Raw genomic sequence first — 72,089 nt, 5'->3', positions numbered from 1 at the left:
TTTGTGGCGCAGTCCTGCTTCCGCTACGTAGTGATGCCCTAAGTGTTTATGGGAAAAACCTGAGGTAGCTACACAAATGACCTGTCACTGAACTCAGAATTTTATTAACTTTTTCAGAAATGTATAGCTTTCTGGCATCACCCATGGGTTTCACATCACAAACTGGTAGTAAGTTGAAAGCACACAAATTTAGAAAAATGGGCAACCTCTTAGAAAAATTCCCGAACAGTGGTAAATAGTTGGCTTGTGATTCAGCTCCGCCTGTTCCTGAAACTTGGGAAAATTGTGATTTTAGGACAGCAAACCTTTGATTGCTGCCAATATTAGGAAAAACACCAGTCACTTTCATGCGCAGCACTTTTTTCCCATTGTTTTCCAAAACCCTCCAAACCTGAGCTATATTTTGGTTCATTTTGCGGTCAACTCCATGGGAATCCATAAACCCTCTGTACCTTTAGAATCCCAATGATGTTAGCATAAAAAGATGCTAATTTGGCATGGATACCTTATGTGGAAAATAACCTATGGTTGCCTAAGAGCCAAGTACCCCAAATAGACAAAAAAGGGCTCAGCACTGGGGTGGAAATGTCTCTGCAGTTAAGGGGCTGTATTTCCACTCTACGGGCCCAAACAGGAAACAAGAGAAATTACCCCAACATGCTGAGTAAAAACTCTCAGCATGTCAGGGCCATTGGGTCTGATTTTTCGTTTTTCAGAAATAAAGCACCATCTAAGGGTTTTGTTTCTGCCAAACAAACAAAACATAAAATTGTCTACAGTTCACCATGCATGTTGGCCTGCCTGTTATTAAGGCAAACGATGAAAGGCAATGATAAGTTTCAGCAGCAAGTTTTTTTTTTTTAGGTTTATTAAAAGATCCACAACCCGTCCTGCTCTGGGTCGGCACACACACAGAGCCGACCTCTCGATCAGCCCCCAACATGCGAACTAGAAGCAGTCGACAATTAAAAATACACAAAACAGGGCTTGCATGCTTCGTAGATCATGCGAGTAAAGCAAACTGCAATCTTGCAAGATTGCCTTACCAACACAAATAAACAAATACAAGGTGCACAAGTACGAACACTGCAAACATAACTGAACACCATCTTCTCCCTTAATAACAGAAAGAACAAAACAAAAATGAATGAATGACATTAATAAAACATTTCTAATATAAATAAAAATCCTTGTAATGAGAAGGCCCAGAAGCATTTTGAGTAGGCCTGCTAGAGGAAGAAATAGTATTAGTGTTATGAAACTGAGTTGATACATTTTCAGAAACCACAATATTGTGTTGTGGACTTTGGGAAAATGTAGGAGGCGTGATAAGTGGAGTTACCTGATGATCTTACCACCAAGAGCCATCAAGAGACGTTTGATGACTAACCTCATCACTATGATACCCCTTGATCGCCAAAATCTTACTCGCCTGATCAAGTACAATTTTGATCAAACTCCTCCTGCTCCACCACCCTGTACCCAATGCCAAAGCAGCTTCCTTTGAAAGTTTTGAAATTTGAGGACAGGATTCATGAACTGTGATTTACTTTTCCTAACTCTCTTGGGCTTCTTGATGAAAACCCAATCACCAATGTTAACGTCAACATCTTTGACGCAATCCTTCTTTTCAAACTGGACCTTGGTGTGATTTTGTTACTTCATAACTTTTGAGACCAACAATTCCTTAGTGAAATGAGAAGTTTCTCCTTTCATCTCCATAATCCAATCAGGACAGAAAATTGATTATGGTGGTCTTTTGCGAAGGAGTTTGAAAGGTGAACAGCCTTCAGTGCAATGTGGTGTAACATTTATTATATGACCATATATATATTTATAAGAAAACCTTCTACATCAACTCTGCTTGCAAGTACTGTTTGAATATCCTCTTTGATAAATGTATTCATGTGTTCCACTAAGCTGTTCGAGGTAGGGGAATATAACGCAATCTTAAGATGTTTAATGTGAAACTAATAAATACTTTTTTTTATTTGCGTCGAGATGAAATGAAGGCCGTCAACTGTGACCATTTCCCTTAGTTGCCCTTCAATCTGAAAAATACTGTTCAAAAACTTGATGGCAGAGTCAGTGTTCGGGATGGGTGTGAAATCCAATTAAACCCACCTGGAAAAACAGTCAACCAGTATGAATATATATTTCTTGTTGTTGGGAAGAAGTTCAAAAGGGCCAGCAAAATCAGGCACAACATTTTGCTATGCTTCCTCAGGTAACTGGACCATGTAAAGAGTTCTTTAATTTGTCTCCAAATGTACTTTTGAACCTTCCTGAGCAATTGGCATAAGGGTTGAGCAATAAAGCATAATCTTGCACAAAACGTGAGTAATACTCACTTAAACCTAAGAAAGAGCGAAGGGTGTATTTGTTTCTCGGAGGTTCAGCGTCTTGAATAGCCTCGACCAAATAACATTTCGGGGTAATGCCTCTTGCAGTGATGGCATACCCTAAATAATCTACTTCCTATGCTAATAAATTTACATTTATCCCTGCAAAAGGTAATGCCAAATTCTTTGAACAGAATAAGGACTTTTTCCAGAATTACATTGTGTTGTTGGATAGTGTAGGCGAATATCAAGACATCATCATGAAAAGCTTGAATGCCCTTGATGCCCGACATAATGGTATCCATCAATTTCTGAAATACGCTGGCCATAGAAGCCAAACCAAAGGGAAGTCTGCGGTACTTAAGCACTAAAAGGTGTTATGAAATTTGTCAAATCCTGGAAATCACTGTCCATAGGAGCCTGATGATAAGCTGATCTGAGGTCAATAATTGTGAAAAATATTGCTTCACCTATATTTGCTAGTAGATCGTGAGCCTTGGGTAGAAGGTGGCAGTCAATCAGGATGTTTTTATTGAGGGTGTGAAGATCTGCACAGAGGTGGATCTCTATATTTTTTTGCCAGGGAATAACAATTGGGCGGATGAACTCAGAAGTGTAAGTGGAGAAAATACTGTCATCATCAACCAAATTAGCCAACAGGAATGGCATTTTTTAAAGTTTTATTTTATCCGTAAATTTGCTGATGACCCCAATATTGTTTGTAAACACTTACGGAAATTGATCAATAATTTGAGTCACAGAAGTTGTATTGTTATTGTCAACCTATAAAACTGGAATGTCCGCAATTCTGGCAGGAGGATCAGCATCTGGAACCAACATGAGACATAATTTGGCAAGATCCTGCCATCCTACGATATTCATTCCCTTAACTGCTGCATTAAGCTTGGTGAAGGTATGCCTGCCAAGACATCTATTTGGTCAATAAAATAGTCAAGCGTATCAATGTCCTGCTCTCATGCTATGGGTTGAATGTCAGGAGATTGAAGCTTGACATATTTACCCCAATGTTCATGAAATAAGCTGTCTGTAATAATGGTAATTGGGGTACCAGAGTCAGCCATCATGGACAGAGTTAAAACAGAGCCTAGGGAAAACTCACTCAAAGGTTTTCTTGCTAATCCTGAGGTCACATCTACAATCAATACCATGTTTTACACATCAATATCACACTCATCCCGACCCAAATCAATGGAATTCACTTTAAGTGAAGGTTTGGCACTTTTGCAAACACTATGAAAGTGCACCACCTTCTTGCATTTACTGCAACGCTTACCCGGTGCAAGGCAATTGGAATCGTTTTTTTAATAAACATTTTTATTGGTTTTCACAAGATGTAAATATAGTGACATTGACCACTGGGGCAATATTACGTACTTAAACCGTAACCAGTATGTCCGATAGTAACCAAATCCCAACTCCCCCATCTCCCTATTCTGCTCTTGGCTGACAGCATTTGTAAACAAGCATTTGCAATGCAATAGGACTCGCATTTACACGAGTTTAAGCTATTGCCATTGTAAATGCCAATGCCTTTTATTTATGTTTTTAAAACCAAAACATTAATAAAAGGCATTGTCATTTACAATGGCAATAGCTCAAACTCGCGTAAATGCGAGACCTATTGCATTGCAAATGCTTGTTGTTGTCCAGTGTCTACCCAGCCCGTAGTTGCCGTGCAGTAGGAGTGATTTTGTACTTTCAGCAAGAAGAAATCTTGGTTTTGAACGATTGTTTGTGGATTTGTTTTGCTATTTTAAGAGAAAATATCAAGTCATAGAAAGCTTTCATCTCCAAATGCATTTGATGTGCTTGTCTGGCTTTTGCTCCCCTATTCCCTCCTCCTTTCCCTCCCACCTTCCCCACCGAGGGACCCCTAATCTAGCGCCTTGATTTCCAAGGAGGACAAACATTCTTAAAAATACACACCCGAAGCATATGCGACATATAGTCTGCGCATGCCTTTGTATTAATAATAATTCTGTTAAAGTTTGTGCCCATATGTGTAGCGCTCAGATTGCGAACTGGCCTAATCGAAACTAAACAAAAATCTTAAAAAAACACATAAAACCTTAATCGTAGCAGGCCTGCCTTTCATGACTTTGGTCCTATTGCCCATTAAATATATCGCCCTCTTCTTAGCTTTATTTGGATTAAATGCTTTGTATTTCAGTTTTTCAGTGCTGACTTTACATAGTTTATTTAAACAGTACAGATGCTGTGTTCTGAACCTCTCACTCCTTAAGAGAAGCCTGCGGTACCAATGTTAGACTCACCCTTACAGTAGCAGTGACGCCAGTAGGAGGCTGCTTTCATTCTGGCCCTGCAGCCGTCCTTTCTTTATTTTGTTTTTTTAGTCTGAACTTCAGCCCGTTGTCTTTTGGCAGATCCAGCAAACCTGACTCCTGTGTTTTGCTTCTGTGTTGGGGAGTGGAGGAGGAGGGACAGGAGCAACCAGCTGTTATTTTGTAGTTTGCAGGTGCGAGTGGATGTGTTGAGGGGGAGGGCAGCATAGGTAGGCGGCAGTATTTTGTATTTGCTGAGGAGGCCGTGTAGAGGCAGGGGAGGACAGCAGGACTCAAGTGGTATAACATGTTATGTAATTTTCTGACCCACACTTCTGTAGTTTAGTTGCCGTATGTGACGTCCAAATGCATCTAAGTTACGCATGCAAGGATGTGACCTGAGTGAGAATGTTACGTATAGTATGTGCACCGACCACTTTTGTTAGTGAATCCTAGCGAGACCTATTGCATTGCAAATGCTTGTTAACACATTCATCGAGCAACCGTGAGGCCCTGTCCCGTTGGCACCCCAGAAGCAGACTCTAGTTCCAGTTTGAACCCCAGCCTGAGGCACGGTCCCAGTCCAACTCCAGCCACAGGGCCACTTCCATTGGAAGCATTCTTTAATCGCTTTAAAAAATAAAGACACACTAAATAAAGAAAGCGGTGAAACCCTTTCCGTGAAGTCTGAAACGGTGGTGCGAGATCCTTCTGTGGCAGGGCAGAACATGTGCAGAGGCGGTAAATCGCCGTGACAGGCGCCTGTCACCCAAGGTCGCAGAGTTCTTTAAATACCCAGTATGGGGCAGCAACGCAGCCGTCTACACTGCAGGGGCATGTATGACACCCCAGGTTAGTGTGCTAAGGCCAGCATGGTTCAGAACAAGCCAATTTGAATCTCGTAATCACTGTCTGGAAGTCCTTGGGTTTAAAAAAAAAAAAATGTATTCAATCTTTAGAAGCGTGTAATGCAGCTGGCTGTATTTTACGTACATAATCCAAACGTATATGAATGTGCAAAGAAACCTACTGTAGCCTACACGCACTATTGTCTTATTCATGTGATATTGAACCACCAACATTTTTCAGCAGAGATCCGTGATTCAGCTGACGGTATAATTCATACTCTTGCGGCGGGTTCATCATCCTGCCAAGGTCGGTAACCCTTGGTGTGGATTCAGGTACTGGATCGCTGCTATGAAAAGGACTGGGGAATTGCGTAATCGGCTGCAGGAATACATCGCTTTGATTAAAAAAATAATAATAATTAAGCAGGACTGGCTGCTCCCCTTATGGCCTTTCCAAGAAACAACAAGGATCGGTGGTAGAGACAGCCCAGAGCTCGCAGTGCTGAGAGGTGGGGAGGGGGGAATGTACTGGCCCTATCAGAGAGCGGAAAATATGAATGGGACCGAAGGAAGAAAAGTCGAGTGTGGCCGCTGGGTGTGCCCTTGAGGTACAGGAAAAGCGCCGTCCTCATTACAGCACTTTGATGCTGCAGAAAGACTTGTTGCCATTGATAGACGATTTTTTTTTACCTATTCACAAAAATAAGTTTGACCGACGTCACTTTTCAAAGCTCGATGGGTTGCTGCATTTGCTTACCCGTGGCGCCGCAGAACGCTAGCGGTTGATGATAATGTCATCTACTGCACTCGAACATTAAAGTGAGCTTTAGTGCGCCACCAGCACAGACCCTGACAAAACTCCCTGGTTATAAGAAGTGGTGGAAGTACATAAAGGTACGTGTGCTCACGTGCACGCAGGCACACAGAGTGAATATTGAACACACATCTCCACATGTGGCACTGCTGCCTGCGCTGAAAGTTTTTTTTGTAAGCGAGGAAGCATGCCCTGATGGCGGGGATGATGCGTGTCTGAACTACAACACCCAGACTGCATTTTCAAACACAGAGGGAAGGAAGTTTTCACCTGATCCGGTATAAAAATTAGTTAGTGGCCCTTATCACAGAGCAATTTAGATAACACCAATGACACGGCGCGTATTGCCTTATGGTCTACGTTTTCTATGCTGGTGAGCGCCGTTAATCACGTCAGTGCCCCTCGGTGGTTGGAAAGTTGCATTCTTATTTATGTTGTGAAATGTTCCGGTTTTTGTTTTAAAAATGTGGTCACCCCATCTCTCTGTGCGATATTTGAGAGTGGGGGTGACAGGTCTCGCAAACTCGATATTCATTCTGTAGCAAAACAATGAACTGTCACTGCGTCACGCCATTCAATAAGCTAGGGTCTTACCGTCCTGAGAGCGGCTCTGTGTCGCTGCCGTGAGTGGCTTGCAGGGTTCCGCCTCCATCTCTGGTCAGCATGCGATGAAATACCACCAAAAAACAGAAAGTAGTTGGAAGAACTGTCGAGTCGCAAATGTTTATTCTGTTGTTGAAAAGCGAGATAAATACGTAACAAAAGGCTGAAATCCCAAGTTTACATAAAATATATGAGTAAAAAAACCAAGGAACTGCTGCAAACCAGGAATGGAAAATGAAACCAAGGCTGCCGGCAAAATGCACTGACAACGGACCTTATCTTTAGGCAGGGCCATCTGTTTCTAATTAGAAACAGATGGCCCTCCATAAAGATAAGAAAGTGCTTCACGACAGAAGGAAAACAGGAGAGCCAGTCCGGGTGAGCCAGACAAAAAATCGAAAAGGAGGCACCCCAGAAAGCTTATTTCCAATGGCAGCCCACCGTTTACCATAAACGGTGATGCAAGCCAATAGAAATAAGGGGTGGGGCTTCAAGCCCTTTTCTCAAACTCCTCATTTGTAATAAATCTCGCCGAGTGAGCTCCACATGTGCGCAGCAATGCTAGGCGAGACCTAAAAGGGTGTTAAACAGTCATCAGATACTGAAAGTAAACAATCTGGTCCCCAGATCCTTCCTCTGGATCTCTAATTGCCCCCTTCAACTTGCATTGCAGCATTGCTGTGGTCGTAGCCCGCACACCCCCATGTACCCGTACCTCACCATTCTCAAATCACTGCAGGGGCACTCAAATCATCCATCCATCTAATTTATCCCTCATAGTCCCCCCTGCATCAGCTAATCAGCCCAGCACTCCCGTCTAAGGCGTCTCTCATACTTGCTACCCTGGATTCTTGCAGGTCAGCTAGCATGGCTGCCCTGACTGCCACATAATCCTCTAGTTTTGAATCTCACCGCACATGCCTCATGTGCACTTCTTCAGCGACTGCCCACTCTGACATGTCCCTAAGCCAGTCTGCATATATTTGGGGGTTACCGCCCCAGCCACTTTATGGCAATGCAGCGCTTAGACAGTAGTAGGCCTAATAAAATGTATTTCCTACTGAGTTTCATCTTGGCAGGGGTGCAAATCAGGCCCAGCAAAACAGGGAAAATTATTGGCTGCAGGTTCCAGCAAGTCGCTCTATTAAGGTTCCCCACTACATCCTTCCAAAAAGACGCCAGGGGTGTGCAGTACCAGCCAACATGAAGGAAATCTGCTGCGGAGCCCCCACACCTATCACATTGGTCTGTCCGGGTATTGTAGATTGTATGCAGTGTTTTGGGTGAGAGATACGTCTGGTGCGTGTAATTGTATTGGATCAGATATAATTGTGCATTTCAGCTAACCATCAGGACACCGTTGTGCACTTTCTTCCATTCTCAGCCAGTCAAGTGTTCCTCCAAGGACTCTGCTCACTTTGCGTGTGCTCTTGGCGTTATTATTGGCAGGTTCTCCCTTAGTGCGCGGTGTATATGTGATATCAATACACGCCCTCTTGCCAACACAAGGAGCGACAGCAGTGTCTGTGAGGGGGGCAGGCTCCTCTGGGAAGCAGGGACATACCTCCTGTGCCGTTGCCGAGATCTTTGCACAGTGCATGTACTGCTGTGTGCCATGTGTAAAGGACTCACTGGCGTCCTCTCGCGTAATGCACTGTCCTCCTATATACAACTCTCCAAGTATTTCGCAACCTATCTTTCCACTTCTGAATCGACAGCGCGTCAGCTAACTGCGCAAACGGCTACAATGACCATATAGTCCAGAGCATACAAGACTCGTCTTTTCACTCTTTTGGCTGCTCTTTCCCACATTCAACACACCTGGTGAATAATAAAGGGCGTGTCTGCGGCACCCTCTGGGCAATTAGAGTAGTTGCTTAGATGAGACCTGAAACCATCCCTGAAACAAAAAAACATTGGTATTATGTAAGTTTGAGCTATAGTTCTTGTCTTTGAGTGAAACGGCATTAACACTATCAGAATCACTAATGACAATGAATGGTGGATGTGGCAACGGTGCAGGGAACTGCCTGTGATATAAGGTGAGAAGACACAATTGAGCGTTCAGTGCTCTTGTCAATGTCAATTACTTCTAGCAAAGAAGGATCTCTGCAACACACATGGCTCCTCTGCTAATTTTGTCCGAAGCCTGGCAACTGTGTCAGCATACGCATCTCAGTCACCAGCTTGATTGGGTGGAGCATGCATTTCAGGTAGGTTTTCACAATTCTGCTGTCCCTCTTGACCAAGATGACTAAAAGAAGTGCAGATTTGCGTTTGAGCTCCAATGCATCAGCATTAATGGCAACATTTAATGGGTGGTTTGCCTGGATTTTGTAAAAACTGATTGATTTGAATAAACTGAGAAGTTGCCATAGTAGAGTGGTCAAAAGTGATCATGCACCGTACCTCTGCAGTTTTTCCAAACTTTTTCCGGAGATATCCAGATTATGCTTAGATAATAAAATAACCCCAGAAAGTCAAGAAATTAATACATATCTGCCTTTAGATGTCACTGTTGACTGTGAAGAAATAAAACCTGTGGGAGTCGCAGTGAATGCTGCCCAAAGAACTATGGTTGATGAACAGAAAGCGTAAATATTTAGCCAGTGAAGAGGAACTAACTTCCAATGGGCTTCAACAAAGTTGAAGAAAGAGGAGGAGCCAGCTGCCAAGTCAGGCGTGCCCATAACAGCAACATATGCCAGTAGGGTGTCTCCCTCAAGTTCAGTAAATGGTTGTGCCAGCCGGATGAGGCAACCATGCGACGTGACCAAAAACAGCAGGTGCCGGTGCTGCGCCGAGGAGTAATGGATACGTCTGGCTGGTGCAATATGGTCTGCTGAGATACAGAAACTCTGAGGCATGTGACAAATGCAGCACTGCCATTGATGCGTAGAAGAGGATAAGGAAAAGTCCGGCACCAGGGAGGTACAATCCGCTAAGGCAAAGCAGGTCAGGGTCGGTGGGCAGCGGGCTACTCCTCACCAAATGTTAAGGGAAGTCAAAAGATGAAATGCAATGAGAAGTTTCAACAATGAGAATTTACTTTTTGTAGGTTTATTAAAAGACCCACAACCCGTCCTGCTCCGTGCCAGCGCTCACCCACAGCCCACCACTCGGTCAGACTCGGGACATAAACCAGAACCATTCACCTATCAAAAGTACACAAAACAGGGCTCGCACCCTCCGTAGAGCATGCAGCTAAAATAAATGTCAATCTTGCTTACATTGCCTTACTAACCCAAAAAAAGAAATACAAGGTGCACGAGTATGAACAGTCCAAACATAACTTGACACCAGTATTTCAGTTTTGCCAAAAGGGCTTCCACGGTACCAGCGGAAGCGCGTTGGACAAAACAATCCCGCCCTATTGATAGGTATTTGTAACTATGATGGGTGGTCTTCAAGCTGGGAAGGCTGTGGCAAATATCCCTTCCAACCTTATGGGTGGCCCGCCCTTTAGTGGGTTACGTTTTATTTTCATCCGGGATATCCATGATCCAGCATCAGAGCGGCACTGGACAAGAGTGTCAGTGCTGTCAATCTTGATGGTTTGATGGCTGTGTGTTATACACATTCTGGTGGAAGCCAAAGCACGGTGTGGAGCAGATCTCACCCAGCGAATCAACCTACAGATTACACAGAAAAGGAGAAGGATGGATTCCTGGGGGCTCCAAAAGGAGCAGCAATGGAGATAATAAGGGGTTTCATGATTAATATAATGGGTTCCATCAGCTACATATGTTTTAAACCAATGGTTCTTACTTAATCTTTTCACTTCTATGGATCGCCACTTAATCATTACATGAACCCAGTGACCCCTATTGAATCATTATTGGAATCCTGGACTCCCTCCTCCCCCCCACTGAGTCAACTGCTGGAAGTGTGGGAACCCGGCCAAAGCATTTTTGATTATTTGAACTGCAACTCAATACACAGAAAAATACAGAAACAAGCATTCATCAAACAGATACGCAAATGATCAAATATTTTATTTAATTCCCAAACAAATGTTTTAAAAAATCTAAATTTTGATGGGAAGGTTGAAGCTTTTCTAAATTCAACTCAACCACAAAATATTCTGTTTGATGCACTTGTACTGCTCACACAAATCAGTCTGATGAAACTAAATTAATATTTAGCCTCCAATTTCAAATCCCTTGACATTTACAGAATATTTAAACATGTTCAGTTTTACTTTTTGCCTCATTATTCATATACACTTTATTAATCTGGTAATACTATAAAAAAAACTTTAGGCAGTTGCGGACCCCCTGAATAGGTTTTGCGGAGCCCAGGGGTCCTCAGGCTAACCACTGTTTTAACTCATTTCAACACCATATCTTTGATGCCCATGTGTCACATAAAATATTTGGGAGTATAATTACAATAGTGTTGAAGGTGGCAGGTAAGTCACAGAGCATAAGCATGTAGTGTTTCTACTCAACAAATACTCCGGCAGTGTCATTTATAATCTTAGGCGTGGAAGTTTACACGCTACAACCTGCTCTTAACGTGGATTGATTCAGTCCCCCTTGGTGGTTCTCTGTGACCAATAGCGTGCCAACACATTTTTCCATAACTTTGGCCAAGACACATAGACCAGTAATAGGTTCTTCTGAGCAGTTCATTGAAAGTCTAAAGCCTATCTGTTACTGGCTGGATCCAGTAGAAACCAATTGTAGCTGGTCAACTGGAATATCTAAAATGAAACCTTTAACTTCAAATGCTTAGTTCTTTCCATTTGAGGGAAAAGATGTGAGACATATTCTTGAGGATTGCATCGCTGTCAGTCGGCCCTGCCATATGTAGCATCTTGCGTCAGTATTACCTTTTAAGCCAGTGGTGTTTTCCATTCTGGAACTTGTAATTTAGCATTTTACATGTAAGTATGGCCGACCTTCCAACACACGCAGTGCCATCATGAATCACATCATGACATGGTTTCCTTTCACAAGGGCACCCGGTGAGGAGCCGATATCACGTATTGCGCAGATAATTAATTGGAACCCCCTCGGAGGCTAATTGTTTGGGTGTCTGCTCAGCCGAAGTCCATTACGGGGTGAGAAACGTTCCCTGGACATAGGCGGCAGCCTCAGAAGCCTTCAAGTTTTTTTGTTGTGGGAGGTGGTGTGTTAAAGTGCCTGAGGCTGTGCTCAGTACAAAACCCCGCCCCTCCTCGTGCTTTAAAAACTTTGTAGACTGTCTTTGGCAAGTCTGGGTTGCGATCAAATATCCCACCATGCGGTTATACTAGGTAAAAAACACAGCAGTGGCTGAAAGTGTCACACGTGACATGAGGCCATGATCAGCTATTAATGCATAATTAATAACTTAGAATTGTAAGTAGGGGGATCAAATGTTCCAGATTTCAATTCAAACATTACAGAATGTAAACCTGACTAAAAAGTGAAGTGATATACCAAAGGGGTATAATGACTCAATAAGTGCAGTAGGTGCAGTGGCACAAGGCCCCAAGTGTATGAACAGCCCACTACACCCTAATAATAGCCATTTTTACAACCCAACTGGGAGGCTGAGCGCTCCATAATTCCTTCTTGAATTAAAGCCCATTGTCCACTAGCTGCATCCCGGCATTAATAATAACTTTAGGGAAAGGTAAATGGAAAGGTAAATGTGAACATCCTTTGTCATTCCTTACATACCTGTGTAACGTTTCCACTTGCATTTAAAGGCCAAACTGTATACACCTGTTTCGATTCAAAACACTGTGACCCACATTTGTGGGTTCGCAAGAGAGAGCAAGAAAGAATAAACGAGACGCCTTTCAATTTCTACAGCCTGGGTAAAGTAAATAAATCTCAAGTTATTTCGGTTCTAATGGAACATTTCTTCCCTGTTTGTGAGCAGGATGAGGGCCAGCGGGTACCAAGGCGCCCTCTCGGCCGTGTGTAGCGCGCGCGCCTCGCTCTTTTTATGAATGGGCGTATAGGCTATTCTTGGAGCGGCGCAGATGCCAGCTGTTATTGTTGTGCGCGAGCTAAAGACGTCATGGAAAGGCTGGATGGCTTCAGCGTGAACAGCGTGTACCTGCGTCCTACACGCTCACACGTTGTGCAGCTGGGGGAGGCCGGCGAAGGTCAGCCTGCTATTCTCTGCTCGCTTCAAGCTGAGTTTTAAAAGGGGATTCATTACAAATAGACTCTTGACCTGAAAGCTTTAAAGGCGCAGTGCACGCTCTCTGCATACCGCACTGCTTGTGGACACATAGGGGCAGATTTACAACCCCCTTGCGCCACTTTTGCGTCACTTTTCCTATGTTAAAAGTGACGCAAACTTGGCGCAAGGGGCTTGTAAATCTGCCCCATAGTATAGTGCATAACCTTACTGGTGAAGAAACCATTAGCTGACCTCAAATATGTTTATGTTTAGCAGGTCTATTATGAGTACATTTGAACGGATTACAATAGTTAACAAATTAGATTTTCAGTTGCAGCCAGGATACGCAATCAAAAGGTGGCCCGATGGCCCCTTAACTCCGGCCTTTGTTTTGGGCTCAGCTAGAAATTAAAATAACAAAGCCCCGTCACCTGCATGTTGCTGCTCGAAATGAAAGCAGACAACATGCAGGCACAGCCGAGTGTGACCCCAAGTCTGAAAATGACACTGGACAAGTTCAGCATATGTCTCTGTGGGGCCCCACTTCTTGGCAGGGGAGAGAGCGTCCATCCTGAGAAAAGGGTGGATAGATGTCACCTACCTGTGTATACCCTCAACTTGTGCCCTGATGTTATATATATATATAGGGCAACTGGAAATTGTGCGATAGAGGGGGTCAAATTAAGCAGCATTGTTAACTAGTGTATCCAAGAAGAAAAGGTCAATTATACGGCATATTGCAGCACATTCTGTGGCAGTATTTCCCTATTTTGTCATTTTAACATACATTAATTCTGTCTTGGTAAATAGTTTACACATTTAACACCCAAATACACCAATCATCACCTGAAGAGTGACTGTTAATTTTGCAAAAGGGTCTTCCACGGCCTGTCTCTAGGTATTGTGATTTTTTTCAGTAGCTTTTGATTGGTTTAAACTAGACACTCTTTTTTTTAATTGAAATCAAAAAAATTATAAAGCACATGATAGATTATTTGGCAATGTTGCTAAATCCATGATGATGCTAAAAAAGCTTCAGCCCCATGATTGTATAAATACAATGGTCCTGATTACATAATGTTATCAAAGGCTAGGGCAGTCAAAGAAACTTGTAATTGGCCAGCACCGACTGATGAACCCAAAGCAAGGGCCCACGCTGAGAGTTAAGAAACAAAGACAAGGTTCAAAATGGAGCTGAAAGCCATTTTCCTACAAATACATTTTGGCTAGTTGTCTCCTTACCCATACCCCCAAGATAATATCCCCTCCCCAGGACTAAGGGCCTGATTTAGATTAACCCCGGGTGGTGTACTCCACTCCGCCAGCAGAGTTTGTGGAGTTTTACCAACTCCGCGCTCCACTGGGAACGCGAAGTTGAGGTAAAACTCCGACTCCGCGGCGGAGCGGAGGACGCCACTCAGCCCCCTGCACCATGGCCCAAACAAGTTAAAAAACACCCTTACCGTGTCTTCTATGTCGTCTGCGGGCCGCATTCCTTCTCGCCGCTGTTTTTCCTGGAAATCCTGGCTCTTCTCCTTGCCATCCTCCTCCCCCCCCTATGTTTTTCGTCTTTCTTGAACTGTGCATGCCAGAAGAGAGGAGACACCGCGGCGAGGAGGAGGACGGCCCACAGATGACAAAGAAGACAAGGTAAGTGTGTTTTTTTCCCTTTGTTAAAAAATTGTTTGTGGGAGTGGGGCAGAGTGGAGGGGTGCGTAGTTCCACAGAGTTTTTTTTAAACTCTGTGGAACTACGCGGAGCACCACTCCGCATACTCCGCCCAGGCTTAATTTAGATCTTGGCGAATGGGTTACTCCATCACAACGGTAACGTATATACAGTCAGCCAAAATATAAATCCCATTATATCCTATGGGATTTATATTTCAAAATATATATCCCATTATAACCTATGGAATATTTCAGCAGGTGGGATATCCGTCACCCTGGTGAAGAAGTAACCCGTCCACCAAGATCTAGATCAGGCCCTAAGTTTAACTGCACTACTCCTGTCTCACCTTTCCTAACCTTGCTACTACTACCTACACCACCTACGTCCTCTTATAATCTGTCATGCATTGTACTGATCGAAACAAGCAAATATCCTTATGTTTCAACCCCCTACTTCGTGTCTTTTGTAATGATCGCAACTAGCAACTGTTTGTAACTTTGTATTTCTTGTAATGAAACCTGTTTTATTGCAGAGCACTCTAACACCTTTGGTTAATGCCCGCTTAATAAATAAAAATGACTAAAAATAAATAAATTGCCACTTGAAGGATTGATAACGTTATGAGCACTGTTAAGTGTAGGGGATTAGACTGTGCTAGGGCAGACAATGCACAGAACGTCTGATGTCTGGGGGAGAGAGGCTATTCGGGTGTTTTTGTGCAGAGCAGCAGTGCCAGGGTTTAGGGCTTGCTGGGTGTGTGAACTGTTCTGAGGATGTCACCAAAGGTATTTTCATCCACCTAATCGTACATATTTGTAAATTTGTGCATAATACTGCTATGTGCTTAATGAAGGAGTTTGCCGTTTTATAAGAAAAAGCACTGACTGGGCAATGATTTATCGAGTGTTGTAGCGTACCATGAACTGGGGGTACTACCACAGACCACCGACTGCACTACTCCGCGACCGTGAGAGAGCGAAGTGCTACAACAGAGTGCTTGGTTCCCAGTAAAAGGAAGGTTGCAGACTTATTACATGTAAAGGACTCACATTATTTTAAACTAATAACCCACTTTCTTACACCAACCATGAAGTTAGTTGGGAAATTGGTGGTATACTACAGCACCCTCAAAATACTAGGCTCCACCCCGAATGTTGGGCTTCTCCTTGGAGTCTCTGTCTATTCACACTGCTGCCAGCGCCACGTCTCCAACATGTTGTGACCCACTGGTGATACGCCTCCTTTTGAGGCTCTCTTATGGTGAACATACACTTTCCTCTACCACGACTTAAAGACGGCAGTTGTGAAAACTGGCCAGTATCTAGTGCCACTCTGGATGTACATACTGGTGACCCACCTTACACTCTCCAAATATTCAGACTATTGTAGGATGCACTTAACCCATAAGTACCAATCTCTTTATTAATAGCTAGTTACATGATATTGTCATTAGGATTGCAGAGAAATGTAGGTTAAAATTCCCAAAAATATTATCTTCACTGTTTATCACAGGCTTGCTATGAATAAATATATGAGACTCAAGATTGGTGCTTCCAAGATACATATAGCATGTCAATTTCATGAAGACATTAATCTTACCATCTTCCTATGGATACTGTGAACCCTTGCAACATAAGAATTAAATAGGTCCTGTGCAAATAATTTCACTTTCATAAAGTATAAAGTAAAGTATGTGATAAACTATCACATTGACTATTATAGTGACCACTCTACCCAGATCAGCCCATGTATTAATTAAATTTTGAATAAAAGGAATATAGGTCAGAGAGGAGTTTTTGGCATATCACTCTACCCAGATTTCACATCAGTATGTCAGTAATTCTTTTATTGTGTGGTTCACCATATTAGTCGGTGTCAGTATTATTGTGTTATTTTTTACAATTGACTAAGGATGCTGAATTTTGTCTGCATGATCCTCAATTTTGTTTGGAGTTTTAATCTTTTCAACTCTATCGTACACCACCATCCTCTATTTATTCAATGCTGACCATCTCATCGGGTGACACGGAAACCAGGAATTGCAGTCCTGAAACTTCTTTTTTTGCATCCTCATTGGAATGGTTTGTGGATTCATCTGGTTCCTCACCAGAGCCACTTTAGAAGAGCCTGGAGTTGCCCTTAACTCTCCTGGAAAATAACATGTAACTATTCCATATAAAGTCCTCCTGGTGTCCCCCATTCCTTCAATGACTGCTTTCTGCCCCTTGCAGAGTTTGGGAATAGTTATATCAGGGGGCCTCCAATGATAACTTGCATTTCATCATCTCAATTCCGTTGTTAGCCTGGTTCCTTTACCAACCAAAGATGGCCACCTCTTTGTGATTGCTCTACACTGCTTCTCTATTTCAGTGCTTGGAATTAGGCACTCATTTTTTATTCCTGCTGTCAACTTTCATGACTTATAGTTTCCTTATACCCGGTACACTGAGGCAGGAATCCTAATGAAATGGATGGTGGCAGGGACCTGTTGTCACCACCATCCAATGACATGCTTGTCATCGGCCCATCATTCCATCTAAACCCTCCGGAAAACACCTCACACACTTACAAATATTACTCAGCAGAGTGAACATCAGCTGAGATGATGGGTGTGACCTCCACATGGTTGCAGGTGCCATTTTGTCCTTCTCCTAGATCTGGCTGCGGGGTGGAACCACAATGATTGTCTTTCCCTCTTTGCACTCCTTCCAGGCACATACGTCTTGACCTCCATAGGATGCCCCATCATGGGCATCAAATGGCTCCACTGTTCGAGTACCTTTTGGTAAAGTTAGTACCATATCCCCTGAAAGGAACATGCACGTTCATGCCATGCCCAGCTGGCTCCAGCTTCTGAAAATATACTTTCAGCAAAAAACGATTGCTATTTTTAAGTGCCTTTTGTGGGGGAAATTCTGTTTTCTACAAATTTTAGCTTTTGCTGTACCATTCCTCATGCTAGAAATAACAGATGAGTATCTTATTACACGTGTAGCCTGGATTTGGGGTCTGACAGTAATGTAATTGGATTTTACTAGGTGTGCAGAAGCAAATTGTTCGAACTTATAACACCCCTAATAAGTACATTATCCTCCCCGGCATGTTTGTACACACAAAAATGCCCAAGTGGGGTGGTGGCAGCCCCAGCCAGGCTTAGATTAGTGCAGCAAAAAATATTGCATAGGACTTATGTAACGGGCCCCGGGTTGGTACGCATGGGACAGGCGGAGAGTGGAGAGTGTAGGAGGGGATGTGGGGACACTGTGACCTTCATGCACATACTGTGGAACTGTCAGCGGATAGAGGCGTATTGGAGGGATATACATTATACCATGCGTACAGTATTAGGGGTGGAGATGCAGCCAGAGGCGCGACGGTGCTTGCTGAATGTTTGGGAGCCGACTGACCTCAACGCATGCACTAAGCAGTGGGCTACACTGGCGTTCATGATTGCTAAGAGAAACATTGCGCAATTGTGGGGTGCAGTCCAGCCGCCCCTCCTGGAAAGATGGAAGGAGGATTTAGATTGGTGCATGTTTAGGGAAAAGTCTGTGTTTATTGCCAGGGGATGTCCCGGGAAGTGGAAAAGGGTGTGGGGAGCCTGGAACAAATACAGAGGGGATGTGTGTTCCCCACCCAGCCAGCAAGCGGAGGACGAGGCTTGTGTGACTCCCTAGCCGCAGAGAAATATTGCTTGTACGATATACTGTAATGAGAATTTATTGCCGGAAACCGTGAATGAAGTCGCCTGCTAAGATGTACTTGATGTATCTCAGTCGAATTGGTTTAATAAAAAGAATTTACAAAAAAAAATAAAAAATAAAAATGCCCAAATGTTTTGGGCCTGTCGCTGGAATCTCTTGTATTTCTGCCTAAAGGAAAACTTGCAAGGAAACTTGCCAGAATTTACGTGCGCTGCTATAGTCACAAATATAAAGAAAAACAACAGTGTTTTCTTGATAAATCCTGCCTTTCTGTTTGAAATGCATTTTACTGTGGAAAGTGCACTGTTCCTGCCTTTAGGAAGAGTACCTATGACTGTATTTCTCTGTCCACAGCACCTGGCAATTAGCTTGCGGAAATGACTATTTACAGATACTTTTTGGAAAACCTGACCTACCAACGTATTTCACTTGAAACTTTTATACAGGTTTTTTCCATCTTGTCTCACCATGAGTCTGGGCTACCTAACTACACTTGCACATGTCTGCAGAGTAACATATTGTACTCAAGCTTAGATTACCACCAATGCTTAATTTGTGAAATAATTAGTGCCAGGGCCCAAAGCCGGCGTTATTAGATTTTGGTGTTACCAAACACAGAGGCTGTGTAGTCTTGATTCCACCTCTTGCCTCTTTCATTCCCGTAAGGCATTTCATGCCCACCATAAGACACTCCCTTCCTCTTTATCTCATTCCCCAGGTTCTTTCATCCATTCTTTTCTTCTATGTTGCAGTTTTTCCGTCTTTTTCTTCTTCCTTCTTTCTCCCTTCTGTGTTTTTCTTTCTTTTACTTTTGGTCAAAGGCTGATGAGGAAAAATAATAGCTGGTCCTCAGAAATGAGTGAGGGCGAGACCCACCTGCAACCACCAGCTCAATTGATTACTGAGTACTGCAATTATGGAGGGTCTGTCTTTTCTATGGGCCAGGGGGTACAATGCGTTTTACCAGAATGGGACATTTGCGACCGGTAAATGCATTTTTCTATTTTCAAACCCTATTTTGCTAGTCAGTAACCTGTTAGCGACTTGCAAAATAGGGTTTGTGAGTCGCTATTAGAAGGGGTGTGCCAAGGTCGTCCCTTCCTATTAGCAAGTTGCAGGGGGATATACGATTGTTTTGCGACCGGAATGCGGTCGCAAAACAATCACAGTTTACCACCTACTTTGAGTTGAGTTCAGTTAGTTATTTATAAAGCGCGGGCTGTCACTCTGGAAGGAGCATCCAGGCACTGTGCGGACAGAAGTTGAGGTAGACACGAGGGAACCCTATATGAGAGAGAGGCAGAATTCATCTGAAGACACGAAGATCCAAGTCTTCAAGGCCTTCCTGAACTGTATTTCTGTTTCAATCAGTCTTAGGTGTGTTGGCATGAGATTCCAAGCTTTAGTTCCTAATGCCGCTACAGTTTTTCCTTCTTGGTTTTATACCTGAAGCAAGGGGGTTTGAGGAAGTTAGCCGATGACGATCTGAGAGTCCAGGCCATAGTGTAGTGGGTGAATCTGGCTAAGAGATTCGATACTGCTCTAAAGGTGATTAGGAGTATCTTGAAGAGAATTCTCTTGTGCAGAGGTAGTCAGTGGAGGGTTTTAAGAGCTGCTGAGGCAGAAGCCCTGCGTGGTAGTTTTGGAACTAGACGTGCCGCCGCATGTTATACCACTTGTAGTCTCTTCAGTATGTTTATTTGCTCCTGCTACAAGGCCATTGCAGTAATCTAGCCGTGATAGGATAAGTGCCATCGCAACTGTTTTCCTAGCAGAGATGGGAATGAGGTTGAAGAATTGTTTAAGTATCTTAATTATACTGAAACAGGTCCCTGCCACCTTCAGGGCGTGAGGTCAGAAAGAGAGTGAGGTGTCAAATTGCACTCCCAGGTTTTTTGCTACTTCGACCGTGTTTGGAGGTGCAGTTGGGCCTTCAGGCCACCACGAACTTTGCTGGAAAGGGTTGTCTTTTTCTATTGGGAGAATCTCAGTTTTATCTGTGTTGCACCTGAGACGGTTAAGCTTCATCCAATGGATGCCCTCTGTTAGGCATGCTTTAAAATGAAGTTCTGCCTGAGTTGAGTTCTTGTCTAATGATAGAATCAGTTGTGTGTCATCCGCGTATGACGTTACTTCAATATCAAAAGAGGATATCAAGGAGATGAGGGGAGCCATGCATATGTTGAATAGCAGGGGGCTAAGAGATGAGCCCTGAGGCACCCCTGGCGTAATGGGGCGTTCCGTGGTGAGGAACGTTCCGAGGGCCCCTGCTTGCCTACGATTGGTAAGGAAGTATCTAATCAAATCCAGGACAGTGTTTGAGATGCCACAAAACTTTAGCCATGCGAGGAGAATGCCATGTGATATGTTATCAAATGTGGCTGATAAGTCGAGCAATATCAAAACTGTCTTGCCTCCTTTGTCAGCCGTAGTTTTTAATGTGTCAGCTATTTCCAAGAGCGCTGATTCTGTTGAATGTTTGGGACGGAAGCCTGATTGCCGTGGGTGAAGGATCTTGGCAGTTTGAAGGAAGTTGGACAATTCTCTATTTACTAATCTCTCTGTGATTTTACTCAGTGTTGGTAGCAGTGATATCGGGTGAAGATTTGAGAGATTGGAGGAATCTATATTTTGTTTCTTTTCTAATGGTTTCACTATGGCCAGTTTCCATTCGTCTGGGACTATGCCTGTAGATAATGAGGAATTGACTATCTGGTTAATCACCGGATTAACAATGTTTACGATTTGGTGAAGGATCGTGGGTGGGCAAGTATCAAGAGGAGAGCCCAATTTACAAGCCACAATCGCTGCACGTGTCTGTTCAAGCGAGACTGTTTCAAAGACTTGGAGTGAAGGAGTGGTGCCAGTGGGGTCAGGCTCTAAGTCTTTTTGAATGTTGTGGATTTTTTCCTCGAAGAAGATCGATATCTGTTCACATTGGGTCTGTGATGGGGGAGTTTCTTTACTCAGTACTTTAGGATCGGTAAAATACTTTACGATTGAAAAAATGGTGTTCTGATCTTGCTGTGCCTCAAGTATCTTGTTTGAATAGTACTCTTTTTTTAGCTAATTTAATATGTGTATGGTATTGTCTTCTGCTTATTTTTTATGTAAATCATTTTTATTGATTTTCACAGCATCAATATCAGTGCACAGTTCTAACCATACAAGAACTAGTAACTGTAGGGTGTCCCCGGCCGTAAGTGTCCATATGATGCTTCATAGGTGGTACAGAGTCTTCTGCTTATTTTAAAGGTTTTTTGGTCTGCTGGGTCATAGGCTCTTCTCCACTTACGCTCCAATTGTTTACATAGAAGATGTGCTTGAGCTAAGGTGGACGTGTACCAGGGAGCTTGGTGTGATTTGTCTTTTACTTTCTTTTTAGGTGGTTCCAAAGGGGCTAACTCCTCGCTTATTGTAGTCATCCAGTTACGGAAGAGTTGTGAGTCTTCCAGAGTATTGCCAGTTAGGGCAGGAGCGCAGGTATGAGCGACAGTGGGTAGTTTAGGATTAGGAACTAATTGCGCCCACTTGCGCTTTGGGTGTGAGGAGAGTATTTGCTTGGTAGAGTGTTTCATACTTGGCAACTTGATGCTAAGAGGGATACATTTATGGTCTGACCATATTTTAGTGATAGGAGTGTGGACCTTTATTGAGGATGAGTTGGAGCAGACCCCATCCAATGTATGGCCCACCTGGTGCTTCGAGGTAACGACCAATTGGTGCATTCTGAGTGATTCTATTATCTCGAGGAAGTTGTCCACTCCCGGTTCATTTCTGCATTCTAGGTGGAGATTGAAATCTCCTAGGAGGGTAAAATTGGCACATCTGAGCAGGAAGTGGCTTAAAGTGTCTCCTAGTGAATCTAAGAAGACAGCATTAGGGCAGGGTGGGCGGTAAATTAGGGCTCCTGTAAAGGAGAAGGAAGCATTGATAGTGAAGCAGAAGCTGAGGCTTTCTGCGCCCTTCAGTGAGTCAAGATCAAAGTTTGTACATTGTAGTGAGTCACGATAAATGATGACCAGCCCCCCTCCTCTGCTTTCCTCTCTGTCCTTCCTGCAGATTGTGTAGTTGGGGGGGAGTGTTACCACAATGTCCGGCTTGCACCATTCCTTTAACCAGGTTTCAGTGACAAAGAGGAAGTCCAGTGTATTTTTACAGCACAATTTTCAAACAAGTTGGGTAAAAAGGTATAGATTTTACAGACAGTACTGAAGGGCCACTCAATATGCCAGTATGTCCATGGTGTTTCAGACAGGCCCCTCTTGTCCCCATGGAAGTTAGAGAAGGGAGTCACATTACAAAAAACTTGAAAAAATGTGTCAACAGTGTATCTTATAGCCCAAACTATATACCACCCATACATTTTATAGATAGTTAAAAAAATCTGGGTATGCATTTTGACATAGTCTTCTAAAACTTTGAAAGTTTTATACTTTAAATGGAATGTAAACACTATGGTGTCGATTACTGTGAGACCGGCCTCGCGGCGTTGCCCTCTCCATCATCCCGCCAACCTGCAACCACCCTCAAGACACGACATCTCCGACTCCGGCCGCCCCAGCCACCCCGATCCGCGGGCCGGCCAGAGGCCTGACAAGACTCAACACCTACCACGCATGTCCAACCGAGGGAGCGGGAACCCTCGAGCCAGAGGCGCCAGCCCAGTCACACCTCGGGACGCCTTCCCCGGGAGGACTCAATCGGCCACCAGGCCCCTGGGGAGCAGGCGCCTCCCCTGCCGAGCGTCTGGGGTCCCTCCCAGACCCACCTGAAAAGACCAAAGAAGTGAGCGGCAGGAAATCCCGCCGAACCCCCTCCGTCACCCCAGGCCCCTCTCTGCGAGCACTCCGGACTTCAAAGAGCCAGCGGAGTATAACAAGGGGTGCCGGAGAGATGAGGGCAGAGAAGACCTGGAACCATCCGAGCCTGCAGACGCTGTTGCGGCTCCGGAATGCTGAAGTCACCTGGGCCTGCTGAGTGACTCGCGGCCTCCTGCTATTGAACCATCTGAGCCCTGCGGACGAGGTCGCGGCTCCCGAACACTGAACCACCTAGGCCTGCTGAGTGACTCGCGGCCCCCAGCTATTGAACCAACTGAGCCCTGCTGACGGAATCGCGGCTCCCGAACTTCGACCACTCGTGCCTGCTGAGAGACTCGCGGCGCTCCCCTTGAGGACGACTCGGTAAGAGATCGCCCAGAGACACGACACCCTCCAGCTCGAGGATTGTGAGCTTTCCGCAGGGTATTTCGCAGAGACACTATCTTGAAAGACTGTCCCGCTACCCCCATTCCCCACGACCGATTTGTGGTACGTTGTGCCACTGCTGTACTGCTTGCATCTTGGATCATAAAGATCCCTTGAAATCATCGATAAAAGAACCTGTCGTCCTACAAAGAATACGTGTGGTGTCACTCTGTTCGTAGTGTATCTCAGGGTGTGCGCGCCTGGCTCGGCCTACTTGGGAGAGGTGAGTCGCAGGGGTGGGCAAGACGTGTATCGAACCCCCCTCCGGCGAACGCCTTTCCAACATTTGGTGGCAGACGACGGGATCCGAGCCGACACCGAAAGAGAGCGTGCAGTGAACGACTGACGCACTACCAAACAGAGATGGAAGGAGAAACCTCCCTGGGTGCCGCAGGTACCGAAATAAGCTCACCGTTCCGAGAGGATCAATTGGACTATTACACGCATAGAGAATTAAAACAGTTTTGCAAAGACCTTGGCATCGCTACCACCGGACTAAGCACAAAAGAAGACTTCCAGAAAGTACTGAAAACCTGGGTCGAGACGGGGGCGCCCCCTACCCAAACGGAAGGAAACTCTACCCATGAACCACCAAACATCCCGGCGAGAAACAACGGGCCAGAGGGGAACCTGTCCCCCGAGGAACTAGCGGACCGAGAGAGAACCCGCAACCACGAACTTGAACTGGCAAAACTAAAAATCGAGGGAGAAATAAAACTGGCAGAGAAGAAGTTGGCCGTCGAGCAGTTACGGCTACAAGGGGAACTCGAAGAGAAGAGACTTCAAAGGGAGCACGACGAAAAGAAACTCCAGCTAGAACATGAGCGCGGCCTGAAGGAGATTGAGTGGCGGGCTAGAAACGAAAAGTCACAGCCGCCCGGGAATCCACCGTCCGCTCCCACCGGGGAAACCAAAGTTCACATCCCCAAGGATGTGGTAAAAGAGTATTACAAGAACGACGATATCCAGCAGTGGTTTAAGGCCTACGAAGTCGCCATGACCTCTCACCGAGTCCCGCAGAAGGATTGGGGGGCTGGCCTATGGGGCCGGTTCTTAAGCGAAGGAAGAGACACTCAGCTAGATCTGCCCTCCGCGGTCATGAACTCCTACAGCCACATGAAGGAAGCCCTCGTGGGCCGGTACGGACTCACCCCCGAAATGTACCGACAACGATTCCGAGATTGCAAGAAAATACCGGGCACCACGTGGGTAGAATACGTGAACTTTTACAGCCAAGCCTTGGACGGGTGGATCAAGGGCAGCAAGGTCTCCACCTTCGAAGAACTGTTCGATCTGATTGCCTGGGAACATTTAGCGGCCAATTGCTTTATAGAACTGCGCCAGCATCTCCTGGACAGTAAACTCACCGACCCTCGGAAGCTGGCCGCTGAGGCTGATCGCTGGGTGAACACCCGGGCCACCCGGGGCCCCGTGGGGGACTACGGCCGCCACAATCAAGGCCCCCCCCGCCAGAGGGGCGGAGGGAACCACGGCCGACCAAGAGACTTCCCCGGGGGGTCCTTCACCAGCCCCCCCAGCAGCCCACCAGCGGCGGGTTCGGCACCGTCCCCAGCAAGCACCGGAGCCCCAGGACGACCAGGTCCTCGAGCTAGGATCACCTGCTTCCGCTGCCAACAGCCCGGGCACTACACCAATGACCCACAGTGTCCCCAGTATCAACGAACCACAACGACCAACCCCACGGCCCTGCAGATGGCCTCCGTGGCTCTGGGGGAAGAGATGGAAGACTCCGAGGAATGGGAACCGGCGGCCATGGCCCTGGTCTCCCTTGGTGATCGAGAAATGGTCCCCGGGACACCCTTGCCCGCCAACACAGAAAAATACCGACAGCAGGTGACCATCAACGGCCACCGAGTCGAGGGACTCCGCGACACCGGGGCGAGTGTCACCGCGGTCCACCGCAGCCTAATTTCAGAAGACCAAATCCTAACCGGGGCCTTCTGTCCGGTCGTATCCTCCGACAATTCTGAGAGCCTCTGCCAGATGGCGCTGGTGCCCTTCGAGTGGGGAGGGGTCTCCGGAGAACTGAAGGTAGCGGTCCGGACCTCGCAGCCCGTAGACTGCCTCCTGGGCAACGACCTGGAGAGTTCCCCGTGGGGGCAAGTAGAACGAAGAGCCCACCTAGAGATGATGGGCCTACCAGAATGGGTCTGTGCCACCACGCGCTCCATGACCGCACGATTGCCTCTCCCCAAGGGCGGTGAAGCCCTCTTACCGAACACTATCCCCGAGAGCCGAGACCCCCTACAAGAAGCGGACAACCCTCCTTCCGAGGGAGAAGGAGACACTAACCCAGGGGAAGGACCGGAACCTTCCGCCCCAGAGTCCCTGACGGAGCTCGAAGAAATGCCCGAGATGGCCCAGTGGCGCTGTGAAGGGGGGCCCTCCCGCGAAGAGTTCTGCCAGGAACAGGCCACCTGCCCCTCCCTCGAGGGACTTAGACAACAAGCCAAAGCCCAGGCCGCCGGTGACCGAACCGAAACCCATTGGATCTATTGGGACAATGGCCTCCTATACAGCGAGCAAAAGACCGCCGAGCTAGGCGCAGCACGGGTACTGGTAGTGCCCCTGCGGTTCCGGAGCCTCCTCCTGGGCCTGGCCCACGATGTACCCTTGGCAGGACACTTAGGCCAAGACAAAACATATCAGCGATTGGTTACCCACTTCTATTGGCCCAAGATGCGAGCGAATGTAGAAGTACACTGCAAATCCTGCCTCACGTGCCAGGGCAGTGGGAAGAGTGGCGGAAAACGCAAAGCTCCCTTACAACCGTTCCCCGTTGTGAGTACCCCGTTCGAGCGGGTCGGCATCGACATCGTGGGACCCCTGGAGCCGAAGACCGCCCAGGGCCACAGATTCATCCTTGTCCTGGTGGACCATGCCACCCGCTACCCCGAGGCCATCCCCCTCCGCACCGTGACGGCTCCCGTGGTGGGCCGGGCTCTCATGGGGATCTTCTCCCGTGTCGGATTTCCCCGCGAGGTTGTGAGTGATCGCGGCACTAACTTTATATCCCGCTACATGAAGTCCCTGTGGCAGCAGTGCGGAGTCACGTATAAGTTCACGACCCCCTACCACCCCCAGGGCAACGGCCTAGTGGAACGCTTCAACCGAACCCTGAAGGGAATGATCCTGGGCCTCGAAGAGCCCCTGCGCCGGAAATGGGACGTCCTCCTCCCTTGCCTCCTGTTCGCATACCGAGAAGTCCCCCAAAAGTCTCTGGGGTTCAGCCCCTTCGAACTGCTGTACGGACATCCCGTCCGAGGGCCCCTGAGCCTGGTCAAAGAGGGCTGGGAGACAAGCCCCCGGGGGACACCCCCTGATGTGTTCCGCTACATCCTGGCGCTCCGCAACCAGACGAGGAAGTTCAGAGAACTCGCAGAGTCTAACCTCGAGGCCAGCCAAGCAGAAATGAAGCGCTGGTATGACCAGAACGCAACCCTGGTCGAGTTCCAGCCGGGCCAGCAGGTTTGGGTCATTGCTCCGGTGAAACCCTGCGCCCTACAAGACAAATGGACTGGTCCCTTCAAGGTGGTCGAGCGGAAGAGCCAGGTCACGTATCTGGTCGACGTACAGTCCCCACGGAACCCCCTCCGGGTCCTCCACGTGAACCGTCTCAAGCCCCACTTTGTAAGGACGGAATTAAGTTTGCTACTGGCCACCGATGATGGGGCGGAAGAAGACACCGAACCCCTGCCCGACCTCCTGTGCGCTAAAGAACTGGATGGTTCCGTGGAAGGAGTGAAACTGTTGACCACCCTCACTCCCCAGCAGTCCGACGACTGCCGCTAGCTGCTCAGACAATTCGCAGACCTCTTCTCCCTCATTCCCAGGGTTACCGACTGGTGTGTCCACGACGTGGACACCGGCGACAGCCCGCCTGTGAGACACCGAGCCTACCGGGTGCCTGACCGGGTCCGCACCTGCATCAAGACCGAGGTACAGAAGATGCTCACCCTGGGAGTGATCGAACCCTCCGACAGCCCCTGGGCCAGCCCGGTGGTTCTGGTCCCGAAGGCGGCTTCCCCAGGGGTCGCCCCCGAACTAAGATTCTGTGTGGACTATCGGGGGCTCAATGCGGTCACCCGCGCAGACGCTCACCCTATTCCCCGAGCCGACGAGCTCATCGACCGCCTGGGGGCCGCCCGGTTCCTCAGCACTTTCGACCTGACCTGCGGATACTGGCAGATTGCTCTCACGGAGGGAGCGAAAGAGCGCTCTGCCTTCTCCACGCCAGATGGCCACTACCGCTTCAGGGTCATGCCGTTCGGGATGAAAAATGCCCCCGCCACGTTCCAGCGGTAAGGTCCTGACCGGACTCGAGGAGTTCAGCGCAGCGTACCTTGACGACATCGCCGTATTCAGCTCTCAATGGCACGAGCATCTCCAGCACCTCCGACAAGTACTAATGGCCCTGCGCCAAGCTGGCCTAACAGTGAAAGCCAGCAAATGCCAGCTCGGGCAAGGCTCCGTGGTCTACCTGGGCCATCAGGTGGGCAGCGGCCAGGTCGCCCCTCTCCAGCCGAAGATCGACGCCATCAAGTCCTGGGAGCCCCCCACCACGCAGACAGAGGTTCGGGCCTTCCTGGGCCTTACGGGGTACTACCGGAGGTTCATTAAAAATTATGGTAGTATCGCGGGGCCCCTCACAGAGTTGACCTCCAAAAAGCTCCCGAAGAAGGTGCAGTGGACCACCCCGTGCCAGCAGGCGTTCGACGCCTTGAAAACCGCCATGTGCACCGCCCCTGTACTCAAGGCCCCCGACTACCCCCAAGAGTTTGTGGTCCAGACCGACGCATCCGAACACGGCATCGGGGCCGTGCTCTCGCAGTTCGACGACAAGGGCATTGATCAGCCCATAGCCTTCATCAGCCGAAGGCTGCTGCCGCGAGAGCAGCGTTGGAGTACTATAGAACGAGAGACCTTTGCCGTAGTCTGGGCCCTCAAGAAACTACGGCCCTACTTGTTCGGGACCCATTTTCGGGTACAGACGGACCACCGGCCCTTGCGGTGGCTAATGCAGATGAGGGGGAGAACCCCAAGCTACTACGATGGTCCATCTCTCTCCAAGGGATGGATTTCACTGTCGAACATCGCCCCGGGACGGATCATGCCAACGCCGACGGCCTGTCCCGGTTCTTCCGCTTCGGCGAGGAGAACCCCCCAGTGGATGGGTAGTTCTCCACGCCTTTCAGATGGGGGGGACGCGTGTGAGACAGGCCTCGCGGCGTTGCCCTCTCCATCATCCCGCCAACCTGCAACCACCCTCAAGACACGACATCTCCGACTCCGGCCGCCCCAGCCACCCCGATCCGCGGGCCGGCCAGAGGCCTGACAAGACTCAACACCTACCACGCATGTCCAACCGAGGGAGCGGGAACCCTCGAGCCAGAGGCGCCAGCCCAGTCACACCTCGGGACGCCTTCCCCGGGAGGACTCAATCGGCCACCAGGCCCCTGGGGAGCAGGCGCCTCCCCTGCCGAGCGTCTGGGGTCCCTCCCAGACCCACCTGAAAAGACCAAAGAAGTGAGCGGCAGGAAATCCCGCCGAACCCCCTTCGTCACCCCAGGCCCCTCTCTGCGAGCACTCCGGACTTCAAAGAGCCAGCGGAGTATAACAAGGGGTGCCGGAGAGATGAGGGCAGAGAAGACCTGGAACCATCCGAGCCTGCAGACGCTGTCGCGGCTCCGGAATGCTGAAGTCACCTGGGCCTGCTGAGTGACTCGCGGCCTCTTGCTATTGAACCATCTGAGCCCTGCGGACGAGGTCGCGGCTCCCGAACACTGAACCACCTAGGCCTGCTGAGTGACTCGCGGCCCCCAGCTATTGAACCAACTGAGCCCTGCTGACGGAATCGCGGCTCCCGAACTTCGACCACTCGTGCCTGCTGAGAGACTCGCGGCGCTCCCCTTGAGGACGACTCGGTAAGAGATCGCCCAGAGACACGACACCCTCCAGCTCGAGGATTGTGAGCTTTCCGCAGGGTATTTCGCAGAGACACTATCTTGAAAGACTGTCCCGCTACCCCCATTCCCCACGACCGATTTGTGGTACGTTGTGCCACTGCTGTACTGCTTGCATCTTGGATCATAAAGATCCCTTGAAATCATCGATAAAAGAACCTGTCGTCCTACAAAGAATACGTGTGGTGTCACTCTGTTCGTAGTGTATCTCAGGGTGTGCGCGCCTGGCTCGGCCTACTTGGGAGAGGTGGGTCGCAGGGGTGGGCAAGACGTGTATCGAACCCCCCTCCGGCGAACGCCTTTCCAACAATTACGATGCTATTCATAAGGGCTCCGAATTGGATTCGGGTTTGCCCAATCAGATTCTGAAGCCCTGTTTCTGACCGATTCGGAAACTTTTCCCAACTACCTATTACGATGTTCGGACTTTCCAATTCGGTTCAGAATTTGAGCCGGACGGCATTTGGAAAGTCCGAGTCGTTTGAAGCCAAAACGTGTGTGTCTACGGGCCGTGTTTCAGAACGACTCAAAAGCTTTCCGACTTAGAGATTACAATGTCAGAGTCAGACAGCCCTTCTGAATCGGTTGACCCGACTCGGATCGGCTATCGAGATTTGTCTTTAGGGGCACGTAGCAGGCCCCCCTTCTCCCGAGGCCTTTCGAATGCGGCACATGGGGTTACCCAAGGGACCCCCCCTTTCCAACCATGTACAGTGTGGCAGGCACCATGAGGTGCCTGCCACAGGGTGCCTGATTTTCCCCAGCCACCCCTTCCTTCAATGGGAGCCTGCGGATTAATTCGCAACACAGGCTCCCATTGTATTCAGTGGCAGTCCGACCATATCGTATCCTGAAGCATCTAGATGCATCATAATCGGTCGGCCGGATGCCCCGGATCCGAGTCGTTCGGAAAGCATTCCGAGATCGATTCAGTCAGAATGCTTTCCGAACAACATCGTAATCGACCCCTATGTCTGTGAGATGGGACTTCCTCTTTATATGTAGGTTGAATTCGGTACTTCAAGAAACCATGAAGGTACCTGCACTAGATTACTACGTTTATGTAAATCAGCTATAATATAAATGTATGTAACTGATTGCTTCGAAGAGATAGCAGAAGTTGATATTTACACATTATTCGCACATACCTGAGTAATAACACATGCATACAGTGTGAGAAAGTGGCTCTGTATATACTGTTCCCAAATAGGTACAGTGTGTACAGAGTCCACAGTCCCCAGAGGTTTGGCAGAGGCTAAAGGTAGATATAACCTTACTCTCTAAAGTGGTAGCTTGGTCAAGCAGTAAGGCAGTATCAGAGGACAGTGTAAAGCATTTGTTGCTCACACTCAGTCAGCAAATGGTATCACACACTCAATAACTGAACTCTAGGCCAATGGTTTATATATAAAAAATATATGCTCGTTTTATTTTAGAACCAACAATAGGTATCAAAATATACTTTCTCAGAATGAGATGCTTTAGATAAATACTTTTGCAATATGCAATTGGCTTTTATAGAAAGTTACAGATTGTTGCAATAGGCAACACAAGTTCAAACACAATAATGCATTGAGTTCAATGGAAGTTTTAAGTTATTTGCAATAGATTACTTTTGTAATTCCAGGACTGGATCCTAGATTCAGTCCTGGGTCAGTTCTCAGAAACCAGTGATAAAAGTCGACTTAGTTGCTGTTATGATTTTTAGACAATATTTTGCTATTTTAAAAGTTGACACAGAAAATATTTCATTGAAAACAGTCAATGATTCCCTATGGAAGATAATTCAAGTTGCAGGTATAGTATGTTCTCGTTATAATCCAGTACTGGGTGCCTAGACTCAGTACTGGGACCTTTATCCAAAACAGGTAAGTCATTACTTTTTCACAATTTATACGATTTTTAAAGAATATTTAAAGTTTGCAAAAATCGACACTTAAAAGAAATTTCACAGAAAAACAGTCAATGATTTCTTATGGAAGAAAATTGGGTTACTGGTAAGTACGGTTGTGAATATTTTTCAGGGTCAGTGCTGGGCACCAAGATCCAGCACTGGGAGCTCACCTAATAGCAGGTGAGTAGTTTCGTTTTCGTTACTCGGCTGATTTTTGGTGAATATTTAAAGTTTTGAAAACTCCACAATTAGAAGAAATTTCAGAAGAAACCAGTCAATGTTACCCTATGGAGAAAATTGAGTTATCGGCTTTCAGGTAAGTACTCGACTGGCAAAGTTAAGGTTCTGGGCACAGACTCAGGGGTCTCCCAGGGTCAGATAGGTACATTTGTTACACCCTCAGCGGCACAGGGGCAGCCGGGTGCAGAGTGAGTTAGGCCCAATGTTATCCTATGGGAGGCAGGGGGGCCTTGGTTGGTGGCTGCTGACTAGCAGGCCACGCGGCTGTGGGAGCTGGGCTCCTGGTCACTTGGTCAGGGCAAATGGGGAAGTAGATAGGTGCAAAGGTTACACGGCTGGGTGCAGGGTGCTTTTGTGCCTTCGGGCGCTCAATTGGTTTCAATGGGAAAGCTCCGGTTTAGTAAAAGACTGCAAACTCGGGGACGAAGATTCTTCAGGTGCCCCCACCACTTTGAGAGGTAAGTTGGGTATTTGGAGGATAGGTAGGTACCCAGGAGTTGGGCACAGGGGGCCGCAGGGCGCCGGGGGCAGGGGTGCCTTTTGGTGTTGGGAAATCTTACCCCCTGTTGATCGCGGTTAGGGGGTACCTGGTTCTGAGGCTGCAGGCGTCGTCAGGAGCATCGAGGGAAGTCCTTGGGTGCCGGACTTGGGGTCACAGTCGCCGGGGGGTCGTCCTTGTGGTCTTTGTTCACTCCGGCACAGGCCAGGCTTGGCGGGTGCAGAGTGTGCAGGGTTCGTGGTTCCGGGCTGATGCCAGGGATTAGAAGCTGATTTTGAGTAAAGCCTCTACTCATGGGAGTCCCAGGCGCTTAGAGCCAAAAGGTAGCCAGGTCCTCCGGGGTTTTGTGAGGTTGCTGGCCACAAGAGATGCCGGGTTGTAGCAGGAGCAGGTTCGAGGGTCGACAGGCCGGTAGGGCTGGGGCCAAAGCAGTTGGTGTCTTCCTCTTCTTAGCAGCTGCAGGGCAGGTCTTCTTTCTTCTTGCTCTTCTTGGTATTTCGGAATCTTGAATCTGGGGTAGGAAGGTTCAGGGTGCCCCTAAATACTAGATTTAGGGACGTTACAGGTAGGTGAAGGGCAGGGACCAATGGGTCCCTGTCCTGGGGTGGATACACCCCCTATCCTGCCTCTCTCTTGTGGGACGGGGGCAGTAGCCTTGTCCTGATTGGGTAGGGCCTCCCATCTTCAAGATGATGAGTGCCCAGAGATGTGCTTCACCTCGCCTCCCCCACCTGAGGGGTGGGGTTGGCAGGCTGGCACATCCCCGGTCCTTATTTGGGGTTTCCGGCCAGGCTTCCTGCCAGAGTGGGGGCTGCCGGTGGCCTGGGGAAGCTCACAGAGGCGGCATGCCTTTGAAGCTTCCCCCTGCCCATCCTGGGGGAGGAGATCTAGCACCTCGCCCAGGATGTGCATTGTTGCAGGCCCAGGAGAGCCGGGGCTCTCCTACCCAGTGGTCCAGCAACATGTCTGCTGTGTGGCAGCCTAGGCAGCCTCCCAGACCAGATGTGGATTGTAGGTTAGGTTTCAGGGGGCATCTCTAAGATGCCCTCTGGGGTGCTTGGTACATTAAATCCCACACTGGCATCAGTGCGGGTTTAATGTGCTGAGAAGTTTGATACCAAACTTCTCAGTCTTCAGTGTTGCCATTATGGTGCTGTGGATTTCGTGTTTGACGAGCTCTCAGCACCATGTACTCTTAAATGGCAGCACTGCACTTACAGTGCCCAGGAATGAATCTGGGTACTTTAGGGGCACAGGGCTCATGCTCCTGTGCCCACACCACTGGCATAGGGCACCCAGCTAGAGGGGTGGCTGATGTATGCCAAGCCAGTGTAGGTGGTGGGCATGGCACACAGGGATGTGTGCCATGTCGACTCTCTGTTTTGTCTTGTACCCAGACACTCAGCCTGCAATGGCAGTGTGTGTGTATTAGAGTACAGGGCCTCTAAGGGTGGTACAACAAGTGCTGCAGCCTTTAGAGGCCTTCCCTGGTCACAAGGCCCTGGGTACCTAGGGTACTATTTACCAGGGGCTGACATGTGGCCAGGGTTTGCCAATTTGGGTTTTAGGGTTTTAGGGACGGAACATAGGCCCTGGGCACCTGATTGGCAGGAGTCCAGGGCACACTCAGTCAAAGTACATTTAGCAATTCAGCAAAAAGTGGGGGCATACCATGCAAGAAAGACGGCACTTTCTCACATACAGTGCTGCATTTCCATTAACTTTGGTGACTATGAACATATGGAGTTCACATCATCATTTCGATGTTTCACTCACAGTCTGTCTAACTCTCTTTTAGCATTCACTCAGTAGGTGTTCCACGAGAATCTGCATATTCACAGCATCTTCGTGTGCATTGATTGTGGGTCAAAATCCTCAATAAGGAGCTGCTAGCATGTGATATCTATGTGATCAAGGGGGAGTGTATTGGTTATGCTGCATATTAAAGTCAAGCACACAATAGCATACACTGATATGCTTTAACAAACAACAAGTACATGCTCCATCGAACATACATGAAAACAATCCACCAAGCGTGCAGTCAGTCAACCTATATGAGCTACAACCACACACCTGGTCCACCATACAAACATGCTCACACTCCACCACACATGCACCCATTCAACCTTGTGGGGAAATATGCACACACACACACATACTCTCTCTCTCCCTCCACAAACATACATGCCCATGCTCCACCAAATATACATGCAAGTGTTCCACCACACATTCACTAAGTCATCCTTGTGGCCAAACATACACCAACACACACCACCAAACAAACGTATTCACGTTGCATCACATAGATACTCATTAAACCTTGTGTTGAAACAAACAAGCACATGCTCACCAAACAACCATGCACAAGCTCGCCAACACAAAATCTCACTCAAATTTGTGGCCATACATATAGGCAAACACTCCATTAAACGTCACATCTAAGCTATACCATGCATGCACTTAGTCAGTAGCGGCTGGCAGGGAATGAGGGTGGAGTGGCGGAGGGACAAAATAAAAGATAAAAAAAATACTTACCTTTTCCACCGGCCCAGTCTCTTCTCTGCTTCTCAGCGAGTCCGGAACAAGGAAGCACCCACACTCCCCATAGCCAATAACAACGTTGCAATGCAGCGTTGTGATTGGCTCTCCAAAGCCAATCACAACGCTGCAATGCAGCATTGTGATTTGGTCTTAGGGATTCATGCACACTTGGAGTTGGAAAGTCACTCCTCCCCTGTGCCTCCTGCCCAGCCCTGCCCTAACCGAACCCCGAACCTACAAAAAATAAAATGATAATAACTATAATATTATCATGTTATTTTACCAGCTCAAGGAGCAGTGGGGCGACGCTCCTCCACCTTAGCGGAGGAGCCGCCCCTGCACTTAGTCAACATTCATGCAGATGCTCCATTAAACAAAAATGAACACACTACAACACACATCACTCTGTCAACAACAAACACACTCCATCTAATATACATGTGCAAGCTCCACAAAACATGCATCCAGTCAGCCTTGTGGCAAAACATAAATGCACATGCACAAGCTACAGCAATCATCATACAGCACATGCACCCCCAGTACAGAGATCTGGGCTAAAATCCATTGTATTTTTGCTCACCACGCCATTCCAGTTTGGACCCAGCCACACTTAGTCAATCAATATGGAGACTGAAGATCACAAGAACAGCTGTTCTGCAGTGTAAATGAGGGATTATTGAAAAGGCCAGTTCTAGACAAGTATTCAGGACCTTTTAAAGTGAAAATAAGGTGCTGGAATTACATGCAACAGCTGAGGCAGACATTTAGTAGTGGCCGGTGTTGATCAATATTACTGAAGCAGCATTTAGTAGTGGCTAATGCCTTTCAGTATCACTGTAACAGCATTTAGTAGTGGCTAATGCCTTTCAGTATCACTATCACAGCATTTAGTAGTGGCTACCGCCTTTCTATATTACTGTAACAGCATAACCCCATCCAGGCGGCGGATCTCCCCTCCCTGCTTTCCCCCCCTCTTACCCTCCTGCTATGCTCTGCTACCTCAAATCACCACTGACAACTTCTGTTGGGTGCCTGAAAAGGTCGCAGTTTATTCATATCACAACAAAACTTTATACAATCGTAACGCATTGTTCATGGTCATGTACATATTGCATGGTTATTCTTGCCCCAGTTCTATCAATCAACTGGGAGGGGAGGGAACCCTTTCTGCGTTTCCTGCTTCCGGGTTTAGGCTTCAGCTTGCTACCGATTGGGCGGGTCTCCGTTTGGACCTGTCCGGGCCGCAAGTGCCGTCCCGCTCGCCCTGTGACCTTACATGGGCCCTCCCTTCTCCCAGAGGCCCCTGCCGGCTGGCATCCCAAGGGCCTTTCTTGTGTATCTACTTTCACATCTTGTGACTGGGTCCTTTGTTTTTGTCTCCTTCTGAGCCCCTGCCGTGAGACATCCCAAGGGTCATGGGGAGAGTATTGTCTCTAATCCTTGTTGGCGGCGTGCCGCCCTTTTGGCTCCCTCAGTGCCCCTGCCGTGCGGCATCCCCAAGGCATTGCGAGAGCCTCTCATCTATCTTCTACTGGGTTCTCCCCTTTCTTTTGTTAATTTAGTCTGTCTAGCTCCCCCGCTACCCTCCACCTTGCAGCTGCGACGCCCGACTCTTAGGTGTGGGTGGGTGGGTTTCTTCTTTGTTCGCCCTTGGCCCGGGGGGGGGGTTTGTGAACACCTATCCTGGTGACCCCCCTTTTATTCCCCCCCCTGGCCCTCGAGCACGACCCCTGATTGGGGGGGGCTCGCTCACGCCTTCGGGGCCAATCCTGGCACCCGTCGGCCTAGCCCTTATTCAAATCCCTGAGGGGGTTGGCCGGGGGAGGGGCGCCGCCCCCGGACGGCGTTTTGCCCGGGCCCCTATCGGGTCCGGCTTTGCCTACCCGGCCCGGGTTCTAACCCCATCCAGGCGGCGGATCTCCCCTCCCTGCTTTCCCCCCCTCTTACCCTCCTGCTATGCTCTGCTACCTCAAATCACCACTGACAACTTCTGTTGGGTGCCTGAAAAGGTCGCAGTTTATTCATATCACAACAAAACTTTATACAATCGTAACGCATTGTTCATGGTCATGTACATATTGCATGGTTATTCTTGCCCCAGTTCTATCAATCAACTGGGAGGGGAGGGAACCCTTTCTGCGTTTCCTGCTTCCGGGTTTAGGCTTCAGCTTGCTACCGATTGGGCGGGTCTCCGTTTGGACCTGTCCGGGCCGCAAGTGCCGTCCCGCTCGCCCTGTGACCTTACATGGGCCCTCCCTTCTCCCAGAGGCCCCTGCCGGCTGGCATCCCAAGGGCCTTTCTTGTGTATCTACTTTCACATCTTGTGACTGGGTCCTTTGTTTTTGTCTCCTTCTGAGCCCCTGCCGTGAGGCATCCCAAGGGTCATGGGGAGAGTATTGTCTCTAATCCTTGTTGGCGGCGTGCCGCCCTTTTGGCTCCCTCAGTGCCCCTGCCGTGCGGCATCCCCAAGGCATTGCGAGAGCCTCTCATCTATCTTCTACTGGGTTCTCCCCTTTCTTTTGTTAATTTAGTCTGTCTAGCTCCGCCACGCTCCCTATGGTTTTTCGATCAGAGGGAGCTCCCCCCTAGCCGCCTCCTACCCCCGACTGTCATAGGAAACCCCTCTGCTCCAGAACCCCCACGATGTTCAACAGGAACATATCCATACCCACCCCTGTGAGGTGAACTCCGTCTCCGCTGTGATACCCCGGGGATCTTAAGTTTATGAACCCATGCCGCACGAAACCCCAGCCATTCGCCTTACATACTTTTGCCATGGTGATATTGAGTTTTTTCCTAGACTTTTCCACCGCCCCCAGGTCAATTGCCCCCCGCCAGGTGCTCCGCACGATTTCTGAAAAAATTATGTCCGCGGGGCGTGTCATTCTTGCTAATGCTGTGAGGCCCTTCTGCATGTCTTCCAAGAGTGCCTTTCGCCCCATTGCTGCCAAGTCATTCCCGCCCAAGTGGACCACCACTGCATCTGGCTTGCTGCCCCGCTGTCGCGCATCCTGCGCCATGGACAGCAGCTCTCCCCATCTCATCCCGGGGCGCCCCCACCATTCTATGTCGGTGTCCCGTAGCCAGATGCCGCCAAAGTCCCGTCTAGCCGCTGCCCACCGCTGTGCCCGCGTAACGTACGAGTGCCCCACGATCCACACCTTCTTGCGTGCAGCGTCCGAGCCTAGAAGAGAGGGGGGGGGGGGAGGCCTTAGAATAATGCTGGGCGTATGTAACGCTTGTACGCACCGGATGCCCACCGCCCTATCCCCTTAATAGCGCCCCCCCCCATGCCCAGCCCTGCCGCCGTCGTTGCCGCCCCAATCCTAAAGGAGTGCGACCCATATTCCCGTGCGGGGAGGCCCAAAACTTCCAATGCCTTCCTCATTACCGCTATAAACTGAAAGCGGCTGAGGAAAGATCCATCTCTGTGTTGAAATAGCGGCCCCGTCTTCCCCTGCCGGCTCTCTAGGTGCCTCTTTAGCAAACATACCGGGCAATGCTCTGCATTGTCCGTGCAGCGCAATCTGGTCCATACACCCTTGCCTGTCTGGTCCGTCTTGGACCTTCTTAGCAGTATGTCCATGTGTTCATCCTGCATGACCACCCCTTCTCTTTGTATGCATGCTGCACCTGCATCCACCACTGAGGGGGCTACCACTTCGCTGACCCTATATGCCCCGAAGAATGCTACTGCAAACGCTGCCCGGAACAGCTTGACTTCATGCCTCGAGGAGCATATCCCGTCCAGGGCCCCCAGCATTGCCTGAAGTAATCTGAAGTGGATGGGGCGCCTTGCATCCTCCGGTGCCCGCTGTAACCTACCCCACCCTTTCATGGCCATGCGGCATTCAAATGCCCCTGTTTGGTCGGCTTGCCCTGCCAATTTCGTGTAGTAAGCTACCGCACTTAAATGTGCTTGTGCCCAGGATTTAGATTTCCCTTCCTTGAAAGCCCAATCGATGAAATCCAGGATGTCCTTTTTAGCGGCCAATTGCCCCCTCTGTAGACCAGCTTTAGCCCTGAACGTTTCCCAGCATTTCCGGTACCGGCTGTTGGTCTTTGGGGCCAGTGCATTCTCCAGCAACCATCTCAAACCGCTTCCACCCATGCCCACGCTTCCTCCGGCATTGGGGTCATCTTCATGTCCGCGCCCGGGGCTAGCTTCCTGAATCTGTCCCACTGGAAACGAGAAATAGCATCCGCCACTAAGTTTTCCACGCCCGGAATGTGCCTGGCCCTTAATGCAATGTTCCCTCTCAACTGGCAGCCCACTAACTTCCTCAGCAAGGCCGCTACTGCTGGGCAACGCGCCGCTCCTGTATTGATCGCCTGCACCACTGCGTGGTTGTCTGACCACAAAGTGATCTGTCTATTCGCTAGTTGAGGGGCCCAGATGTGGAAGGCTACCACAATGGGAAACAGTTCTAGTAGTGATATGTTTGTGGTTAGCCCTGCTGCGTGCCATGCCTCCGGCCATGCCCCTGCCGACCACGCCGTCCCCAGCAGGGCCCCGAAGCCGTACCCCCCTGCTGCGTCAGTGTAGAGTTCCACCTCACAGGCCGGAGCCCAGGGGGCCCGCCAGATCAGGGTGCCGTTGAACTCTGTTAGAAAACTCTCCCATTGGACCAAGTCGTCCCTTACTCCCTGAGTAATGCGAACCCTGTGGTGTCTCTGTGCCAAGCCCCTCGTGAGCCAGGCTATCCGCCGGGCAAAGGCGCGTCCTGCGGGGATTACTCTCATGGCAAAATTCAGTTTCCCCAGTAGCTGTTGCAGCTCCCCCAGGGTCGCCTTCTTCTGTTGCCTCAATCTACGTATGTCGTTGAGCATGTCCGCTACCTTGTCCGGTGGCAGCTTGCATGTCCCTGCCACTGAGTCCAGTTCTATCCCCAGGAACGTTAGCTTTGTTGTGGGACCCTCGGTTTTCTCGTGGGCTAGCGGGATGCCGAGCTCCTGCGTCAGTGCCCTGAAACTATTGAGGAGGTTGGCGCAGTCCTCCGTGTCTGCCCTACCCACGAACAAGAAGTCGTCCAGGTAGTGGACCCGCCCTCCACTTGGCGTCCGCTGTCCCAGTTCCCACTCTAAGAAACTGCTAAAGGCCTCGAAATGTGCACATGAGATTGCGCAGCCCATGGGGAGGCACTTATCGTAGTAGTAACCCCCATCCAGTCTAAAGCCCAACAAGTGATAGCTGTCTGGGTGCACCGGTAGTAGTCTAAACGCTGATTCTATGTCAGACTTGGCCATGAGGGCCCCCGCCCCTTCCTGTCTAACCAGGTCCACAGCATCGTCGACCGAGGCATAGGCCACCGAGCATGCTCCCTGATCCAACCAGTCGTTGACTGACTCCCCCTCTGGGTATGATAGGTGGTAAATCAAGCGGAATTTGCCTGGCTCCTTCTTGGGGACTAATCCCAGCGGGGATATCACCATGTCCTCCAGCGGCGGAGTGGGAAAAGGGCCCGCCACCCGGCCCAGCCCCACCTCCTTTTCCACCTTTTGTTTTGCTGCCTCAGGGTCGTCTTTGACTGATTTCAAATTATTGCTCTCCCGCGCCCCCTTAGGGCCGCAATATGGGATGGGGAAACCTTGTGTAAACCCTTCCGCCAATAGTTTCCTGTCTGTGTGTTTGTGGTACCTGTTTAACAGTTGCAATAGCCTACCTGCTCTTATGGGTGTAGGGAGCGCCTGTCCCCCGCCCCCTTCTCCCCCGGCCCCCCCCGTTGGGGCCTGCGCCTCATTTCTTTGGTTCTGCTTTTGGTTTCTCTGCTGCCTGCCCTGTGTGACGCCGGCATCGTATTGCAGGGTGGTTCCCCCCGCATGACCCGCACTCATGCTTGAATTTGCATGCGGCCCCCCACTTGCACTCATCCTTGTCAAACTTCCAACACGTCTTGTTGGATTTCGTGGCTGTTTGTCCCCTTCCCTTGTGATCCTTCCCGTACCCTTCAAATTTGCCCTTACTCCCGTAGGGGCGAAAAGTAGACTCTTTCACCCCCACACCTTCTCTGGCCGCCACCATGTGTTTGGAATAGCCCTCCATGTCTTGGCAGTCCCAGCCTATCGTTGGCCATACCTGCATTTTCTCCCTGAAACCCTCATCGTATTGTAGCCATGCATTCCCTTGGAACTGCTGCTGCGCCTCGTGCACCTTCTGCTCATATAGGATCAGCGCCGCTGCGCACTCTGGAAATTTTTCAATAAATACGCATGCTAATGTCCTAAAGGCTTTCAACCAGTTTTCTATGCTTCTGTCCACCCTGGGTTTCCTGGGGCCCCTCCTGTCTTCGTCTTTCCTGTCCTGTGTGGTTAGATCCAAGCCTGCCTGCCTCACCTCAAGCAGGGAAAATATGTCTATAAATTCCTTCCTCCAGATTCTCTCCTTCACCGTGAGTGGGATGAGGTTTGCCAGACCCAGCAACCTTGTTGTCGTGGGAGGGTCGCTCGGGGATGGGCGCATATACTCGCTTGCTGGTTTGCCCTCGCCTATCCCGGCTGTGGCTGCGCCCTCCCCCGTCCTGGCCCCTGCGTGCTCCTGTCGTGCTTGCACCGCCTCTGCCCCCTCTCCCTGGCTGCCCCCTGTGGGCTCCTCGTCTGCCCCCCCGGCTGCCTGTGGCCCTTGTTTGGCCGCTCTGTCCGCCGCCAGGCTCCTTGTTGGCCCCCCTGCGGTCCAAGGTGCATTCCCTGGGAATGGGACCCCACTTCCTGGCCATTGCCACCAGGGCACCCAGGGTGGAGGTTGCATCGCCCCCCCCGGCCAGGCCTCCCCCAGGCCTGCGCCTGCTTGCCAGGGCGATTGTGTGTGCCACGGCCCCCTTCCTGACGCGCTGTGATCAGTACCTGCCTCAGCCTGTGGCCCCTTTCTGCTTTGTGGCCCCAGCCCCCCTGGCTGCCCCCGAGCGCTGCGTGGTAGTCCATGCTTACCCAGGGTGCTCTGCGTGGGTCCTTCTTGCGGGGCCGCCGTGTTGGCCACAGACCCCTCGCCCTCGCTGCTCTCGTCCGAGTCCGAGCTGCACACCTGCACCGCTGCTGGTTGGGTCTTCCTCCTGGATGCTTGCGACGGGGTTCCCTCGTTGGTTGCCCGTGTTTTGCTCCTGTGGGGGGGCGCCGTGTTGGCTGCAGACCCCCCCTTCTTTGCTCTCTTTGGTGGCGGTGTGGGAACCTGGCTCCGTCGTCTCCCTTTCCCAGGGGGGGCTTCTTTGATCTGCTGCTCCATCCAGCTCCTGCCCTTCAGCGCCACCAGTGCCCTTGCTTGTTCCAGCATGTCCAATAGATCCTCGTCCAGATCGTCCTCCTTGCGCTTCCTTGTGTCTGCTGTCCTCGTGGCCGGCTGCTCCTGCAGTTCCCTGAAGCGGGCAGGGGGCTGCTTCTTCCTTCCTGTCGCCCCTTTCCTGCTTGTCATCCTCCTTCCCGGCTCTCCTCTCCTTCGTGCCGAGGTAACTTGCTTATTGTCTCCTCCCGCCGTGTACTGTCCCTTTAAGGGGGCGCGCCCTTCTCCAACTCCCTCCCCTCCGCTGGTGTCACTGGCGAAGGCAAGCGTGTGTAGACCAACGTGCGGGAGGGAAGCTGCCTGAGATGCTGCTCTGAAGCCGAGCAGCTCGCGGTTGGTGTCCGTCCCGTTTCCGCCGTCCCCGGGGGTCCTTCGGTGCTAGCTGCCTTTTCCCGCTGCCTGCGATGGGGGCGGCCGCATCCCTCCGCCTTTCTGCTGGTGAGGATTCCTGGTCGGAGGCTGAAGGAGGCTCGTGTCCCGGGCCTCGGCAAAGCGTGGGCTGCTTCCTCGCTGGATCCTCCGCCGTCCGAGTCCGTGGATTTTTAGGCGCCAAAGTCCGTTCACCGCTGCCGCCGCAGGTTGCCTCCAGGTGAGCCCGCGCCGATTTCTTCTTTGTTCGCCCTTGGCCCGGGGGGGGGGGTTTGTGAACACCTATCCTGGTGACCCCCCTTTTATTCCCCCCCCTGGCCCTCGAGCACGACCCCTGATTGGGGGGGGCTCGCTCACGCCTTCGGGGCCAATCCTGGCACCCGTCGGCCTAGCCCTTATTCAAATCCCTGAGGGGGTTGGCCGGGGGAGGGGCGCCGCCCCCGGACGGCGTTTTGCCTGGGCCCCTATCGGGTCCGGCTTTGCCTACCCGGCCCGGGTTCTTTAGTAGTGGCTAATGCCTTTCAGTATCACTGTAACAGCATTTAGTAGTGTCTAATGCCTTTCAATAGTACTGTAACATAAGTATGAAGCAACAGGTTGCAGCTTTCGTTTCTGAGATACTTACACACTCAGTTTACCACCTCTCCAGCCCTACTAGGTCTGCTCTTTATATTTAGCTCCAGCTGAAATGTAGGGGAGAACACTCACTGTTAAACATGCAGCATGAACCAGCTCACCTCAGGAGCCAGCTTTGTTTGTAAACAGATGTAGAGCAGGGCTGCACAACCAGCATTATTCATTCAGTCTTAAAGTCGAGGAAATATATCACCCTAACCTTTTTTTGCAAAAAAATACAACTCTCTGTCTATAAATGTAAATGTATGTGTCTTGTAAAGCGCACTGCTGCCCTGAGGCGTCGTGGCGCTGTAGACCGCTGGGGAACCCGTCCTGGCTATCCCTGTGAGATGGTCCCTCCTGGGTATCTCCAAGGTGAAACCAGGCATCCCCGGCGAATGTGTGGGGCCGTTGTGGAGATGAGGCAAGCTAATGCCCAGAGTTGCCGAGTGTGTTCCTGGTTAGAGTAGGTACCGAGGCGAGAATTCTCAAGTCCGTTTTGACCCTGGTCCACGACCCTGCCGCGTCGGGAATTGAACCCTGGTCCCTGGCCGATTCTCTGCTTGCGGATCTGCCGCCTCTAACCAGTGAGCCACACCTCTCCACCGGATAGATAGGAATGCACTCAAAGTTGTCAATATTTATGACTCACCTCATTTGTATTTGCCCATCGGGAATCATTGTTTCAAGTGATAATACAATATAGTGATAAGTAATTCTATTACAGGACCGGAGGCTTCGGATTATGCTATCTCTTTCTTTAATATAAAACAAACAGCAGCCAATAAGAACATTTTTTACATTAAACTAACATTCCCAGAATGCTCAGCGAATGTTCCATAACAACCATAGAGACTAGCCCTATATATGTGTCTTGCCCAGTGAGCACTTCCTCTTTCTTTGCTGCTCGCAGCTGAGATAAGTGCTTCATTCTACCTTATGACTATATTTTTATATTATTCATATTTGGTATAATATCTCTATTGCTTCGATATTGCTTGACTTTGTCAATGTGCTTTGAGCGCTGCAGCACTCGTGTGGTTTGGTAGAGCTGTATTGTTGTTCCAGCGCGTAGTTTATTGGGTGCCTCTTGGAGTGTTATAACGCTCGTGTGCTACAGTTTCTCGAGCGGTGGCGGAAGGCAGTGGAAGTCGGTTTTCCTGCAGTGCACCCCCATCCGATTGACCTTCCCTTTGTTTTCACTCACCGCAAAGTCCCGATAGAGGCAGCGGCGCCTTCCCTGATTCAGGCCCGCGTTTTTTTCCTTCAAAATACCAGCCGGGAGCACATAGCCCAATTGGGCTCTTTCTGGGCTCCTTTTGGGCTCCGTGTAGCCCAAGCTCCGTTTTTCCTCCTCGCGCTCCTTTTTAAGTGAGCTTTCAGCGCTGGTTGTCTCCCGAGTTCCGTTGCTGACGCCATTCCAAGGCTGGTTACAATTTAGAAGGCCCAAGCCGAGTGCAGGCTTTTAACCCCTTGCATGCCCGCCCCTTTCCCCGCCCAGTGCCGCGCCTTGCATTAGCGGGCGGAGTTCATGACGAGCTGGACTCGTCATGGGCACAGCGCCACCGCAGCCCATGACGAGTCCAGCTCGTCATGGGCACTGAAGGGGTTAAAATCCATATTTTTTGCTGCTGACCCCTGTAGTGGGTTTTTCACTTTGACTACAGCTTTGTTGAGGAGCAAATTTAATAACTTTACGTTCTTTGCACACAGGGTGGCTCCTCCTTGACTGATCCCTTTGGGATTGATATTCAATTTTTTCAGTTAAGTCTATGTCTCAGTTGGTTATTACACCTTTTGGGATGGAAGACTGGGCCTATTTTGAGGAGGATGAATACGGGTACTATGAGGAGGCGCACGCAACTCCTCTGGAAGACAAACTGGTGGATGCTTTGGATGCATCTGTGCAGCAGTCTGTGAGTAAAGCTGTGGAAGTGGCGGTTCCACAAACGGTTAATAAGGCGCTTGCAGTTGCCCTCAAACAGATTACAGCGCAGCTTGAAAAATTCGCTAAAAAGCATGGTATGCTGTCCCAAGACCCTGCAGCAAGTTTCCCTGGCGCTAAATCTAAATCTAAATCTGCGACAACAAACTGGCCGCATGCTCAGGTTTTAATTAAGTTGCCCCAACCTTCCGCTAGTGATCATCAATACGCGGTGACGGCTGGTCCCAGACACTCTTCATCCAGCAGAGTTTACGACACAACTACAGATACGGATACAGACACTGATTCTACAGGGAAAACCATATCTCCTAAAAAGAAAAGGCGTTCTAGCGAACCCCAGGCAGCGCACTCGTACCAATCCACGTCCCCTTTTGATTTTAATCCAATGGATATTATACACCCTAGGTCCTCAGATTGGGCTCCTCCTCCGAAGGTCTCAGACTATCTCCACCAAAATCTCAGACGCAGCTTTGATAGAGAAGTCAGAAATCGGCTACGTTCTGAGTGTCCACGCCCCGACATCCCAGACAAGGTGGCAGAAACGCCAGATATAGACCCCAACATGCTGGCATTTCTGAAAAAGTTTGCCAAAGATCCTAAAAAAGGGATTGATAAAGCCTGGCGCGGATGCCAAGACAAGCTCTTGGATACCGCTGGTCCTCTAGCAAAGATTTTGGAGTTGGCTTTGATAGCCAAAGAGACTGGAGTGCCCATAGATCCGGACATCCTTGTGGGATGGACACAACGGGCTATTTGTTTCTTAGGAAATGCTAATTGTGCCATATCCGCTGAGCGCAGGAAATCATTGCTCATGAGAATGGACAACAACTTGACCAAATTGGCAGCAGCAGAACCCGGTCCGTTAGCAGAAGGGTTGCTTTTCGGTGACAAATTTGTAAAGGATGTTTCAAAGTACGTGGGGACCTTCACCTCCTTAGATAAAGCTCAGTCCAACATTAAGCGAGTTTTCCAAACTGGCCTTTTTGGAAGGGCCGGGCGAGGCAGGGGCCGCTCGCCAGGCCGTCCTTACTATCAAAGCCCTACCAGAGGTGGATATGGCCGCGGTCGAGGGGACTTTCAAGACACCACCAGAGGAGGCACCTTTTATCCCTCCAGACGCCAAAACAGACGCAGATTTCATCGTGGCGTCAAAGAGGGAATTTCCAACCCCAAATTACAGCAGGTGAGCCCAATATCTCTGTTATCTTATCTTCTGGGGGGTCGAGTTCAACAGTTTCTGCACAATTGGTCTTGGATAACCCAGGACGCCTGGGTACTACAGACAGTGCAGGGTTTCCGAATAGATTTTTACCAAACACCAGTACAAAGTATTCCTTCCCCTCCTCTGTGTTTTTCCCAACCAGACATGAATTTTATAGATCAAGAGATAGAAGAATTGCTGCAGAAACACGCGGTGGCCTACTGCAAGGACAAACCAGGGGGTTTCTGCAGCAACGTCTTCTTAGTCCAGAAAAGAAGTAGCGGTTATCGTTTAGTCCTCAATCTGAAAGATTTCAATTGTTTTGTCCTCTACAGACACTTCAAGACGGAGGGAATCCATCTTTTGGCAGACATTTTGAGGCAAGGGGACTGGTTGGTCCGCCTAGACCTCAAAGATGCCTACCTGACAGTTCCAATTTTTTCCCTCTCATCGGAGATTCTTGCAGTTCCTATGGCGTGGCAGACGACTGGAATACTTGGTCCTGCCTTTCGGTCTTTCCTCAGCTCCTTGATGCTTTACCAAGCTGATGAAACCAGTCATAGCACTCCTCAGGGAGCAGGGCATTTGTCTGATAATATATCTCGACGATATCCTGATCATGGCTCCCTCTTAGGAATTAGCGAGCCACCATCTTCACAAGACAATGTCACTCTTGGAGAATTTAGGTTTTGTGATAAACAGGACAAAATCGGTGGTGAGTCCAACCCAGTCTATAGAATTTCTGGGGTTTGTAATCAATTCCCAGTCGGCTCAACTACTCTTATCCAAACACAAATTGAAAGATCTCAGGAGGGAATTGCGAAAGACGCTGGAGTCCCAGATGATGTCGCTCAGAGCGATTGCCCGGTTAGTGGGCCTCTTGGCCTCCTCTATACAGGATATATTCCCCGGACCCCTTCATTACCGAGCCCTGCAACGCCTCAAAATACTGCATCTCCAGAAGGGCCTCTCTTACTCGGATCAGATTCCCCTCACGGAGGACCCCCGAGAAGAGATCAGGTGGTGGTTAGCACATGTGGAAGCCTGGAACGGGCGCGCAATCTTCAGATCTCGCCCAGAGATTGTGATAGAGTCGGATGCCAGTCGGTCGGGCTGGGGAGCCCAGTGTGGGGCCATCACGACAGGGGGCAGATGGTCATCTCAAGAATTAGAGTTACACATCAATTGTCTAGAGCTTCTAGCGGGTTCGTTTGCGATCCGCACGCTCTCCCCCAAAAAAGTTTCTTGCTGTATTCTTTTACGGATGGACAATATCTCAGCAGTGAGATATATAAACAAGTTGGGGGGCACCAGATCCCCGATGTTGGCGGAGATCGCCAAGGACTTCTGGCATTACTGCCTAGCACATCAAATAACGGTGATTGCGGAATACCTTCTGGGCAGTGACAATACAATAGCAGATTGGAACTCTCGTCACTTGAAAGACTACAGCGACTGGAAACTTCATCCGTCGCTCTTCCAAATGACTCAGTCAATTTGGGGCCCGTCCCACATAGATCTGTTTGCTTCCAGACTGAACTGTCAGCTGGAGACATTCTTCAGTTGGAGACCGGATCCGTTGGCGATGGCTACGGATGCATTCACACAGGATTGGTCAATGTCCCACAATTATGCGTTTCCACCCTTTCTCCTGATTCCCAGGGTGGCCAATCAGATTGTCTTGCAATCGGCGGAGGTTGTGTAGATAACTCCAATCTGGAAGTCGCAACCTTGGTTCCCAGATCTTCTGGAACTAGCGTGCGACTTCCCTCTCCTCCTTCCGTTTTTCCCGACGATGCTCCAGGGCCCTCAGGGGGAGCTGCATCCTCTAGTTCTCGAGGGGCAGCTACACCTGATGGCCTAGAGGCTTTCAGGCAACAGTGGTCGTTGCCAGGACTTTCGAAGGAAGCTTCAGAGTTCATCCATCAGGTCTGGGCTCCTTCCACCAGAAAACGTTATTCTTCTGCATGGCGAGCATGGTTTAGTTGGTGCCTGGAGAGGCACCTGGATCCCGTGGCGGAAGAACTTTCCCTAATTGTGAATTTTCTCTCCAAAATGGCGGCAGGCGGTTTATCATACAGGTCAGTCAATAACTTCCGGTCGGCCAAATCAGCAGGACATACGCAGTTAGACGGCAGACCGGTAGGTATGCATCCTGTGATTTGTAAACTCCTGAAAGGAATACGGGTAACCAATCTACCTAAGGCTAAGTATTCTTCTTTGTGGGATGTTTCTAAAGTATTAAATCTGTTTGACACATGGCCTGATAATGCAAACCTGTCGAGAAAACAATTGTCCGCTAAACTGGCTATGCTCCTTTGTTTATCTTCTTGTAGACGTGTTTCTGATATTAGAGTATTAGATCTGGAAGGTAGGATTTTTTCTCCTGAAGGAGTGTCTTTTGTGATTACAGCACGTACAAAAACCTTTTCTAAATCCATTGATTATAATGCTTTTCCATCAAATTCCAAATTGTGTGTGGTAAATTGCCTCAAAGCATATGAAGAATGTACCCGGTCCATCAGGCCGGTGGGTTGTTCAACACTGTTAATAGCTTTGCAAAAGCCATTCAAGCCGGTTACCTCTGCTACGATTGCCAGGTGGCTTAGATTTATTATGTCAGAGGTGGGCATTGACACAGAGTTGTTTGGGGCGCACTCAGTCAGAGGTGCCATGGCCTCAAAGTCTTTTATGCTTGGTACTAGTATCCATGATAGCATGAAAGCAGCTGATTGGTCGTCTAGTTCTACGTTTAAACAGTTTTATTACAAACCTGTGGGCGATGTCGCTTCTGTGGTTTTAGATAAGCGTTAAACTAGCATAATCCGAAGCCTCCGGTCCTGTAATAGAATAATAAATTTGCTAGCATTCGCACCAAGAATTTTCAATTCTATTAAGGACACGGAGGTGAGGATTATCCCGCCCACATTTCAATTAATGCTGTCATTGCCATGTTCACCCTCCCTGTGATGAAGGTTATGACAGTTATTACGAGTCTTACTTCTATTTCAGGTGCTGACCAGAAAGGCGAATAATCTATTATTTGGAGCTTAATGGACATCTTGTTCTACTGTCTCCAGGATTACTGAGGATGTATTTGTTTCATCACTCCATCTGAAGTTCTGTTCCCTATAAATCTTCTGTGGTTATTGGACACCTTAAGTTTGGACACTGCTAGTTGGGCAAAGAAAGAGGAAGTGCTCACTGGGCAAGACACATATATAGGGCTAGTCTTTATGGTTGTTATGGAACATTCGCTGAGCATTCTGGGAATGTTAGTTTAATGTAAATAATTTTCTTATTGGCTGCTGTTTGTTTTACATTAAAGAAAGAGATAGCATAATCCTCGCCTCCGTGTCCTTAATAGAATTGAAAATTCTTGGCGCGAATGCTAGCAAATTTGTTATTCATTGCTGGAGATAATTTTAACCTTTCACTGGATCCTTGGACCAGTAACTTCTCATCTCTGTACTCTTCTATTCTGAAATGGGTGCTAATACCTTAAAATGTCGCTTACACAATGCTTGTAGATTAACCTAATTACAGGTCAAAATATTATTTCCACCCTATTCCAGTTCAATAAAATATGTTTATGATATGTTTATTATTTACACAGAAACTTTATATGTAAAAAAACACTTACTAGCGGTGCCAACAGGTCAGTCAATGATTTTCTCTCTTTCCACAAACAGTGCCTTCTTTATGAAATTTAAAGTAGTGCATTAGAGCCTGTGATCTTCATCTGCCAGTAACAGAGTAAGAGATCAATTTTTTGCTCCCACCCCTCCAGGTGTGGGTGCCACCATTCTTCTCTCTGCCTTATATAGTTTGGACTTAATAAAGAGAAGCCCTGTGTATCATCTTTGTCTCACACTTTGTGTGAGCAAACCAATGGTCCCTTCTCACCATGATTTGGAGTATTTTTGGACAAGTGATAGTAAGGACATCCTAGTTCCTGGTACCATGATGACAGTTTTGCACTAAATACCTACAGTCCCATTTATGATGATGATGCATTTTTGCATTAAATCTGTTCTTTTGAAACTTTGATGCCTTGAATGCTAAAAACACACTTTGCAAGGTTTGTATAATGTGGCTTGTAATGCATAAATCTGAGATGTTTTAATCTCACTTTCCTCAACCATAAATGTATACAATGTTGTGTAAAGTGCAGGCAGCTTCATTAGTATATATTTATATGTCATTTTAGATTTCATCAGTGATAGTAAATTTCAGTGTTTTTGGACCTTAAAATGTAATGGTTTAACTGACATTTCGACCTAACTATAACTTTACTTCAACATTTGTTTTTTCATTGAATTTCTGAGATTATTTTTAATGTAAAGTAAGATATTATTTCCGACCTAACTATAACACTACTTTAACTTTTTTTTCAGTGAATTTTTGATTTTTTAAAAATCTGAAGTAAAATATTCTTATCAGACCTAACTATAATGTCACTTTAACCTTTCTGCAATGTAACAGTATGAAGGGGTGCCATTTTAAGTAGCACGGACCTACTGGCTTTGTCAAAGGTCATATTACACAAAAATGGTTCTGTGTGTTTCACTCAATATATATGCATAGAAAACATTAATGGAAAACACATTTAAAAAACACACACAGGAGTTAAAAACCATAAACGACCATTTATGGAAGCATTCCACTATTCAAATATAAAATAATTTCTGTTGAGGTGCTCCGTGTTCAGTGCAAAAAGTGCTTGTGCTGCGCAAAAATAGGTGAATAAAATATATACAATCGAAGAAAACAACACTCAAGTACTTTCAATCTGAGGGCCTGTTCAAAACAATCTTGTACATAAGGTCTAAATAGTTGGAACATAATTGATAAATTTCCAAACATAGTTGTAAGGGGGAAAGTGACCCGCGGGGCAGAAGAGAACACCGGACGCGCACAATGTAGGGTTTTTAGGGTCTTTATTTTCTTGTGCGACAACCGTTTTCGGGCTTTCTTGTATGTCAGTCCCATAAGACCCGAAATAGCACCCAAAAGAAGATCTTTCAAAGCAAAAGCACAAGCAAATAGAAACTAATGAGGGGTGTCTCTCTTGGCCATCCTCCCTGGCTCCTCGGGGTCCTCCCTGGCTCCTCGGGGTCCGGTACCAGTCTGGTTGTTGACGCCTCGTCTTCCCTCGACCCAGGGAACTCAGGAAAAAAAGAAAAGGAAGGAGAAAAACAGTAAACCGGGATTAGTCTCAAGGACCTCTTTTTGTTTAACAACGTGCCACCACCACCAGGCGCCATGCAGGGGAAGGAACAGGGAGTAAGGTGAGGGGTTGTCCGGGTGAAAGACAAAACGAAAACACCCGTGCCCTAATCCCCCGATCCAACCCACCAGAACGATCCCCTTAACGGTAATCGCCTTGTGCCATGACCCGGAGTCTGGGCCGTGGTGTTGAGATCCGGGGCGTACTCTCCCTTCTCTGGGTTTGTTCGCAGTGTACGTTACGCCAGGGATCTTGCGTCTTCCGTCTTTCTCTCTCTCTGGCTCCTCCACCGACTCATCTCGTTCTCCTCTCCGTCGCCACCGCTTCTGTCTCCAAAGTTTCCACTCCGCTCCTCACACCATCGACCTCTTCCCTGTTTGGACCCAGCTCCTTTTATTCGTCTCCTTGATGACGTCAGGTATGCCTCTGTGTTCCTCCCTACTGCCACTAGACCGGAGTTAGTAGTGTGTCCCGACCTGCTTCTCACAATGGTATTAGTCCAATTTAAGTCCTTTAAATACAGGCCAAGAGTATGAATATGTTGACGTTTCGACCTGCTGAAGAAGCATTTAAGTTGTACATCACAGTATTCAGGACAATAAAAAACAAGCATTTGCAATGCAATAGGTCTCGCATTACGGAAAATTTGTGCTTTTGACTTTGCATTATTATTTCCAACACCAATACCTTAAACGTTCAGAAATGCAGGACCTATTGCATCGCCAATGCTTGTTTTTAAATGTATTCATTTACAGAGATATGACGGATTTGCTCCACTCACAACAGTGTCACTCAGAGTGTCACAAGTAATGATTTGACATGTCACACAAATCAGACTGAAAACGTGGAAATGTCACACAAGCATAATGAAAACGTGGCACCTATGATCAGGAGCTATATAGTCCCCATGAATGAGTTTGTTTCTTAGCCTCTTTATTCGAGGCTGTAATAATAGATATAAAAGCCATATCGGTCCAGAGTAGCACCCCCAACGATTTTAAGGACCAGTCATCAGTGTTCTAAAAAAGGACAACTAAATAGTGCCTTAGGACACCAGAAATCTGTCAAAGGCAATGGTGGAATAAAATAAAAAGTAAAAGATTTCAGAGTGTGCTATAAAAAAAAAAGAAATTGGGGTAGAAAAGAAACTAAAGGCAACAATAGATCAAATTGTTTGAAGACACAAAAGCAAAGAATTCCAGGAATGTATGGAACCTTGTTAAGCAAATATCATCACAGAAAACCCAAGTGATCCGCTGAAATATATCAAATGCGACCTGGGCAAGTTACACTGGAAAGCTAAAGGCTGGAGACAATAAACTGGAATATGAACTGGACCCATTTGGAATACAATTAAAGACCGCACTACCAAGTAATGATGCCGTACCCAAACACAAGACAAGGTAGAGAATACCATTAAAGAAAGTTGTAGCAATTGGACTTCCAGGTCAAAGGGTATCCTAGGAGCCATTTTCAAGATTGCTCAGTCACGATGGGCTGCGACCCTCTTTCCACTATTCAAGTCTTGCGGGTGTCCAATACCATCTGGGATAGTTGGAGAGGTTGATTCTGGTGTGAATGGATAAAAGGATCTTTTAATGCACCAGAGAACATTCACATCAGCACCCTTCTTGATATAGAGGGGGAATGCTTCGCTAAGACCTCAAATACTGTGCTCAAGAAAGAAGCAACTGATCCCAATACATGAAACAGGATTCCAGAAGGATTGTAGCATGGAGGACAACCTGCTCGGTTTAGGCATCTGGTTGAACAAGCAAGGTAGGAAAGGGAGCGCCCTCTTTATGCGGTCTTTATAGACTTTGCCAAACCATTCGACAACCTAGATAGAACTAAATTGTGGTAAAAACCTGCCAAACGGGGCATCCATCCATTCTTATGAAGGGCATTATCAACTTATCCACCCATCAACAGTGACAAAGGCCTGAAGCACAGCTGTGTGCTCGCTACTTTACTCTTTAAACTCTGTTTGGCAGCAGGATTCCAGCAATCGGCTGAGTGGGGTCCTTTCCGCAGAGCATCCCAAGGACAAAGATCCGAGCCTCACCATAAGTAGATGATACGATCTTACTGGAGCAGGCCACAATCGGACTTCAAAGGTCCTTGGACGCCTTCCTGCGCATTGTGACATTCGACAACAGCAAAATAAACACCCCTAATTTTAAGATCTTAATATACGGTCGCAAATTAAATACAATTGAAAGCTGGTTTATGGATAAGGTAAAAGATAATGCAACTCCCTGCACATATCTTGGCATTTGGTTTGAAGAAAGAGGTGGCTCCCAGGCACAGCTTCAAGGACTCCAAAGCTGGGAGACCCCCGTGCCCTCTGTGTGTGCAGCATGAATGAATGAATGAAAGGGCATTTGTAAAGCGCCTGGCTACCCGGGAGTGCACAGAAGCTGCTGAAAGGCCTGACATGTTTTAAAAGGTTTATTTCACTGTCCTGCTGTGAAAAACACTAAAGCCATAATCCAAAAGCGATCGATAAAACCGCTCGAGTGAATGATGGCCTCGCATTACAGGACAGGTCTGCAACGGTCTTTCTATTCTGTGAAGAAAACACATATTTGGGATGTCATTTGTACGTTTTCGAACTCACATTTGTCCTCTTGGCACATGAGGCCGCCGTCCAAAGTATGAACTGTCTCAATGCCCGAGGGAAGCCAGGTGGAAACCGCTGAGCCCTCCACTCAAGAGGGGGGGGGGGGGGGGGGGGGGGTTTATGGGCTGTTCAGCTGTCACTACATTTGAAAAGAGGGAGACGGAGCAATGTTTGGAGGGCGGGAAACGATTCACAGACAGCGGCATCCTCAATGCTGAGCGCGAGGGGAAGAAACGAAACCACAAATTACAAGGGCACCAGACAGGCTACGTGAGATTCGAGCTCCAGATGTATGCGCAGCACAGGGGGAGTGAGACCCCGCAGCCATGCAGGACGTGTCGGTGCTCATTACATGCGCTGCCCTCCGCTGTACCAGCATCAGCTACTGATCGACTTTACTGCAAAAATAAAGGTGTCAAATCGATCCTCAGACAGACAAGATCGAGATAACCTCACAAACTGGTCGGCTCTCATGCCGGTTGTGCACTGGGAACCTTGTTGCGATGGCTAAAGTTGAGGGAGACAGAATAGACTAGTTTGCCCAGGATAGCGCCTTGCGTGCAAGTAGGTAATAGGTAGGCGCTAGAGTGCTGGACACATAGCACGTAAACCAATTCAAAATGTTTCCAGTCGCTTCCTCAAAACAATTTGACCATTTCGTTTAAGAGCGCGGGAATGTTATTGGCTGTTAAGCTGTCACTCCATTCCAGTGTATGACGTGTTGACCAACAGGGCAAGGGATTGGCCGCTGTACTTTGGCATACTCTCCTCTGCCCGAAAAATGTGCCAGCTAAACATGCCATGCGTGGCGCTTTAGCACAAATAAATTAAAAAAAAAAAGTGAAAGTGATCGCGATTGCGATCGCGTGCTGCCGAGGAAAGACACATGGCGCTGCGCGCGTGCACGTTCACGTGCACTGAGGCTTTAGGCCACGGCAGCACTTTGAAAATACCAACTATAAAATGTCTCTCCGAGCCAGCGCAAGCGCTGGGGCTCAGCGAGACCTAAAAAGGAACAACCTGCATAACGAATGAATAGCAATCAATCTCGTGTGAGTGAGTTAACAAAAATAACCCAGTACAGGGGGAATAATGGAGAGTCACCAAATAGTCTGAAGATATGCCTCATTTAAGATTCAAATCTTTGTTAAAGACAACCCACATCTGGGCAATTCCTAAAGGTAAAAGGACCATCTTAAAAATCGAATGGTAGTTACAGCCATAAAGAGTAGCCAGGTTGGCTGATACAAGGAGAGTTACCATCACCAAGTGGATGCCTGGTCCTTTATCTTTGCGCTAGCCGGCGCGTGTATCTGAATGCCTAATCCACTGAAATAGAGGTATGAGGCAACCGTTGCCTTGTTCTTTTCTAGTAATGTGTTACATTTCTATCCTGGTCTCTTCATTGCCGTTATTCCATCATTTTCAGTTGATAGATGGATGTAATTGTATGAATCACTAGGAATTGTTCCATGTACCCACTTGGCCATTTTTTGTAGCTAAGTCACTGAGCAACTGCGCGTCTCTTCCTGCTTTTCGCAGAGGCATAAAGACCTGGTTCCTCTAACCCGCTCACTTAGTTCTCTGCATCTTCTCCATCTGCCATGTGCTGGGAAACGCCATGGGGTAGCTCCACGCACTATAAGTTTGTAATAATAATAATAATGTTTCGGTAAAATACGATCCAAGCCAACCTGGAATAAAAAAAATCTGTCTGTCTCTCATTAGAGCTTGTTAGTGAGGAATAGCTTTATCCAGACACACAATAACGACCAGTATAAGTCACAGCAATACCCATTCAAGCATAGAGTGCTGCATACATTTAGCAAAAAAGGATGTAGGGCACCCTGGGTACTTCCCAAGTTTTCGATGAAGAGCAACTTCTTTTTATGAAGCACTCTACAAAGCCACAGGCAATCAAAATCTGTTCTCCTCAAATGTCGGTTCTTCTTGCAAAATCTTTAAGCATAGGATTAGCACAGTGCCATCCATGCCGAGCTAGAAAAGTGACAACGCCTTCACTAAAACACTTCGTGTTTAACATTGTCACACAAGACAGTTGCAGAGTTTGCAGACATCTCTCACTAGGTATGCTAGAAATCATTGCGTCGTAAAAGTGGGAGTGAGTCTGGTTAGAAGGACTATATGACTGGTAAACCTACGGCCTGAATACTACACAATTAGAAAACTAGTATTGGGATAATTAGTGCTTTGCTGAGACTCGAATTCCATGAAGCAGTGTTGAATGAGACAAGTTTTAGCTCGTCAAGGTAAGAGAAAGCATGCATCATACCCCTAGACATGGCCCTGACTGCAACAACAGTGGATGAGCTGTTTCTTCAATGCACTGCTTGGTTCCATGAGGTTGACTTGTTTTCCTTGGAAAACTTCAGTGCCTTGGATTAATTGCCTCTATTGATCCGTTGAGGGCACAGCATTATCCACCTGCCCTTTTCCTACATCTAGCTGTATGGCGTCCTGCAAAATATGCAAAACCTTCCCGTATGACCTCTCCACATCTGTATATAAGACTCTGACCTCTACTCAGCCTGCCAATCTATCCAACCACAGAAAGAATGTGTAGTAAAAGTTTTAGCAGAGGATTAATTGAGACATTCCACCAATTGAACTATTTGTTGAATATCAGCTGTAGCACACCTTCAACTGCATAGATCTTTTTCACCTTTAGTTTTGTAGGTCACTGAGATCTGTATGTTGACCCATCTTGCTTGTGACATTTTACTCCACAAAAGTCACCAAGGACCTGAATTAGAGTTTGGTGGACCTGGCTACTCCGTCACAAACGTGATGGATATCCCCTCCCCCGTATTACAAGTCCACTATATCCTATGGCACTTGTAATACACCCGCCAAACTCTAAATCCTGCTCTAAGTGTTAAAGTAACTTTCTCATTGGGCCTCAATATATCTAAACATGTTTAAACAGCACAAACCTAGCTAACAAGCAACAGATCCCTGTACAAAGACACAAACTATCTCTCCAATAAATATATAGAGGAGCCAATTTCACCTGTTCTATAAACAGGGATTGTTTCAGCATTATTTGAAATTTCTATGGACTTGCATTGATTCCCATAACTACCTATGTTAATTGTTGCTCTATTACCTTCTAATGGGAACACAAATTATTTTACTTTTGGAAAGCCGGTACAATTAGTTTTGCAAAAGCAAAGTCAGAATTTGCAATGCACATCAGTTTATCTCAGTTTGTGATGGACATTAAGAAAACCAGTGCAAGCACGTCATATCATTGATCATTGTGATTTGCAATAGAATGGCTGCGGCCGAACAAAGCTCCTCCCCTCTTGCAATTTGCAGTAGAATGCATATATGCTTTGCAACATGTGGTACCATTCGCAGCATGTAAACTGTCAATCTTTGATGACACACTCTGCTCTTGCAGGCGGCAGACATCAGGTGCTAGTGGTCCCACTGGCCCCTTCATGCCCTCTCTGATATCACATTAAAAATGTGGAACTAAATATCACAAGATCTGGGACCAATGGTGGGAGTATTATGGCTTGACGAATTCATTAGGAGCTATATTTTCATGTGGGTAGGGTCTTGGAGGACTTATGTTGTAGACGATGTGAGAAGGATGCCATTTCGTCATATTATGCTTTTATATATGTTTGTAATAAAAACAATAAAATATGGTTATGAAACAAATGTGGAACTGTTTGAATCATTGTGACCTTAATGTCTGTAAGAGACATGCATAGCAATGCAACCACTGTGAATGCATTAAACAACCCGAGAGGTACAATGGGTGGAGAGCGAAAGACGACAACTTGACCTACTGTTGGCCTATCCCTATTAGACCCTCACCCGGCATGAGACTCCCGCCAAGCAGGGCGGCGGCTACACTCAAAAGACTACACAGCTAGCATCCACTAGTCTTACAATGCACTGCCCTAGCAAAGTAACTCTACAGGGGTAATTAAAGATTGGGGTGGGGAATAGTCTAAGGTTTGAATGAACATAAGTTGAGTGATGAAACTAATACAAATGTATAAACTGTTAAATGTATAACCCAAGATGCAATGACCTGACGGAAACATGTAGAAAGACACAAGGAACTGATAGTAGGTCACGAAAGTATGTATAATGCATCATTCCAGCTTGAGAAATTGTATAACTTGAAAACTTAAATAAAATATTTTTAAAAAATGAATGCCGGGAAGGAGGTTTGCTGCCCCGTGCATGCCTCTATCCCAGCATCAGCTACTCTGCAGAAGGAAATGCAGTCTCATTCCTGCCTCATTAATGTTCTTGCCCTGAGGGAATTAGGACTTTTTGCAAAAAGATCCTTTAAACATCACTCGCACTGCAAACAGAGAGGCTGAGTCAGGGGGCAATCCAAAAACTACACGGCGACCAGCCGCAGACCTCTATATTTAGCATTTCTTTTGGGAAACATTCTACAACCCTTAATATGGTCTCACCTAAATCCCTATATATCTATATATGAATGAATTTGGTTTGCACAGTACCCGTGTTACTAAGAAAAACAGTGACTTCAAAGCGGTTGACTGTAGTAGTAGCAGTCATGCAGTCTGTTGCACAATTGTTCATATTTTACTTCATCACAATCAACACCTTCTATAGTTTTGTCATGTTGGTTACATCCCTTTTTATTTTATAAGCTTATAGTCTGCATGGGGTTCTTGAGTCTGTTTGTTATATTGTTAGAGATGAATTCGTTGTTAGCAATTTGGAAAAGTGGTCTAGTGGATACGATGCTGACCCTTAAACCTAGAAAGATGGGTTGTAATGCTATTTTCAGGGCTTCACCCAAATAAATGTGTGATTTTTGGCAAATCATGTAATCTCCCTGGGCCCTGTGGGGGACTCCTGCCCTACAGAGTGTGTGGGTAGAAGGCAGCAACTATGTTACTGGTCGCTTTGTCATGTTGGTGCACACTCCCATTGATTCCCATAGGTGGCAGTGTTGTACACAGTCGGTTAGGGGTGGGATAACTGATAGGCCTGCCCTGCAAGAGGAAGGTGGTCTGGTGGTCTGCATCAGTAGAGCCTGGCTGCCAGTGTGCTTTGTGGAAGTGAGTGTTGGGCCAAGTGGGTGCCTGGAATGGCTGATCCCTTCCCGTGCCAGAGTGTTCTTAAAGTCTGAGAGGAGTGCTTTGAGAGCAAGTCTTGGAGGATGTTTCTAGTGAGGAGAGTGCTCAGTATCTGAAGGATGCACCCCTTGGGAGTACTCAGCTTTTGGTGGGTTCTCTCTAGGTCGGCAGGAACTGTGAGGATCCCGAGAGTAGGGCTACCTGTGATACGCTTTGAGGACAGGTCCGCGTTACCCCTCCCATGAGATTACTCTTGTTTCCCGAGTTGTTGGAAGGGCACTGACATTGGAATCCTACAGGAGCTAGGATATGACCAGCAAGGGGAATCATCTAATGAAGACAGGTGATACTGCTCCAGCTCCTAGTATGATGCAGAGATATTTGAACTGATGGTGTGTTTGTGTGTGCCCACAGGAGTGTGGTATGAGACACCATGACATTGTCTGGAAGGTTTGGTTGGGCACAATTCTCTCAAGAAGTACTCCTTTATGAGTCCCTAGTGGGATCGAAGGCCGCCTCCAGAGACGTAAGCCCCACTGAATAACGCATTAGTCATACATGCATGCATGCAGTATAGTAATGCACAAGTACAGCACTAAAAATCTTGGAGTGCCACATCACAGCATGCAGATAACATGCAAGCAGCAAAATAAGTGCAGAAGAATTAATGGATGAGATTTCAGCAAATTATGATGTAATTCTACACATTCCAGCTTCAGTAACATAAGTGCCGCATCAGGAGTATTATTGCAGACATAGCACAAACCTCCAAGTGCAGGCGTTTTGGTCGCATTGACAAGACAGGCGAGTACAGCACAAGGGAAAGTACTACAGGGCAAACCTATGCTCAGGACTCATAGTCCACTGTTATGCCAGCACATGTGGCAACCACTACAGGCTGTGCTGTCAAATAGGAGGTTTCCATTGGATCCCAGTTTTGGCAGCTATTTCTGGGCTCGATCTGGAATCTGACCAGCCAAGGGAAACATGCTGAATTTCTCCTGGTGTCATTTTCCGACACCAGGACATAATTTAACAGCACCTGCATGTTGTCTCCATTCTGTATGGAGCACCAACCTGCAGGCAGCGAGGGGGCTTTCTAATTTTCACTTTGATCCGTGCCCAAAAAAAAGGTCTGATGTTGAGAGTCATCAGCCTTTCTTTTATTTAAGTATCATGTTGGCTGGGAGCCATGTGGATACTAACACCTTAATGCCAATGCAATAGAATGAAACAGAGGCACACAGCTTATCACTTCACAAATACTATGCCTTAGAGGAAGGTTTTTGACTTTGTTCAACCCCCTATGTAAGAGATGTGCATGCACTGTAAGAATTCAAGATCTGTGTGTATGAGTAATTGGAAAAATAATGACTTAAGTGGTACCTACTTTTATCTATTAAATTCCTTTATAGCGCTAGTCATCCCAGTGTAGGGGGGGGGTACGAGCACTTTACATCACACACTGAGGAACAGTAAATCATACAAGTATGTAAATCAATGTACAGGAAATTTTACATAAGAAGATGAAGGTTAGAAGGTGTAGAAATCACATATTGTCCATACTTGTAGACATTATATTTTAAGAGTGAATGGTCAGGAGAAATACAAAGCATAACGGTGATTGTGGTAGTCTGTACTAACAAGACGTTATTACTTCCCAAAGGAACCCTTCTTTGCAATCTAACAATAACAACAGATTGAGAAAAATATCAATAATGGTCGAAACCCACAAATTCCAGATTGCATGAAGCTCCTTGTTGCCAGTAAATAGATCATTATGCTATATTAGACATACTGCAATTTACAAATTGGAAGTAACAAAATGATCTCAGCGTCAAAATCAGTAGCTCCTATACCTACCCAGATAAAATCAAAATCTGTGATCTGCATGTTACTCAATGAGGTTTGCAGCAGGCACATTAACCCTCTACGCTACATTAGGAGTCAAAACTATGACTGGAGAAAACACAGAACTAACCACTAGAGTTATTTTACCACTATTATAAACGCCTCAAATTTGCTGAGCACACAAAGATCTTTGTAGCAGGAGTCTTAACCTTGTAAGATAATTTAAAATGCAGCCTCTTGGCAACCAATTAAGTAAGTTAGAACAGTTTTACAGTTACATATTTCCTTGTTGACAGTTTCTTAGCAGCAGATTTTTACAAATAATTCTATAAGTTGACTGTGGGACTCTGCGTTTCAAGCTCCACCCCTTGTGAATCCACCCCTTTCTTCTGCCACACCTTGCCTCCAAATTCATGGGTCCCCGGAGTCATTTTTGTCCAATTCGAGCACTGACTACACGCCATATCCCAGTCTAGACCGGACACGACGCCTTGTCCTTTGGTTCCTAACCAACTTAAATGGTCTGACCAGTACCAGGGTCTACCTATGTAAAATCTTTCTAGACGGTACTATTGCACAGCCACATTCCCATTTAGCACATCCTGGTTTTAGTACTCAGGTCTCAATTAAACCCCACAAATTATAAGCCTTTGCTATAATGTTAGTGACAAATGTGGAAATAAACTGCACCACCAGCATTGGTGGAATACTCTATGCCACCCCCACCTTTTTCAGCAGATAGCTGTGCTTGGCATAGGGACTAACTCAGGCCTTCACATCACCCAGTCCCACCTAGATCTCTTTCTGGACAAACCACCTCTATCAAGGCTGAACCCTCACAGAACTTTCTGTAGAAAAAGAAGTCTTCAAGTCTCCATCAGTGGTTTCGCCTTTGTATATTAATTCCATGAAGATTTGCTTCTCTTTTTGTCATGAAATGATGTGTGATCTACCTGGGCACTCGTGATTTCACACCCTATTTTCTGCATCCAACTGCACAAACAGTAGTACCTATTTTACTTGCATTCTTTGGAAATGTATTACCTAGAGGTTGCCAAATAAGAAAGTTGTTTTGTTTCTCCATCTTTTTGCCGCTGTCTCCCGTCCTTCGCTCCCTACGTAAATAGTGTAGCATATCTTTTTAATGTTGCAGAAGTCCCTTAGGTTGAATATTTCACTATACTAATTCACCACTAATCCTTTATGGGTTCTGGACTAGCGTGCTACTCGCCAAAAAGCACTTCAACACCCCATCAGGGGTAACAAGCGCTATATAAATGCAAACCTTTTTCCCTCTCGTATCCCTCCGCTATCCTTCTGAATCCAAATTACTGACTAACATATCCACCACTCAAATTACTTTCATATTTCGCTATACTAATTCAACACTAATCCTGTATGGGTTCCAGAGTAGCGTGTTACTCGCTGAAAAAGCGCTTCGCCGCCTATTCTGGGGTAGTAAGCGCAATATAAATGCAATTAAAATACAACACAATACAATAGCTACAGAATATCTAGTTGACAACATTTTCAAATGATTAACAAAGCCCGTTTTACCTCAATGGCTTATTATAACTTCGAGACTTAAGCCTGTACTAGATATAACTAACATGCTCGGTACATAGATGTAACTAACAACACCGGGTCTGGTGATTTACTGGACAAATGCGTCCACTGTAGGGGGCCTGTGTTCGACCTTATGTTCACACGTTCAAACCCTGGTGGATCCACTTAGTCTTCCATCCTTCTGAGGGCGATAAAATGAGTACCATTGAGTTGGGTAACAATAAACATGTTATTCAGCACCAAGATACCATTGGGTGAACATGCGCTTTACAAATACATGTTATGTTACAATTTGGAAACAAATAAGAATTATTAAAACACCAAGGGGGATATAAACAACGCTTCGCGTTACACATCGCAAATCACGCTTAGTGCGATTTTGGAATATTGCCGCCTATCGCTGGTTTACATCGCCGTGTTAGCGGCATATTTACAATACCTTGCTCACCGGCAATGTACAAACCTGCGATAGACGGCGATATTCATCATTAGCGTTTGAAATCAATTGATGATTTCACACTCTAATGAAAAGCTTGATAATAGGGGAGTGTGGACGTAACCAAAGAATCCACCTCCCTTTCAAAACATGCCTAAGTCAAGTTTTGACCAGGCGTAAGGATGCGGCGTAAACCGCGGTTAGTGGGGCTTTCATCATCGCTTCGTGGTTCCGGGGCCACGTTGTAAATAACGTGATGTCCTGTTTGGGACCTTTTGTCATGGTGTTACGGTAAGGTACGCCTACTGTGCATCTCATTAGCGATGTATATCGCTAAGATGCGTGGCGTTACAAAAACGGCAGCTAACATGCGCTAATGCATGTTAGCGCCGCCTTAATAGGGCGATGAAATTAAAGCGGCGATAATGCCCTTGTAAATATTCCCCCAAGACCCCACACAAGAGAAGCGCAAACAGAAAAGTTGGGCTGGCAATGGGTTTATGTTTTATTTATTGGTATAGAACATTAACTTTATGTCTTACTTTCTTTTTTCCTTTTCTCATTTGAACGGCAAAGACTTGCCACGGCTTTCAGTCTAGAAATAAGCTAGCATTTGGGTGTAAAAACGGAGCTCCAGTCTTGACTAGTTTCCCTGTCTCTCTCTTTCCTCAGTGCCTTTGCTGTGACAGATAAAATACAGGAGCTGTGAATAAATTAGTCATTTTGGAATAGGGGGTATGGAGGCAGCGGGGTGAATTATTTTTAGACGTAGCACTGAAAGCCCGGGAGTGAGTGACGTTAAGTGCAGAATGTCAGCGTTCAGCCGCCTGGAAGCCAGCACGCCTTATGTCGTCAGCACGCAGACAGCAGCAGTCCTGGGGGCTCCGCGCGCTTGCGCTGCACGTGAGCAGCCAAGCGGAGACACAAGCGCGCGCCGGAGCAAACCAAAGCGTCGAGACTAGAGGTCAAACAGAATACATAACGCTTCATACCACACTTCTCTACTTTCTAATTGCTGTAAATCCCGGATTATCCTTCAAATTAATTATATTCAATTTACTGATCTTGAAATGAAGACAGGCTGCTTTGTCCTTGTCAGTACTTGAATGTATAACCTGTGCCTTATAGTTAGTGCTTTAAGTGAGATTAAGAAGGTATGGGTTTGAAAAAGAGACGTGCTAAAGAAGAGTAAATAGAAATCCTTTTCCAACAATAATAGCATACGTTATTACGGGTGTGGTTTAAAATGCGCCTGTCTCCGGCTATTCTATTTTTGCATCCCCACGTATCTCAAAACAAACTCCCATAACAAGGCAAACCTATTGGCTTTTCCAGTGCTTAGCCCCAATTAGATAAATGAATAATAATGATTTTTGTTGTGAATAATTTAAATAGAAAATGTTTCAATTTTGAATATATGAGACTGTGTGTTAGGCATCACCAAGGTCTATAGAAGGGGCAGTGGTCTTTGGAAAAACTCAGTCACCCCCGTTCTTCATTTCACACCGTCTGCAGTCTTTCACTCTATAGTCACTTTTGCCTTTTTTTCTCCCCACATCGTTCTGAAATTCTTCATTTGAATATCTCCCACGTCCTCTTCCATTTAATCACTGTCTTTCTACTCTGTCCTCTGCATGTATTTTCTTGTGTCACCTCCCCTTCTCTATGCCATCTCTGTCTCACACACCCACACACACCCACTCTTTTCCACCTGACCTGTAAACATTGCATTTTATTTTACTTTGATGCTGTCAATAGTTCGTGCACCTTCTTCACACACTTTGACACGAAATAGTGACTACAGTTGCCACATAAGTGACCATTGCTGTGTGCACTCTGCAAAGTCACAAAGGATTGGATGTATGTAGTCTGAATACCTTTATGTCCCACTGACAGGCACTGTGAAAAAGTTGCACTGCTTTCTGCCTCAACCCTAGAGCTGTCAACTATGCTGTCAACCCCGTCTTGAACACCCACCCATAAACTGAACTCATCCAGGCATCTAGTGATGACTCATCACTATATAAGAGTCACATGTTGCATGGAAAAAACTATAGAAAAAAGTTTTTTAAAAAGTGCTCCAAGGAAAATGCAAGATAAAGTGAAACGTGAAATGTATTCAGAGTGCATTGCTGACATCGAATACCGTAAGGGTTTTAACAGTCTTTGTTGATGAATCAATCATTGGTCTGTCTCTTAAGTTAAAGACTTGTATATGGGGCCTGTTAGTGCCCTGTTCCACGACAGTTTTAATTACTGCCAGGTTTGAGACCTGGCAGGACCTGCCTCATTTCAAGGCCTGATCACACATGATGGCAGTGGTGATTGTTTATGTCAAGAAAAGTAACATAAAACACATCTAAATGTGAGTTGTTTACAGTCAGTTATAATCTTCAAAAACTTACATGGGTAGGCACCTACTCCAGTGACCAAGGCTGGAGATCTCTGTTCTAAAACATGCTCAATGCCACCTGCTTTCTGACATTACCAATATTATTAGCTCATGTCCTTACATACTTACTGTAAAATGCTTTCTTGATGTGTTAGCATGACTCAATCAATCAATCAATATATATCTTTATTCAGTAAATCAAATCACCATAAAAGAGTACAAATCCATGTATTAAAATCGAATTAATAAAATAGCAATGAGAACAAGCAATACAGTTGCTTGTGAAAACAGAAAACACATAACACAGTTAATCAAGTTTCAATACCCTTGGCGCCCAAACAGCCCGTAAAAAGGATAATACAGTAAAAATCGCCTGGACCGTGGGTAACATCTGTAGATACAACAAAGCAGGCCTGACTTGTTTAAAGTGAAATTATTTAATCAGAGGGATTAAAAATCGCTTCCTCTGCCAACTGTAATAAGAACTAAACATAGTAAAGTGAAGTAAATCCTGTGGAGACACGTTGTCACAGCCACAGGATTCCCTTCCCTCCAGCCGTACCCACCCATGCGGGGAAGCCAGAATATAATGCAATTGGTTAAATCTGAACCTGCCCAATAAAAACATATCATGCTGCGAGCGAACCAGGCCCAGGTATGGCTCAAACCCCTCTACGGATTTTAGAAGCAAATGGCCCCTAACTGCTGGCTTTAGGAGTTCTAGGCTTTCTCTCTCCAAACGGGGGCATTCCAGAAACAATCTTTTAACTCTCCTCCGCTCAAGGGCGGAGAGAGCAGTTGGATTCAGAAAAGTGTCTGGCCTGCCTAAAGAAAAAGAGGAAGCCTTAACATAAGCTAACCATGGGTTACTCTATGCCCGGCCCAGAGACAAACAGTCCTCAAGAATCACTCGGCTTAACTTCAGCTCCTCCCTGCTTCAGATCTTAATCCAGCACATTAGCATACTTAGGGCGACTAGGTCCGAGACATAATCAAGCCCCAGTTCCGCGTGCACGGAAAACGTCAGGGTGGACATGGACCAGTTTGCAAAGGAAATTATTCTCCATTAAATGGATCCGATCCACCTTAGTGTATCCCCAGACATTGCCCCGATATCGCAGCTGTGCAATATACTTAGATTGATACATTTTTAAAAGGTCACTAGGTGCTGCTCCAGCGTAAGGGGCAAATTTACATATTCTCCCTATGTCACAGAGTCGTCATCACAACAGCTCATCCATACACTCATTCATTGGTGGGGCCATAATACCAACACGCACTCGTCTCATTCGAATCCTAGACACAGGAGAAAAGCGCTGGACATGTGGGTACCTTATTACCTATCAGGATTAAATTTCTTCACTTTATATACATTTGTACCTATAAAATCCTGACCTTAACATCAAAGCACTCCACCACTTGGTCGACGGACCAATTAGTTGGATTGGTTGGTGGTGAATTAGAACCAGCTAACACACAATTAAGGCTTAGGAAACATTTGATTAATTTCTGTACTCAATTAAAGAATCACAAACTCATTTCTTATTAATCCAAATTTGTTTATCTAATAATAATTTGCTCTGCATTAACATTAGGCACTACAGATCATAACATAAATTCACTTTCTCTTAAGGGAAATCGAATCTTTTGGGGAATAAGCATAGATTTAGAAAATGCATTTGATAGTTACCAAATATCCAAATTCTCTGCTACAATCTCCGGGATAAACTGTCCGACCCACAGCAATAATTAAACCATCAGATGAAATAACTTCCCGAAAATCAAAGAAACCCAAGGTAAACCATGGAAATCTTCATCAGCTCAACGTAGACCCAACGCCATGGAAGACCCCCTTTGGCGGATGAGGGTATTTTATACCCTTTTCCCTCTTACTTCAGATCAACATGCAACAATTTAGGGTTAGGGAAATGCTCTGATTGGCCAGTCCGGAGTCAACTTGTAATTTCTCAAAGGTTTCCCAGGACCAACTAGTTTTCTATGAGACTTGACATAGCAAAGCGCAAAATGTATATTATCCATTCGATTCACAGACGAAAGTTCCGAAAGTAACGGTTGAATAACAAGCAAACATCCTTATACAGGTCTTCCATTGTCCCCTTGGTGGTTCACACCATTCATCACTTGGCAACCCTCCATGCTCCTATCCTTGACAAGGAACATGATGTCGCAGAGGCTGGGGTCACTTGGAGATTTTCAGAGCCATCTGATTCTGCGCAGAAGCCATCGCGCTCACATGACGGTGGCTCCATAGGACCTCCATTTAAGTGATGCGGCCTAGTAGGCCCGAATGCCAGCTTAAGCAAAACAGACATAACAGTAATTAAAATATAGAAATGAAGATTCTAATGTTTAATCCCATTCTAATCCCAATATATATTAGTATTTTCCTAGCTTGTAGCAACATTTAAAGCAATAATACTCACCACTCTGCAGCACTGAAAGCACAAACCATCACAAAAGCAACATAAATCATGCAATTTTTTATTTCACCACAATCTAAAGTTAGTTTGCGTACCATAGTTAATTAATTAGTCGTTCTGCCATGCACTTAGCATTTTAGTCCCACGTGTATCTTGTGTTTATCAAGGTGTAAAGGTTGGTTAGTAATGTCTCACTTTAAACTAATTAGTACAAGTAAAATTTTAGAATGATTACGTAATTAATATCATGCAAAATAGAGGAGGTATTCAAATTTGTTTTACCTGCTCCATCAGTGCCTCTGTGCAAAACTAAAAACAGCACCCATGGTTTTAACAGACTCTGATCTTTTAGCTTCCACCATGGGTTTCCTGTGATTATTTGGCATCATATAGAACTCCCAGATAAGGGAAAGAATTGACTTTAGACAGGGTAAAGTTTGATACCTTAAAGGTCTTACTGCTGGTAGTTTTGGGGCCCACTACCATTACATGAGACTTCGAAAAATGGATTGAGAAGTCCAGGAGTCTCATGAAAAACACATATTTGGCTAGTAGTAAGTCCAACCCATGTGCAGTCCGAGCCATCAGGACCGCATTGTCCGCATATGACATGTCGGGGAGGAATCTGTTCTTTATCTTAGGACAGTCAGCCGGTACCAATAGGAGCACGGGTTCTAACCCATTCACATACAAAGTGAACAAAAATGGTGCGAGTATGCACCCCTGACGAACCCCACAACTAGTTGAAAATAAACGGGTGCAACTTCTCTTTGAGAAAAGCGCACTGAGGCTGAGTGCAGATAAGATACTGGAGTCGATCCCCAGCTCACTAAGCAGTGCCCACAGTTTGACTCAGTTCACCTTATCATAGGCAGACGTCAAGTCCATGAATGCAAGATGTAGGGATTCAGACAGAGCCACTGTATTTGTTGATAATTAGATGGAGGTTGAGGCATTGGTCGGCTGTCGACCTCCCTTCCCTAAATCCATACTGGACGTTACTCAAGATGTTATTATCTCCCGCCCAGTCAGACAGCCTATTTAAAACCGCCCTCCCTAAAACCTTGACTGTGGCATCCAGTAGTGAGATTGGCCAAAAGCATAGTGGGTTCTCTTTGTCTCCCTTCTTGAATATGTGAACGATCATGGCAGTAGACCAGGAAGGTCGCACCCTCTCCTGTGCAGCCGCATTTAAATCCTGCGTTAATAGCAGGGCCCAAACCTCGATATCAGCTTTGAACGAATCCAGGGGTATACTATCAGGACCCGGGGCCTTGTTTCTGGTCAAGGCAAGGATTTCCTGTTGGATTTCATCTAAGGTGAAGACCACTCGGTGACCGATTTTGTACAGTGTCCCAGGAGTTTTGCCGCCCACACCCTCTTATGGTTATAGATACCTTCAAAATTAGCCAGCCATTGTTGCTCCCGGATGTGATGACATAAAAGCAGGCCAGAATCCTCAGAAAAATAAGGCCTGTGTACACCACTCCAAAAAGGGCCGCTATCCGCCGTGTCACAGGCTCGACAGAGCTCTTCTTAGGCGGCCTCCTGTAACTTGTGTCTACACTCCTTTTGAGTGACACTGAATTTGCAAGTAGAAGAAAAAACAGCAGCTTCATCCTACTGTTTATATTTTTGATTGCGTAGAGTCTATGCAAAAGATTGGCAGACTTCAGCAAAACAATTAGTAGCACGGGCAGATAGTAGGATTATTGTTTTATGGCTTGCTTACATACAGCTTCTGACTGTGGTTGAAGACCTATTGTGGACAGTACCCAGTACTCAATTGGAGCCGGTGGTTGCCGGTGGGGGCCACTGGCATTCATTTCTGGGGACCAGCACTTATATTTTTCTTCATCACATATTGATGGCAAGTAAGAAAGAGAAAAACACATGAACGGAAAAGAAGGAGAAGAAAGACTGAGAAACAGGTACAGAGAAAGAGACAGAAGGAACCAGAAAGAGCGAGATAAAGGGCCAGCAGTGTCTGGTAATGGATTAAAGATGCCTGAGGTGAATTCAACACTATGGAGCCTTGGAATACGGCCCCCAATTTTCAATAGCACCACCAGGGAAAAGCTTTGGGAGCCATCTCTCATTCTTTTACAAATCAAGCACTGACAGTACCAGTACTTACAGTGGGCTTTAGGCTAGCTCAGTGCTTACAATTGGTTCACTTTCTTGTTGCTCTCATTAACTTGCTCCTTTTTTAATTACTTTCCTTTCTATTCTGTCTATTCTATCCTTGGAGCATAACTGGTTTACTTTCCTTTGGACTGCATGACTGATTGGCTTCTGCTTCGTAAAATCAAGAAATGTTACTTTTTCTTTTGCTTTCAAAACTTTCTAGGAGTGAATGCTTCTTTTTTTTTTTTTCCTCATTCACCTCCGACCCCAGTTAACTTGAAATCAGAAGGTCGCCACTGTTGCTCTGTTAAGAGAAATAGGCCTTTGGGGTAAACCTTCACACCCTTTTTTCTCCCCCACCTACCAGTGGTATACCGACTTCCTCCGAGTTACTGACCTCTCATTGTTATTGAGAGGGTGATCGTGCTCTCTACAAGTTTCTTGAAACCGATGACTGATGCTGGTGGCCTACCATTGATCAAAGGCTAGGGCCCCTAGGGTAGTAGCACAGACCAGCACAATCTGAGAGCTTCCCTGAGGCTTAATCATAGGACGAAAAATAGTGGTGAATTGGAAAAAAAAAAAGAAAAAAAAAATCAAACCGAAGTCCAATTCAACAGGCAGTCCCAAATGATTCTATTCTTAGAGTTCTTCAATCTGGCCAGGTCTGTTTTTTTTTAAGGAATATTTTTATTGAGAAATTCAAACATAAAGCAACGTACATTGGCATTGTGTACATCAGCATAACAAACAATCGAGTGTGCATCAAGATTCCGAAAGCATCTTCACAAACTACTGGTACATTAGCGGCATCAGGTAGTAACCCAGCAATCAATATTCAAACGAGAGATAAGCCATATAATCTTAGTCACTCAATTCAGATTCCGAGGTTTCATGCGGGGGTTCACATATGTTTCCTCTGTATGCATTCCACCCTCCCCATACCTGGGTCCACTTTTTGGGGCCGCCTCTGTGAATGTACACTGTTTTTTCGACAACCTTTATGGAGTCCATGTCTCGGGACCATTGGGCGAGGGTAGGTGTCTGCCGAGAACCCCATCCCTCGGCTATATTGCGCTTCGCCAACAGGAGTCCCAGTGTCACCCAGAGTTGCGCCACTCGGCTAAGGTCTGTAGGCTCCCAGACGTTGAGGAGACACCTCCTTGGTTCCGGAAGCGTCGGAACTTTAGTCACCTGGGAGAGTGTGCGCCTTCCAGTATTGGGCTATTGCAGGGCACTCCCAGAGGGTATGAAAAAGAGTACCGTCCATACCACACTGCCTGAGACATAGCGGGGAATCAGCCCGTTTAAGTTTAAATAAGAGTGTGCTGGTGTAGTACGTGCGGTGTAGAATGTTTAGTTGTACCAGCCTCAATTTGGACGATATTCCCACCTCCTTAGGGGAGGAAAGCGCCGCCTGCCAGTCCGTCTCGTCAAAATCCCCCAGCTCTGTCTCCCATCTAGCCTTAAGGGCAGAAAATGGGTCCGGTTGATTGTTTATCATCTTCCGGTATGTCAGGGACGTCGCTCTCTTAGTCAGATGTTCCGTGAGGAGTCGGTTTTCCAATGGCGAAGACTCCGCCAGCCGGGTCCCGGGCGGGACCGCCGCCCGGAGTGCGTGTCGGATTTGTAGGTATCGGAATCGTTCAGTGTCGGCCAGGTCATAGTCCGCTTGTAATTGGGCAAATGTGACAAGGTCACCTTTTTTCCAGAGGTCGTCGACCCTTGATATGCCAATCAGATCCCACTGTAGGAACCCCTTAGTGGTGCGCAGCACCCCCAACTGTTTCGCTTCCCACAAAGGCGTGGCCTGGGTTATCTTCCCGGCCCAACCAAGAGCCCGCTGCGCCTCAAACCATATCTGGAGAGTATGTGCCGTGGGTCCCATGGGGCAGGGTCCCCTCGTATGGTTGTAGAGCGCTCCCATGACCCCCCCGGCCCCTAGCAGTTGTCGATCCATACGGTACGCCGGGTCATCCCCAGGCATATGAAGCCACTGATTTATTACCATAAGCTGAGATGCCCAATAGTATAGCTTTATGTCAGGGAGGGCGATACCCCCGTCGTACCAGCCTCTGGTCAGTTTATGGAGCGCTCTCCGTGGCGCCT

This window comes from Triturus cristatus, chromosome 6, assembly GCF_964204655.1.
Source record: "Triturus cristatus chromosome 6, aTriCri1.1, whole genome shotgun sequence".
Lineage (NCBI taxonomy): Eukaryota > Metazoa > Chordata > Amphibia > Caudata > Salamandridae > Triturus > Triturus cristatus.
This window is presented reverse-complemented; position numbering follows the sequence as displayed.